Source organism: Rhinolophus ferrumequinum, chromosome 2 (genome assembly GCF_004115265.2).
Source record: "Rhinolophus ferrumequinum isolate MPI-CBG mRhiFer1 chromosome 2, mRhiFer1_v1.p, whole genome shotgun sequence".
In the NCBI taxonomy this organism is placed as follows: domain Eukaryota; kingdom Metazoa; phylum Chordata; class Mammalia; order Chiroptera; family Rhinolophidae; genus Rhinolophus; species Rhinolophus ferrumequinum.
In genome coordinates this window covers 103,191,458-103,263,546 of record NC_046285.1, presented here as the reverse complement: position 1 = coordinate 103,263,546, position 72,089 = coordinate 103,191,458, and the positions used below count along the sequence as shown (strand labels likewise).

At 43.0% G+C, this 72,089-nt stretch overlaps 1 protein-coding gene across 2 annotated transcripts; it reads right to left on the bottom strand.

Annotated features, from left to right (window-relative positions):
• Positions 1 to 26,696: 26,696 nt before the first annotated feature.
• KCNJ15 (potassium inwardly rectifying channel subfamily J member 15) lies at positions 26,697 to 61,275 on the bottom strand. Of its 2 annotated transcripts, none has more exons than XM_033121442.1 (3): positions 61,254 to 61,275; positions 33,025 to 33,125; positions 26,697 to 30,704 (listed from the first exon to the last, which is right to left on the bottom strand). In XM_033121442.1, the coding sequence occupies exon 3, from the start codon at positions 30,682 to 30,684 to the stop codon at positions 29,557 to 29,559; it is 1,128 nt and encodes a 375-aa protein (XP_032977333.1). In that variant the 5' UTR covers positions 30,685 to 30,704; positions 33,025 to 33,125; positions 61,254 to 61,275; the 3' UTR covers positions 26,697 to 29,556. The 2 variants fall into 2 exon arrangements, with proteins under 2 accessions (XP_032977333.1, XP_032977342.1); XM_033121451.1 differs by lacking the exon at positions 61,254 to 61,275 and adding an exon at positions 33,231 to 33,241.
• Positions 61,276 to 72,089: the final 10,814 nt, after the last annotated feature.

Genomic DNA, 72,089 nt, shown 5'->3' with positions numbered 1-72,089 from the left:
GCTGGAAGATGAGCAACTCTGTTCCAGGAGGATCTGGGTGGAGCGCTATGGTGTCTGCTATGAGCTAGACGTCTGTATCCTGCTGAAATTCAAATGTGGAAATCCTAACCCCCAAGGAGACAAGATTAGGGGGTAGGGCCTTTGGGAGGTAATTAGGTTATGAGAGTGGAGCCCTCACACACGGGATGAGTGCCCTTAGAAAAGGGACCCTAGAGAGCTCTCAAGCCCATTTTCCACCATGTGACTATACAATAAGAAGTCTTGGCACTCTGCAACCTGGAAGAAGGTCCTCATCTGACCTGGACCATGCCGGCACCCTGATCTTGGACTCCCAGCCTCCAGAACTGTGAGAACTCAATATTCGTTGTTTATAAGCCACCAGTCCATGGGATTCTCTTATGGCTGCCCAAACAAACTACCTAAGTATCACTGCAGTCATTACCGCTCCTGCTGCTCAGATCTACTCACGTCTTATAGTAAGTTTCCCCTGTGTGGTAAGAACTTCTCTAGGATTCTGTCTGGTCTTCTGTCCTGGCAGTTATGCGAGAAGCACTGTTAGAAGTACCACTGCCTCGGCTGCAGTTGCTCTTGAACTGATATGTGTCATCCCCCTTATATTCTGTCCAGGGCAGATCCCTCATCCTCGGCTATGTCTCGACTGGTGTAGGCAGATTGCCTGATGAGGTGACCCAGATTCTCACCGCTGAGGAGTATTAGTCCCTGGCTACCCTACCCTTGGAAGGCCATGGCTGCTGTACTTACACACTGACGATCATTTTAAACTGGGCACAGGAGCACCTAAAGATGCCTTAGTGTGTTCTCCAAGTGCCCAATGTATCTTTCCTGTGCCCATGGTGGAACGGCAGCAGTAACACATCCTAAAGATCAGGTCCCTTAGCACTGACAGTATGGCAGCCCTTTTCCTCACCTGCTCGTCCCTTGGCATAAGAAGCCTGAAGTTACTAGATGGAAGCCACAGACCACATTTCCAGGAGACTCTCGATGTGTCTTCCAGTTTCCCACTCTGGGAACTAGGACCTCTAGATCCAGAAATCCTAAAATTATAGGGACACGAAGCACAAATTCCTTAAGTGGTCCTTAGTGGTGACAGTGAGTAGGACCAATTCTACTTTCAACTTTGGTTCCCAGATCCAAATATGGAACCTATTTTGGATACAGCATCATATCGTGGCAATTATTTAGGGAGTACCACATCCTGCCTGATGGCTCACTGTTCACATAGAATGGCGTCTGTAAGCTGGTGCCTCAACTATATTTTTGGGAGCCCTTTCCACTGTCTTTCTGGGTGGGTGCTGCTTTTGATTGAGTCCCTGTTTGTGGATCCAACATTCTATCAGTACTCAGATAGTAGGACTGGCTGGGGCCCTGTGGGCAGGAAAGGCAAATCCATACTTGCAACATATGTCTATTACTGAAAAATAAATTATTTCCTCTTCCTGGATGGAAAGGGTTCAATGTAATTAACTGTCACCAAGTGGCTGGTTGGTCACTTCACAGACTGATCAATATGGGGGATTACTGTTGGTCTCTGTTACTGACAGGCTGGACGTTCAGTAGAAGTGGGACCTCGATCAGCCTTGGGGAGTAGGAACCCTGCTGTTGGACCCATGCATACCCTCCTTCCTTGTCACCATGGCCACTCTGTCCTTGAGCCCATTGTGCCACAGTTGAGATGGTTGATGATTAGCTGGATGAGTTGCTCTGTATATCTGTGCCTAAGTACTCGGTATGGATTGAATTATGCACCTTATAAATTTATATGTTGAAGCTGTAACCCTGAATTTGACTATCTTTGAAGATAGGTAATTAAGGTTAAATAAAGTTGTATGGGTGGGGCCCTAGGGCCTTAACCCAGTACCATTTTTCCCCAAAAATAAGACCAAGCTGGACCATCAGCTCTAATGCATCTTTTGGAGCAAAAATTAATATAAGACCTGGTCTTATTTTACTATATTATATTTACTATATTATATATACTATATTATATATATAATAATTACTTATATTTAATATATATATATATATATATATATATACACACACATATATATAATTTTACTTAGAGTAAAATAAAACCAGGTCATATAATATAATATAATATAATAATATAATATAATATAATACTGGGTCTTGTATTAATTTTTGCTCCAAAAGATGCATTAGAGCTGATTGTCCGGCTAGGTCTTATTTTCGGGGAAACCTGGTAGGACTGGTGTCCTCATAAGAAGAGGAAGAGACACCAGGGATGTGTGCACAGAGAAAAGACCAAGAGAGGACACAGTGAGAAGGCAGCCGTCTGCCAGCCAAGGAGAGAGGCCTCAGGAGAAACCAAACCCTCCGACACTTTGATCTTGGACTTGCAGCCTCCAGATTTGTGTGAAAATAAACTTCTGTGGTTTAAGTCCCCAGTCTGTGGTACTTTGTGAGAGCGGCCTGAGCTATTCTCCAGGGTGGCTACTTTCTGGAGGACAGGACCCTACCATACAAATATCTTCACAGGTTGTACCCACGTGTGTCTACACACCTCATCTCTAGGCCTCCTCATCTTCTGATCTTTCAATCTTTTTATTTTTCTCCTTGACCAGCAACTAGACCAGCCCTCACTGCCCACGACTCCGTATGTACTCTAACCATTTCTTCTTCAGCAAGTGCATGACCAGGAGCAGCACCCAGACTCCCCCCACCAGGAGGCTCACCCCTCACCATCGTCTTTCAGAGCCAACCCTGAGTGGGGGCGTCACGCAGCAACAGACACTCCTGGGGCGGGGCAGCTTCTATGACAGAGGAAGGTGGATGTGGTGGTGGAGGGGACAGGGAAGCCAGCTGCAGGAGACCGGATCCTCCATGAGCCTCAAGAAACCCCAGACCCAAAGCTGTCAGACCTTCTAACCCCCAGGCGTTAATGGGAACTATCTCCATTTTTACATGTTGGCTCAAAACATTTTAAGAAAACACATGCCTGCCACAGTCAGAGGAGGACAAAAGGCCCCAATGGATCCCTTTGTTCTTAGGGACCCATGAATGGCTGTACGTTTCTGGAAATCTCCAAAAGACACAGGGATCTGAGAACTTGTGTGTTTTTCTTGGGGAGGGTCTCCTTAAGTTACATCAGTGTGCAGACAGCCCCCAAATGTTAGGAGTCTCTGCCTCATGGTGAGGTGTTTGTTGTTTTGTTCCATATTTTGTTTGTTTACTTATTTGTTTGTTTTTCCATAGAAGGCTTCTTAGACCTATGTGCAAATATCTCCTGGAAATTTTGCCTTCTAGTAGTTGATTTTACCTTATGTGTATGTTACTTAAGCTCAATTCTTGCTTCTTGTTGTTTTCCTAAGTATGGGCCAGAGAAGGTTCTGGTTAGTCAATGAGATTAATGCCTTACATCTGTTCTCTGAAACTGGGCATTTTTACTCTCAGGACACATGGCCCTGCCCTGGAGGTGACATGAAGCCATAGGAAAGCTGTAGGCACAATTGCCTGGGGCATCCATTTTTTTGAGATTTGGGGAAATTGCTAATTTTACGTTGACTATAAAATAGATATGGCTATATTACAGAGTGGAATGTAAAATTCTCGTGAATTGTTAAGATACATACAAGACTTCAAAGACATTCCATGCTAGTTATAGGGCTGCTCTAGGCTGTCACTCCAGATCTGGGGTGCCTGACCATCCTCCTTTGCAGTTGGAGGTACACAGCAGAAAATTCTGATAAATGCTGCCCTACATACACCAAGAGCCTGCAAAACTTTGCCTACTTTCAGTGTGGTCCATGGTATACTCAAGTCACAGGGAGCTGGGCTTATGACAAGACAGGCATTTGGGGCTCTGTGGGGATTTAGTTCAAAGTTGGGTGTAGATGTTCACAGATTCCAGGACTCCTGAAGCCACCTGGGGCCTTCTCGCAGGATGTTGGTCTCCAGACGGTCTATGTGATGTGGGAGACCACGCCAGGTGGATCCCTATTATGGACTTGCCCCTGAAGGTGAGGTGAAGCCTGGGCCTGGCTTCCCTGTCTGCCTGGCATCTGCCCAGTGTCCGTTAGCACAGGATGGGCACATGAGTTAGGCTCTCACATTTGGCACTTGTTATCCCAGCCAAGTCCTGAGCTAAATAAAGCATGTTCTGTGCTAAACACATCATCTAAAACACATTCTCAATTACATACAGAAAACAGAGCCCTAGGAGAACACACTGCATAGGTTTTACATATGTGCGTATCTCTGAGCATCAGACTATATGACTGGGCGTGGTCTGCCAAGTGTGTTTAAAATCCCAGGACTGGGGAAGGCTGGCTCTGACTCCTGGATCATGCAGAACAAACCCACAGTCTGGTAGAGGGAGGGTCGGAGGAGACTGAGCTCAGAGATTTCAGTAATCTACTTTCTCTCTTTTTTAAAATTTTTATTAAATTTGTTGGGTTGACATTGGTTAATCAAATTATATAGATTTCAAGTGTATATTTCCATAATCCATCGCACTGTGTGTTCACCGCCCAGAGTCAGTTCTCCTTCCATCGCCATATATTTGACCCTCTTTACCCACTTTTCCTACCCCCTCCCTCCTTATCCTCTGGTAACCACTACACTGTTGTCTGTGTCTACGAATTTTTGTTTTTTTTAACCAGGAACCCCTACATTCATACCAACTTGTCTGCCAGTGAAAAATAGGAGACAGCAAAGAATCAGGTTTGGGCTCATCCTTCCTTGAGCCTTCTTTGTGGAGGTAAAAAGAGGCTGGGCTTCTGGATTCACTAGTCCTGGCTGGGCAATCTTGAGCAATATTCCCTTCACACGCTCTAAACCCCTGTTCCTGCATCTATAAAGTGGGGATTGTATGAATACAAATAGTAATAATAGCTGTCAGGGAGGTAATTCAATGGGTGCATGTAAATCCTTATCAGGGTGCCTAGCACATTGGAAGGTGATCAATAATCTGAGGGCTGGCTGTCTGCTTTTTTACTTGACCACATCACAGTTTCTAGTTACTTTGATCAGAAGGTTGATGAAGGCAAAGGAATGAGTGAGGACAGATGGACCACACAGGTGAATCCTGTGAAGCCTCTGGGCCACACACGTGCCTGATGACACTATTAGATTGGGGTAGGACCCAGGAGAAGGATGGGGTGAGGGGAAGGACTCAGAGATGCATGGTGGCTCCTGCCTGCAAGGAGCTCAGTTATTAGGAGGAAAGAACGAGGTTTTAAACAAGGAGAGACAGTGGCATTTGTCATCATCTAAACTAGAGGCTTGTAGAAGGTGCTGAGAGAAGCTGGGAAAGGAAATTGAATGAACAGCTGGGAGGAAACAAGGTGAACTTGAGCACATGGGGAGCAGGAGTGTGTGGGGGGCGGGGGTGGGGGGTAACAGATAGATGAAGGGAAGTTGCAAGAGGTCCCTGAAGATTGAGGCTGGTATTTGAAGGGTGTAGATCTCTTGGCAGGCACTGGCTTCCCCATGGATGGAAGGGAAGGGAATGTGGTGCCTGGCAGAGGCAAGTGAAAGAGGTGCAGGCAAGCTCGTGACCTGGGGCAGGGCAGGGGGCAGGGCTAGGGCACAGTGTTGGAACAAAGGACTGACTGATTCTAGTTCCAGGGGCTGACATGACACAGATCATCTCAGGACCAAGGTCATGCTGGCAGTTCCCCAGGTGGCTCCAGGAATCCTGGAGTGCATGAACCCCTGTACCCTACTTGGAACAAAATCTCCATAAAACCCACATCGCCTCCAAATACCTGTCTTGTTGTAAATCCAGCTCCTTGTGACTTGACTAAACCATGAGAAACTGAGGGTGACATTGTGATTAAAAATGACAATCCCTACACCTGTGGAAGCTGAGTACCAGTCATGGGCTTGGTGCAGTAATTGAGGGTTGAAGGCCATGCTGCTGGGATGTTGGGACAGTGTGACTCCAGCAATGACATTTTATGAGCCCAGTGAGAAGGTCTGGGCTAGACTTCAGAGCAGACCCACCAGCTGGAAGGCTGAGCCAGCAGGGGACGGACCCAGAGGTCCTTACAACCTTGCTCCTCAAACTGCGGTCTGTGAAGCAGCACGGGCATTCCCTGGGAGCTTTCAGAAATGCAGAGTCTTAGGCCGATTGCTGCGTCAGCATCTCTGTGATTTCCCTCATGATTGAAAGACATACCTTTTCTGGTTTCAAGCATCATGTCCTCCCATGACATTAGAGGAGCCAGAAAGCAGCGAGGGTCTACCAGTGTCCTAGGGCTGCCATAACAAAGTCGCACAGACAGTGGGACTAAAACAACAGAAACTTATTGTCTCACAGTTCCAGAGGCCAGAAGTCCAAGATCAAAGTGTCGGCAAGGTCGGTCCATCTAAGGTCTCTCTCCTTGGTTTGTAGGTGGCCATCTTTTCCACGTGTCCTCATGTGGTCCTCTCTCTATGTGTCTGTGTCCTAATCTCCTCTTATAAGGACACCAGTCATTTTAGACTAGGGCTCATTTTAACTTAATTACCTCTTTCTTTAAAGACTGTATCTCCAAACACAGTCATATTCTAAGATACTGGGGGTTAGGACTTCAACATATGAATTTGGCAGGGACATATTTCGGCCCATAACAGGCAGCTAGGGAAGTGACAGAGCTCTCGTTACATGCCTCTTTTCTTCTATCAGGGAGGAAACGTCTCTCCCAGATTCCGTCCCGCATGGTGCAATGTCTGGGTCATATGGTCATCCGAACTGCAAAGGATGTTGTAAAACAAACTATCTGCCTTCTTTGACCTTTAGAATGGGAGGGGTACGTGGGAGGAGGTTGTCAGTAAAGGGTTTAAGAGAGGAACCCACGCAGGTTCTTCTCCCTTAACTAACTTTGTGACCTTGGGAGTGCCACTTCACCTTAGTTTCTCTAACTGAAATGAGGGGCTTGGATTGGATGAGATCTATGGTCCCTTTCAGTGCAAAGGAATTTATTCTAGAAATCCAAGCCCCACTGGCATGCCCAACGTGCATGGGCAGAAGAGGGTGACTAATTCAGTGGCGTCCCCTGCTTGGGATTTTGAAGCACCTGGGAGCTGGTTGGTCTGCTTGGACGGTTTCTCTTCCTCTGGGCTGTATAATCAGCCACGTGTCTGGAGCAGCTGAGCTTGTAGGCATTTCAGGGGCCACTGATTAAAGTCCAAGGTTGGACAAAGTACAAGGCAGAGCCCAGCTGTTAGCGGTCAGGGGGGCGGTGTTACTAAACCACTGCCTTGGGGAAGGTTGTGCAGGACTCAGAAAGTCAAACGATGAACAAAGAGACTGTGTTTTTTCAATTGAGATTTCCGGCTATCGGTGGGAGGGAAGGTGCATTTGCTAATCTCCTTTCTCTTCCCCTCTCCTGATCTTTTTCTAGGATGGACTGTTACATCTGCCCTGGAAGCAATGGATCATGGGGTCAGGCTCTGGGATTAACAAACCCAGATTTGAAAGCCAGCTCAGCCACTGACCCTGGTTCCCCAAAAATAAGACCTAGCTGGACAATCAGCTCTAATGCTTCTTTTGGAGTAGTAATTAATATAAGACCCAGTCTTATATTTCATAAGGCCCGGTCTTATTTTACTATAAGTCAACTTTTACTTATAGTAAAATAAGACCGGGTCTTATGTTAATTTTTGCTCCAAAAGATGCATTAGAGCTGATTGTCCAGCTACGTCTTATTTTCTGGGAAACATGGTACCAGCTAGCCAGCCCTAGACAATTAGCTAGCCTTTCAAGCTTCAGGTCCACTATCTGTAAAACGGTGCAGTGATATATCCTAACGTGTTTTAATAGTGAAGCAACTTGATATGTATGTGGTGTAAGGCCTAAAATTAAGGTTCAATATTATGTGTTCCCGTCCTCTGTTCAAATCAGGAGGGCTTCCAATGGCTTAAGCTCTAGTTCCCTCCCCATTGTGCTCCTGCAGGTAAGATCCCCCAACCCGGCAACCGTCCTTATGAAATGGACCAAGTGCAATTCTTGCTTATCCCTGAGTAGAGGGCATCATTCCGTTCCCTGCCAATCACATCCTGGTGCCTGCAGGAACCAGGGGTCCCCCTACCCTCTTGTTACTATAAAGCCTGTTCCCAATAGTCTCAGCTTGTTCCCTGGGTTCCTGAGTGTGAACCCTGTGTGTTCCTGTGTGGGGTACATGTCTGTCTCTGGGCTGTGAGCCTATGTGACTGATAAACTGCCTTTCTCATCTGTCCAGAGACAGATGTTGTGAGTTTGCTCACCCACATAACCCTAGGGAGGGAATCCCTTTCTTACCATTTGGGTGACTAAGAGGCAATCAAAACAGAGTGTAACATCCTTAGACACTGTGAGACACAAACGTTAGCTATGGCTATTGTTACGGTTAGTTTAAAGGAAGATGACAGTTTGGATTTCTTTCAGTGAAGTTTGATCAGTGTGTTTAACTTGTAGCATTAGTCTCAGGCTCTTCTAGGGAACTTTTCTGGAACTTCCTTAGCTAATATAGAGATATGTTAATGTATGCCTAATGAGCAAATAACAGCTGCATGTTTGAGGGCCACACTGAAAATCAAAATCATGGAATCATGGGAGATCTGAGTGTCCGGGGTGGGAAAGAAGGAAGTAAAGACATGACAGGTTTTATGATTCACCAGCGTCACAGCCAGTTCTGTGGCAGAGACTAAATCTCAGGCGTCCTAATCCAGCCATTTTCCCTCCACCACTGACACGCAGGCGAATTAGGAGAAACAGAATCCCAGAGGTAACTGTAGGAGATAAGCAGCACTTGGTAAATCAGTGCCTGCACCTTGAGTTGGCCATACAAGAAGCCAGTGGTCCTGACTGTAGGTCCTAATTGTCACAAGCTCCATGCCACCAATGGGGGGGGGGGGGGGGGGGAAGGCTGTGTCTCCTTGGCTCTGCTTCACGTAACACCTGTGCTGGGGCCGATGTTCCATTTAAAAGTCCTTTTCAAATAAAAACAACACTGTATCTCAACCAGGATGTCATACTTCACCAGTTTGGTGTCTCAACTTGAACAACTTTAACAATGCCCAGATGAAAAGGAATGTCACCCTTCCCCTGGCTCCTTATCTGTGTATTTATAGAAAGAGGAGACCAAACTGGGCTACACTCCCTGGGGGCTGAAGGGCTTCACAACCCTGCTCCTGGCAGCTCAGAATGAGCATTGCTGCGCTGCTCAAGTGTCTGTCCAACTCTGGGTGGGTCTCCCCTTCTCACTGCTGCCAATAGCTCCTAGGACCTGGAAGGCTAATGGCACATGCCCAGCTTGACCCACTCTCCAGCTGTCTCCAGTAGCTGCTTTCTATGGCCTCTGAAGCCAAATATGGCGTCTGGCTGCTGAAACGCCATCAGCCTGAGAAGGAATGGCTTGGCTGAGCCTTCATCTATGGCCCTTACCCTGCCTCTCGGTGCAGATCCCGCAGTAGGTTCAGCCGGGGTGGGCCGCGTGCCAACTGGACTGGACCCCAGTGTGACACCTTTATAGGCACTCCCACAACCATTTCCTCAGGGTGCAGGCCTGTCACCAGTATGGCTGGATCGATGAAGTTTCTGGCATCTGCAACCTAACAGACTTAGAAATCCCACCACCCTCTAGTCCCACTACCGTCTCTTCCATGTTGAGCACTCTTTCAGCCAATGAAAAAACAAAACTATTACTCTGTAGTGCTCCCTGTCATAGACGCTGGGGACACAGGAGGAGAGGACAATCCCAATCCTCATGGAGACACTGTTTCCAGCATTATTGCCATTTCCTGCCATGGGGCTTAAACCAAGACCAACTTCACCTGCCCACCATGTTTTATGCAAAGGGAAGGGTCTGTCTTTCTACTATCTCTATCCCATTCTCTCCTGTTTTATCCTACCCTCCTGTGCAAATGCCCAGGGTTGTATCAGCGAACAGCATGCTGTATCATACTGGGCAAACCAGGAGGTTGGCAGGGGCTGGTTACAAGGCGGGGATGCTATAACCCCACGTGCCTACACAACCCCTGTGTCATGAGAATTCCTGTCCTTTGTATCATGTCAAACGTAGCTTGTAATTTACAGGAGTAAATGACCAGGAAGGCTTCAGTGCTCACCTTGGCATCTCAGTATGGAGCTCAGGTCAGGGGCCAGTCTACTCAGTTTGAATAGAATGGGTTGGGCTCCCTTCATTTGCTCATGAGCCCAGGGAACATTGTAAGAAGGAACAGTCACATCATTACACTTCATTAGCCTGATCCATTACAAATCATCGAAGCCCATCCCCACCCCATTGTAGACGCAATCCATCGTTCCATCCCCCTCAGCTACCTACAAACCTCTTCTGGGGTAATGGAGGGTGTGTGTTTTAGAATACATCCACAGGTTCTTTGACACTCTTGGAAAGGTGGGATCTATTACCCTCCTCTTAAGTGTGGCCTGGACTTAGTGGCTTATTGCTAATGAGCAGAGAAAAAAAATGAAGTTGACAGTGTACAACATGAGAGGCGAGGCAGTAGAAGGCGGGGTGGTTTCCTTTTTGATTTCTCTCTCTGGAAGATACCAGCTTCCATGTCATGAGAATCGCTATGGAAAGAGCCACGTGGTGAGGAACTGAGAACTCCAGCTACTAACCAGTGAGAAACAGTCCTCTTATCAACAGTGTGTCCTCCAGGCCCCACCAAGTCATCAGATGACTTCAGCTCCTGCTAGTGCATTGACTGTGCCCCATGACAGACTTTGGGTCTTCTAACTAAGGCACTCCCACATTTCTGACCATCACAAACATAGAGATAATAAATGCTTGTTGTTATAAACCGCGGCCTTTCAAGGTAATTTGTTGTGCAACAATAGATAACTAATATAATGCTCCATTACATTCTCAAAAATGTCTAAGAATCTAGCCTAAAATCACCAGTTTTATTACTCTCAGGACGTCATAACGACAGGTCTTAAGTCAGCACCTCAAAGTTTACAGTTTGTGTTCATCAGGCTAGTTAACACTACTTACTGTAATAAACAATCCTCCCTCCACCCACAAATCCTAGTGGCTTGAAAAAATAAAGGATTGGTTCTCCTTTGCAAGAAGTCCAATGTACCTAGGCCATCTGGACAGACTATAGGCCAAGGTCGCGGAGGGAAGGGAAGCAAGGAATGAGAGAACTAACTGTCTTGGTCAGAAAGGGACACACATTGTTCATGCTCGTACTCTGTTGGCCAGAACTAATCACATGTCCCCAACCTAGCTGCCAAGGAGACTGGGAAATGTTGGGGAATCCAAGTGACAACCGCTATTGTCACTGCCAGATGACCATATTTGGGACTTCTAATTTTAAAGCCAGAATAAATATAGTTTTATAGAAGTATGTAGTCTGTCTTTGCTCTTTGTACACCAGCCTGGAGATTCAAATGGGGGATATATTAATCATAATAAACCTTATTCTCTGGATTTTGTCCATAACTTTAATTGTTCTCCGTATAAAGTCCACACCACAAACTGTTTTCCTGGGAATCCGCAGGGGATGTCTCCCAGACCCCTGAGACAAGCTTCATCAGATACCCGGAGTCAACGTTCTCCCTCTTCTCCTGCTGGGTAGTGTCTACAACTCCACTCTGAGCCCTTCCCATTAGGGTCCACTAGGGTTCGATGAATACTGTGTATCCAGCACAAAGCAAACACTGTTCCATGAAAGGGGGGATGACTGCATCTCTCCCCTTTGTGTTTTACTTGGTCCCTTGGAACCTCAAGCTGAGCTTTAAGCAAAAAGAGCTCTCTAGGACTCGCACATGAGTCTGTGCTCTGAGACACACCCCTGAAACAAAGATGGGGCTGTGCATTGCCCTGCTCACCTTCTGTGACACATTTCTTCCACCATCTCTGCTCCTCCATCCAAGCCTAAGCTTTCCATAAGCAACTCCTTCGTCACGTGTCCTGTAAAAAGAAGGACACATGGAGAATGGTGGAGATCATGCTGGTGGGCGATGCTAGGATTGCTCCACTCTGTTATGGCTACTAGAGATACACCAGCTGATAATTAGAGAAATCCCAGAGTTAGGTCACACTGCATGTATTTTCCAGAATCCCTGTTGAACTTCCCCATCTTTTCCCTTACTTTCCAAGAGATTTTCAAACCTATTCCTTTAGCACATTAGTCCTGCACACCTACCTAATATCTGTGTAATTCTGGGTCTTAAAATTGCCTAAAAGTGGGAACTTTCGCCCAAACAAACGTTGTCTGGCATACAAATTTTCTAACCTTTCCCATTGTTTGTTTGTTTGTTTGTTTTAATAAAGTTTGAAAAGAAAAATTTATAAAATAGTTCTCAGCCTTCCAGGAAACTTTATTAAACATTTTGATAAGTGAAGTGTAAAGAAGTTGAAATATGCAGATCAAAGTTCCCTTAAAGCTGGTGAAGTCTCCTACAAATGAGAGGAAATGTGCTTTGCAGAACCGTAGTTTCATTTTTTTCTGAACCAAAAGCACTTGAAAAAAGTATTTTGAGACATTCAACAATTCCAAGCTGGCTGGGCTCACCCATCCCTAATTTCAAGGGAAATTAAATCCATGTGTTTCTCATTCATTTACACTCAGCTCACCAAAATACCATTCAGTAAGAGCAGTGGGATGACCAGAAAGCTGTCCAGACTGATTATTATTATTGTTAATTATTATTATTAATTTTTCAGTTACAGTTGACATTCAATATTACATTAATGTCGAGGCTGATTTTAAGCTGTGTTATCCTTTCCTGGGAAGTGGGCTTGGCCAACGTCCCGTCGGATCAGCTGTTCTGGTCGCTGATCCTCCATATGGAACCCGCAGATCCTAAAGGACTGGAAACTCACTGAGGTCACTCACAGACATGAGAGGGCTCTGAGAGGTCAACCAGTTCAGCCCCCTGCCTCAGGGCAGCCTGCGCTGAGAGCCCTTGTTATACCAGTTTAGTTCTGTTCCTGTCATCAACGACCTTTCCCTTCGGGAAAGTCCTTGTGGCTGCCCTGAAACCATAGACACTGTCCATGCGTCACTCAGATGTCCTTGGACACATTTTACTGGCTCTCTGTTCCTAGCTTCCAACTTCCACAAGCCTTGTTGCTCGGGGCTCAGCCTGGGGCCCTGGAGCTATCTCACTCTCAGACCGAGAGAGGAATCAGGGATCGTAAGGAATAATTATATTACTCACAATGGTTTTTTTGATGATTAGTCTGGTGTAGACATGGAATAACACAACAGAGGGGCATATAATAATGAAAGAGACTTACACTCACAGGCGTAGGCAGGGAGGCACGACATACCTGGCAGGAGGCCATATGGGAGGAGCTGAGAGAGCAAGGCCCCACGGGCAGGTGCCTTATTGGAACCCGGTGAGTTCACAAGCAAACGGTGTGAGGGGATGGCCCTGTTGGGTCTGAAAGTCACCAGGTCACAGACAGAGGAGGACAAGAAGCCTGGCAGGGCCAGCCTCATCACCTTGGTACACTTGGTCACCTAGGTGGGGTGTGCAGGCTCACAGCCTATTTGTCGGTTGTCGAGGCAACAGGAAAATAGGAAGCTTTGAAATTTTACAATACCAATCAGGAGTCTTCTTGGAGGATGGGTGGTGAGCCCAGGACACCAGCTCTGCCCCGGGGGCTGGCTGGCTGGAAATGTTCAACGGGCCCAGAGGAGAGAACTCCACAGTCATCCCTGCCTTGTGTCCCACTTACAGCCATCATGGTTTTGGATGAATGAATTTCCTTCAGTTGCAGGATGTCTGAACAACACTCCATTTCCTTGATAGTCAGAGATAAAAATGGCAGCCCAAGTCCTCAGAAGCCCCTAGAATGGCTCCCTCATCGTGCTGCTCTCTGGTGTGAGGAGACTCTAGAGGGGCGTGTGGCGCTGGCTCTGCTTGAACATGACACCACGACTGGGAGACTGTCAGTCGGCACTCTTGGCAAACAGCTCCAAGAGCAGACACTGCAGATGGAAGTCGGGTCAATTGGCAAAGGCTGACCTATTATACTTACAAGGGAATATGCAAAGAGCCACCCACCCTGGAGTGGACACATGGCAAGTGCTCAATAAATATTTGATGTTGGAGCAATAAACCCCTCCATAAAAATATGGCAAAGTGAGGAGAGTCTGGGCTGTGATCAGTAGTTCTGACTTTGGGCCAGAACCTGCCACACTTGGGGGATAATTCTTCTGTGGAGAAGCTATGGAGCACAATGGTTAGCGGTGCTCAAGGTTGAATCTGCCTCTTCTGGGTATCAGCTGGGTGACCTTGGGCAAGTCCCTTAAATGTTCTGTGCATTGGTTTTGATATTTGTTGTTATGGGATAATAGTAGCACTTGCCTTTTCACTGAGGATTAAATGAGTAAAATCCTGTGCAGCTGTGAGAACAGTACCTAAGACTTAGTATATGCTTAATAAATGCTTAATTAAATAAATGTTCTTGCTATTAGCGGTCTCACAGATTAATAACATTGTAAGAGGAAGCTGTGGGACATGACACAGTTGTATAAGAATGAGAGAGGTGATACTAATCACACATGGGACGGATTTATAAAATCCTCTTCTACTATATCTTATCTAGATCGAAGAGTCTTAGGCTCAGGCTCCTTTGAGTGTGTTATTTAGACTAACATCTTGGGCATCACCCGGAAGCACGTCCCAAATGCCAAATCTCAGGACCCATCACAGATCTAATGAGTCAGAATCTCCATTTTAACTAGCTCTCTAGTGATTAGCATGTATATTAATTTTTTAATTCAATTTATTGTGGTAAAATTCTGGTAAAATAACAGCATCCATTTACATTGTCCTGAGGGGTGTGTGTGTTTATTATTGTTAGTTTATTGAGGTATAATTGACATAAGAAGTTGCTCACATTTAATGTTTACATCTTGATGAGTTTGAACATATATATACACCCATAATTATCACCACAATCAAAGTGCCAAACTTGTCCTCATTTCCAAAAATTTCCTGTGATCTATTGTGTTTTTGTTGTTGTTGCTTTGTTTTGTTTTTGGTTAAGACCACTTAACATGAGATCTATCCTCTTAACATATTTTAAAGTGCACCACACTGTACTGTTAACTATAAGTAATATGTTATACAGCCAATCCCTAGAATTTAGTTTTGGATGATGTATAGGCCTATGAACCATCACCACAATAAAAATCAGAACTTTTTTATCACCCCAGAGTCTCCTCGTGCCCTTTTGTAGTCCATTGCTCTCTCCACTCCTGACCCCTGGCAGCCACTGACTAGCTTGTGTTATTATAGATTATTTTGAATATTTTAGAATTTTCTATTAATGCAATCATACACTACATCCTCTTTTTGTCTGGCTTCTTTTGCTCATCATAATGACTTGAGATTCATCTATATTGTTGTCTTTGTCCAGAGACTATTAATTTGTATTATATTCCACTGTATAGGTGGATCACAGTTTATTTATCTGTTCACCTACTGATGGACAATTAGGCTGTTTACAGATATCCTACCTATTAGAAACAAAGCTTTTATGAACAACGATGCGTAAGTCTTTGAGTGGATATACATTTTCATTTCGCTTGGGTAATGCCTAAGAATGGAATGGCCGAGTCTCTGCTTGCCTGAACATTAGACATTTGACATTTGACAATCCTGCAAGCCTCTGGGGTCGTGAACTTTCTGAAGTCTTTTTTCTCTCTCTTCTTTAGTTTGGATAATTCTACTGATTTATATTCAAGTTCACGTATCCTTTCCTCTTTCACTTCTATTCTCCTATTGAACCCATGTAGTAAATTTTTTATTCCAGATATATATATATATATATATATATATATATATATATATATATATTTGGTTCCAAAATTTCAACTTGATATTTATATATCCCATGTCTCTGTTGTGGTAGTCTTAAATTTTCTTTTTTTTCATTCATTACTATTCAATTTTCTCTACCTCACTAGATGACAGTTTTAACAACTGTCAACTTAAGGCTGACCTCTGATAATCATCTTTCTTTTGAGAGTAGGTCATGTATTCCTGATTCTTATGTCATTTAATTTTGAATTGTATCCCGAACGCTGTCAAAAACATGTTTTAGGGACTCTGAGTTCTGTTCCCATAAAGTGTGTTAATGTTTCCCTTTTAGCAGGCAGTCAACTTTGTTCGAGTTAAACTTCAAACTTGATCTCACCTGTGGTTGGTTGTGCAGTAGCTTGTTCTCAGTTTGGACTTTGTAGTCTGCCCCATGTGTGTATGGTTCAGTGGTCACCCACAGCCTTTTCTAGAGTTTATGCACAAAATTAGGAATTCCCATTTCATGGTCTCTCCTTTCTTGGATTCCCCCACCCTCCAAGCCCTGGTTCCCCTGAGCACCTTCCTCTCATCCTGAGCCAGAAAAAAGGTGACATTTGATTGGAGTTTTAGTTGACCTATGACACACCACAACTGCAATTGTCTTCATGACAAAGCTGAAAAGATGGAAACTTCCTCTATGCTTGTAGCTTCCTGTGAGTTTCCGCTCACCTCAGAAATTTACTTACTTTTGTTCACTCTATTGAGTCCTTGGGTAATTGATTTCATGTATTTTTTTCCAGTTTATATACCTATTCTCTGAGGTAGGATATGTTTGCTACCACAAACAGAACTACTGTTTGTGTTTTTTCTATTTCATTGATTTCTGTCTTGTTTTAGTATTTCCTTCTTTCCATTTATTTTGGTTTCAATTTACTTTTATTTTTCTAACTTTTTGAGGCTGGAGCTTAAATTATTTTTAGATCTTTCTTCTTCTCTAAAATAAACACTTGAAACCATAAATTTTCCTTTGAGCACTCTTACTAATCCTATCTATTTAAAATTTTGATGGTTTGTCCATACGGGGTTTTTTTGCATTACTTTTGATTTTTAAAAAATTTTGCTTCAAAATATTGATGACTTAGTTTTTGAGCACCCCTTACATTTTGCACCTGAGGCAAATGTCTCATTAGCTCACCTCCCCCAAACCTAGTCTCATTAGAAGAACCAGTGTGCAGCCACTTGCTTAAGGAAGCCAGGGCCTGGGAACAGCCCAGGTGCAAGGCCTGGCCCCGGAGACACAGCTGAGCAGTTGTGGAATGTTATTCCGAGGCTTGGTAAGTTGTCATGACGCCAAGGAAACCTCCTGCGAGGTGGGGAGTCAATAAGATGCCCAGGAACTCTTATCAGGAGCATCCCAGGCACGTCAAGAAAGCGGTTTACACAGGCAGCCAGCAGACCCCGCAGCCATTAGGGACTTCTCAGATGGAGGGAGAAGCATAAAGGAGCCTCAAAGGCTAGAAGAGGAGGAAGCATTTAGGGAATTGCTAATAGTGCATGATGTTTGAAGAGGGAAGACAGAGGGAAAGGGTGAGAAGGAAGAAGGCATTCAGGAGCCAGATCAAGAAGTTAGGCACATATATCAAGAGCCTGAAAAAAATGTGTGCATTCTTTGGTCCAGCAATTCTACATCTGAGAATTTATCTTAAGGAAATAGACATGTATTCTGAATGTTGAGTTATGTTTGTTCATTGTTGATCTCAGCATTGTTCATAATAGACAGAAATTGAAAACTAAATGTCTAACAAAAGCAAAATTATTTCAAATAAATTGCAGTTATATTAAAAAAGAAGAAGAAGGAGGAGGAGGAGGAGGAGGAGGAGGAGAGCCATTAACCCCAGGCTAAACCGTGTGGCCTTTATTCTGAAGAATCAGGTTTTGAGTAAGGGAGTAATATGATTAGAGTTAACTCTGACCCATTTTAGAATGACCACTCTGTGTGCAGTGTGGCAGATGGATTGGAAGGGAGAAAGACCAGAGGCGGGATAGCCAGGGTAAAACTTGTCAAGAAAACCAGATGAAAGATGACGGGGGCCTGAGCTTTAGAATGGGAGAGAAGAAATTGACTTGGGAGCCATTTCAGGGATGGTGTGGGCAGAGATTCGTGATGGTTTAGATACCTGTGGTGATGGAGCGGGAAAAGACAAGGGGAGTCTCAGGTTTCTAGCGTTGGAAGGGGAGATGGTTTGGGAAGGAAACCAATGTATAAGAGCATTGTTCTCAGAACAAGGTGGTACTACCTGATGCAACAAAATGGTGTAAGAACACGTCCAAGTCAAAGGAAGGGTTTTCCCAACCTTTATAGTGGGAGACACACATGCCACCAAATGACAGACAGAATTATGAAATACATCTAAAAGTCAAGTACTTTTAAGTCTTGGGAAATCAGCAAGCATTTTGCGAAAACAATTGGGAGGGAAAGCCCAGCGTATGATTAACTTGTAGAGGCTGAAACTAGCTTCCGACCATGTGCAAACCAGGGTGAAAAAGTCTTCCTCTTTTAGTAGTGGAGCTAATTTCCCAGGGAGAAACCTCTTTGTTCTCTACACTGAGAACCAGAAACCCTTTCCAAAAGAGTGTCTAAGAGTGCCCACTGGCATAGCTTCCGCGTAGCTACGATCAAGCCAGGATGGAAGGTCTGCTAGAGGCTGGCTTTGTCTGTCCATTCTGCCTGACTGGGAAACCCAGAGCAGTTACTGTAATAGAGGAGGAGCCCTTACCTCTTCCGAGGAGAAGACTAGAAGAAGGCTTGACTGTAGACAGGCTGTGATGACATGGTAGGGCAGGATAGTGTTAGAAGTTGAATCGTGGGGTGGCCAGATGGCTCAGTTGGTTAGAGTGTGGGCTCTGAACAACAATTTGCTGATTTGATTCCCACCTGGGCCAGTGAGTTGCACCCTCCACAACTAGATTGAAGACAATGAGCTGCCGCTGAGCTTCTGGAGGGGCGGCCGGATGGCTCAGTTGGTTAGAGCGCGAGCTCTCAACAACAAGGTTGCTTGTTCAATTCCCGCATGGGATGGTGGGCTGAGCCCCCTGTAACTAAGATTGAAAATGGCGACTGGACTTGGAGCTGAGCTGCGCCCTCCACAGCTAGATTGAAGGACAATGACTTGGAGCTGATGGGCCCTGGAGAAAAACACTGTTCCCCAATATTCCCCAATAAAATTTATAGAAAAAAAGAAGTTGAATCGTGTCCCCTTAAGAAGATATGTGGAAGTCCTATCTCCCAGCTCCTCAGAGTGTGACCTTAATTGGAAATAAGGTCTTTACGAAAGTAATCAAATTAAAGTGAGCTCATTAAATGGTCCCTCATTTGATAAGACTGGTGTTCTTATAAAAAGGGAACATTTGAACAGAGCCACACACACACGCGCGCGCACACACACACACACGGAAGATGATATGAACAGACAGAAGATGGAGGCAGGGAATAGAATTATGCTGCCACAAGTCCAGGAACATCTGGGGCTCCGAGAAGCTGGAGGAGGCAGGAAGACTCCTCCCCTACAGGCTTCAGAGGGGGCAGGGCCCTGCACACACCTGATTTCAGACTTCATATCTCCAGAACTGTGCGACCATGAATTTCTGTTGTTCTAAACCACCCAGTTTGTGGTCATTTGCTACAGCAGCCCTAGGAAAAGAATACAGATCACATGGCTCCTTCAGAAACCTGCTTTTATCTCCTTAGCACAATGAATGTTGCCAAATGAATATTAATTAATGCGGAGACCACAACACTCTAAGGGCCTGGCTTGGTAATCAGGTGACCGTTAAGAGTCTAGTTTGGCTGAGTAAATATTAAATGAACTACACACCTAAGGCGGTAAGGCTGTGCTTGCCTCCCCGGCCCCACCCTTTGCCTTGGGGAGTGCTGGCGCATGCGCTGGGGTGTTCTGCTGGGTCCCACTCAGGGGAGCTGAAGACGCTGTGGCTCCTCGCGAAGCCCGCCTAGCACCGGTCCGGCTCTCCTCGAACCCTTCTTTCCAGTGAGGAAGCCCCAGTATTTCATCCTCTTCCATTCCCGTCTCATCCAGCGTCCTTGCGCTCGAATTCCAGACTTAGTTTTTCGCCCCAGAAATAAGGTCTTGCCTTGCTTCCTTTCTTCATTGACCCCTGCTAAGAACAGGTCCTGACCCTGACATGGGGCCCCGGGTCTGGGTCCCTGCATCTCCAACTTCACTCCCTGATCTCATTCTTTGTTGTTCAACCATATGCTGCATTTCTTCCCATTTGCTCCTCCTTTTACCCACCTGCCCATGAAATGGGGAGATTCGCAGACGGCTCTTCCCTGGTATCAGGAACGCTCTGTCAGAACCTCCATCTCCCGTCCACTTCCCTTGTGCCCTGGCCCTGTGTCTCTAGCTTTTCTTGGTGTCTGAGTCCCGATGGTTCCTGCCCCTCTGCAGTCATTATGACAGCAGTGACTGCGTGGGCTGGGGCCACTCACTTGCCCCCATCAGGCCCCATATGTTCAGTATCAAATTCCAGAGAGCTGATTCTGTAGTATTTGCTTATCTCTACAAAGCTCTCTTCGTCTCTGGGCTCAATCAGCCAAGACCGTAAAATGATTACCTATCTTAGAGTTTCACTGAAGAGCCCAGTATAAATCCTTACAAATCAGGTTTCCAGAGCTCAGCCAAACCATCAGTGGGAATGGAAAGTCCCCACTCTATCCACTCTAGCAAAATCCTGACTGTTTGCATTGCCACTCGTTAGCATTAATTCAACACCCATGGGTTGGGTCTGTGGCGACAGAGCAACTCAATCATGGTTTGGTTTTCACTTGATAAAAACACTTGAGGGCCAAGCAAATGCTTCTTTGCTCCAAAAACATCAACCACAACCCCCCTAGATTTCTTTGGGTGCTCTGTGTAACAGCCCTTCTGGGACAGAGCTCGGGGTAGAAGACGGGCTGTTTTTCGCTTTGGTCAATCTTGGGTTTTAGTCCTGGCTCTGTCACTTACCAGCTCTGTAACTTTGGAAAAACTACTTACCTTCTCTGAGTCTCAGTTTTATCATCTGTAAAATGGGGATTCTAACAATGCCTGCCTGTTTTAAGGAGATGTGATACAATCATAATAAATGTAGGGAACTTTGAACCAAATGAGGTACATTTATTTGGTCACCACGACCTTTGTCTGGGATTTCTCAATCTTGGCCACCCCTCGTCTATTCCTTGGTCAACTGTTTGTCCCAGTTAGATGAACTGCAGGCTTGTAGCTGTTGTTTTAATCTCGGTGAGTGGCATTCGTACCCCTCTGCCCTTCCTTCTAGATTGACCGCCTCATATCACTTCTGCCTTCTGCACACTTACTCCATGTGCTCAGCCCCTGAATAGCAAACCCCTGGCAGTGTGCTAGGCTTTCATATACTTCTGCCAGCCTCCCAGTCCCATGCTTCTCCTGGGTGATCCATTCTGCCATGGCTGCAGCCCTGGTTTTGACCCATCTCACATAGAAATCACCTCCACAATAAGAGTCCCATATTGTAAATTCAGAGGATAGAACACTAGATCAGAAAGGAAAGACCTAGATCACTGCATTGGCTCACTGCTTCACATGGGTGAGGCACTGAACCTCAGTGAGCTGTAGGGTCTTCTCCTGTGAAGTATAGGTACTTAGACATGGCCTGCCTTCTTTCTTGGTATAAAATGGACTGTTAAATATCTGAAGTTGTTTAAAGCCTTCAGAACACTGTAAGTATGAGTATTGTTTGCTCCCTGCAAATCTAAGGTGTGACCAGAAGTCATGAGATGTCTATATGTGTGCATGTGTGTGTGTGTGTGTGTGTGTGTGGCTTGCATGAGCAGAAGAAGCAGGCTGGTAACATGCTTTCCATGCCGTAGGTCAGCCAGATTGGGGGTGGGGTGGGGGTGAGGAAAAGCACATTGTTCTGTGTCGGTATGGAACTGAGTCTGTTGTCTGCAGCAGAATCGTGGCAGACCTTTAAATCCCATGTAAACAGAGTTGACAGGGAGGTGTACTGTTAAGAGCAACAGTGTCTGACAGACTCTATTATAGAGGCAAACCAAGGAAGGCACAGAACGTGGTCCTTGGGCTGGCTGGCGAAAGCACATGTGGGACCTCACGTATACTGCATGCGAGGCGTTATAATGGAAGTGATCAATTCCAATGAAGGGGTAGAAAACTTAGGGGGTGGAATCTCAAACAAAGTAAAAATTTCTAGGAAGAATATGGACTTTTGCATGAAAAATTACACCATGAAACGTGTTTGTTTGACATTTTTGAGGTTAGGTGAACAAAATCAAGGATTTCTGAGAAGAGAATTATGGCTGCCAGGATGTTGTGTTTCCAACCCAGAGTCAAATGCTGCTGTGACGAATCCCCATAGTCATAGTTCCAAGGCCATGGTGTCGTGAAAGCAAAGCTGTCTTGTGTCTTGGACATGGATAACTCTGTTCTTGGCCAAGGTCACCCTACAAGGACAAGCAGATGCTTGAGATAATAGAGTAGAAAATAATATGTGTCTGAGAAATTTCGTGTAAATTAAAATTAATAAAACATGTCCTCCCGATGAGCCTCATTACTATGTTCCAAATTACTGTGCACTTTCTGGAAAACAGTTATTTGTTTTTGCCCAAACAGCATCCTCAAATTTGACTTCCTACTCTATGACCAGCCTTTTTTATTTCCAATTGTCATATTCTCACTCAAAGAACAGTGTCTTGCCACCACTGAGAAGGTTGCAATGAATGAGCCAAGATTCCAAAAGAGCTAGTTCCAAAAGAAACACTGGTAAAAGGTTTGGAGCTCTGGAAGCCACTGTGTGTGTGTGTGTGTGTGTGTGTGTGTGTGTGTGTGTGTGTGTGTGTGTGTGTGTGTGTGTGTGGTTTCCCCAGAAAAGTGCTTCAAGGACAACGGCTGTCCTTGGATGCATATCTCTACTGTGTGGATTTTAAATTGTACTGCTTTATCGTCACACCCACACTGGTGCTTTTAATTTTTAAGGCTTATATAATTATGTGTTTTCTTTCTTTTAATCCATCAAAGTAAAAGGGCCATGGAATGCCAGGGACTTTGGTAAGGATGGAGGTGCTGAAGGGATGTTGTTAAACAATGACTTGATCTTTAATCATTGACTAAAATGAAATGATCAATAGAGCATCAAGGCAAAAGGAAAAGATGAGGCAGGGATGTCATTTATTTTCTTTGATTAGAAAGGAAGAAAAATTAGAAAGGAAGCAGTCCTTTAGGCACTGATAGAAACTAACATTTTAGTAAGTTTTTAGGACCTCGTCATTCCCAAATGATTGCAGTTACCATCGTTGGAAACAGCTATTTTGAATGAGTTTATTCCTGAGCTCTCTAAGGAAATAGTAGATCTGTCTGTCTAGGGCACTCCAACACCACCATGACTTTTGCAATGAAATAAAAAAAAGATCAAGACTATAAAATGAGCTCTTTTGTATTTGCTAGTGTTTCATAGATTAGAGTGATTCCATATATAGAAAAAGAAAGGTGATGGAGATAACATACGAAAACCAGAAATGGTTTGACAAATAGAGCTATGAATTTGTAAAGCATGAAAGTACATATTTAAAGCTGATACGGTATGATTGGGCTCAGTGGTGATAGAGTACACACGTATCAGTTAGTATGAGACTTCCAACACGTACCAACTAGTAGCTCAACCTTGACCAACGTGAGTCACAATTATGCTAGGGCAAATCCAAGTACAAGATTAGTTTAAAACTCAGAGGACAGCAAGGACGTTTATCTTGTGGCACAGTATAAGAATCAGATGTAGGGCTATATATGGCAAGAGACTGAGTGAGGCGTGATCAAAACTGGTAAGTGCACAACTGCCAGGATTTACAAGTAGTGAGACTGCTCGTAAAATCTGCATGTGATTTGGGATTTTGATCTCCATAACATTCCCGTGAATTTCATTAAGTGGTATTTTGGACTGGATCCTTTTGGAAGTGAGATGTCTGTTTACCAAAGCATTCTTTTTTGTAACTTACAATTCCATGACACCCTACAGAAATAATTCTTCAAAAATAGATCCAAGTTGGCTGTTATCCTGCCTTCCTCTCCTGACTGCTATTTAATACTCTGTCAGCACACAAACACAGCTTCCTCTTGTGATATGGAAGTTTGTTTTTGTAAAAATTCCCTGATACAGTCATACTTCCTGCAATGATTGGTTTTAATACAACATCCTTCATCTTAAGATTTGATTGCAGATGAAAAATTACAGTTAAATTGTACTGAATGAAAAAAATCATTCCTTTGAACTCCCCTCCAATCACATTCTTAGAAACTCTTTACTTTTTCTGTAATATAAGGACATTTGCAATAGTAACAAGAAGAATAATAATAAGCTAAGAGTTCACATTTCTTAGCTCAGAATTAACGACTTATGATTTTTCCCCCTTTTTCAGGAAATAAGTACTCTGTAATCAATTGTGATAGCTCCTTTGGATTCTAATTTTGAGTGCGTTCTACCTTTAACTTGAATATTTTTGAGGGGGGAAATTGGATATCTTAAGATGGTGGGAAGGCTTGGATACCAGATAAGATTTGGCCTTGAATAAAGATAAGATCAAAGTCAAGTACTACATCATGAAGTAGAAGCTGCTAAAGACAACACTTGTGATAGACTTTTAGGTTGAGTCCTTCATGGTGTCACACCTTCATGGCTTTGCCCATCCAGTGCTGGCCAGGAATATACACCCCTCGGCCTGATTCTCCAACAGGGGGTGGGAATCAGAGCTCCTGTACCCCATGTGGGGGGGCCCTTGAGCCCATCATTCTAGGCCTCTCCTCGATGGACAGGCTCAAAAGGCATGTTGCTTCACATTGCACAGAATGTATCAAAGGCCTCCTGTGTGTGGCTGAAATTTACTTTTACTAGTTGGGCAAGCCAGGAAAATATCTTCCTGGAATACTGCCTTTCTCTACTACAAGTTGCATGAAAACCATAGCTTCCAAATGAACGGGTGTTTATATATTGCTCTTCTAGGGAGGGGTGCAGTGTGAGCTTATGTGAACACTCCCTGTAAGGTTGGCAGAGTTAGCGAATAAATATCCAAGACATCCAGTTAAATTAGAATTTTAAAAATTCTACTTGCCTATGCAATTTTGTAATTTATTGATAAAAACTAATACAGGATATTTAGGGCATCTTAATAAAGTCCAGACCAAATGCAGGACAAAAATCACTAAACATAGAACAGGTCCTGCATACACAGAGTGTCTGGCATCCCCAACTCTGGGATTATGTCCAGAGTTATACGGCCTTTAACGTACATACAGGACATCTTTGGCTTTTATTCTGGTGTATCAATGATGTCCTTTTACTTCTGCAATCAATTCTTGTAATTTTATTAGGAATTAACCGTCAACTCTAATCAACAGCTTTTTCTTCATCTTCTATTTTTGTATACCAGCAACATATCAATTGAAGAATTAAACAACTCCTGTCTCTAGTTTTTGGGTATCTGAATGTCCACAAGTTACTAATGTGGATTATTTTTAACCCACAGGATTATCTGACTTGATGGTATAGATTGCAAAGATGAAGAACAGTCAACCAAGCGCATATCAAGTTCAAAGGAAACCGAGGGCCACAGGAGAACTGACAGAGGATGAGGATGAAATGAAATGGCTGACGCTCTATTTCTGCCTCATGTTTCCTTTTCATTAAGGCTTTAGTGGAAAAACTTTGGGAAAAAGTTGGACTTAATCCATCAGTGTTTCTTAAAGGCTAGGAAAATTGGTTCTCCTGGGAAGCCAGAAGACTATAATGACACAATCTGTTGTAATGTAAGACTAAGTGGCCAATTTTTCCCCTACAAAGAAGTTATTTTCCACTGGGAGGAGTCCCTTTATGTGAAAGTCTAGTTGATTAATTATTAGCTTTTATGTTTTACACTTTTCTCACTGCCTTCCTTACTCGGAAGACAAAGATTTTGTTTTAGATTCTCTTCCAAAAAAATCAAAACAATGCAACCATCAAAATGAAGTTTACTAACAAATACTAATGCCTCAAGAAGTGAAATAACTCCTTTATTCTTTAAAATCCCAATTAAGTTCTAATCCTACCATTTCATTGCAAATTCTAACTCTGTAGGCTCTTGACTCTGCTCCGAAGGCACTTTACTCTGAGAGCAGAAACCACTCATTACTGTCCACAGGCCCAAGGATTGGTTGGCAAGTCATTAGGATTAAAGATAAACTGAAATGCACAAAGGGTACAGTGTACATAGTTAATTCATTAGAAATGAAATGTTAAGCTTTGGACCTTCGAGTGCTTGTCTTCCCAGGGGAAGAAAATTAAGTGCTCTTGGACCTATCCAAAGTCAAATGCTGGAATTCGAGTGCACACTACAGAACTCGGAAATCAAGACTTGAAATGCTAATACCTTTCAGTAAAGAAAATCCCATCCCAGAAAGCTACGATAAAATAACTTGCATTCAAAACTAGTTATTTCAAATGCTTAACAGGTAAGGGAAAGTCCAGCAAGAATGAAAGCCAAGCTTGAGAGACTGGAAGTCTTCCTTACACCACATGGTCAAATGTCTGACTCTTTGACCATAGTACAAAGTACAGGACCACGCCCAAGGGGGAGGGTGATCCTTTACTCAGCTCTCAATGCAAGTGTCTTGTTCTTTCTTTGCTTTTTTTTTCTCTTTTCTTTTTTTCCAGATGATATACGAGGATTCAAGGGAGAAAGAGTCATACTGGAATACAAGCGTCACATTTTTATATACCTTAATGTGCATTTTGACGTTATCAAAATCATAGTCAATTTTAAAACTGAAAATTGAATTCAGAGAAAAATCAAATAAAATCACTGTTTGAATTCATCTAACTATCTGCTCTACTCATTCACGGCATTTTTCACTTTTAACCAGTTATTTTCGATTTCCGGAGTCTCCTCTCTGTGCTGTAATGTCCCCATGATTGGGGAAGGGAACCAATGTATGACTCCACTCCCACCCCAGACGTGGCTCACTGTGAAAACCAATGAGTCAACCCTTGCAATGCTTCTGGGGCCATTGGCTACTAGATGCCATCTAAGTACAATATATTTTGTTAATGAAATAAGACATGGCTTGTGGATCACACTGATTTGCTGCAATTTCCTTTGTGGTTTATCAAATGGAAGCCAGCATGGCTAAGAGGTCTCACTGAGAAGGCCTGGTACCTACAAATGTTTCAAAATGCAAAAGCCTGTTTCGGTCAAAAATAGTCCATTAGCTTGACTTCTTATTTGGCTGTCACACATGAATCTGTTTCAGTCAGAAGGCTGTCCAGATAGAGTCAGTTTGCCACCTGAATTCTCAGTTAGTATGTTAATTCAAGAGTATTTTGTGTAAATAATAAGTAAGTGTGCCTGGAAATTGATAAGTTTCAAACCAGCTACAACTTTAAAGCTATTTATTGAATATCATGTTACAATATGATTTATTGATTTATACAAATATTGGCTTTTAAGACACTGCCTATTGATTTTGTACGTAGTGCAAAAGTTCAGATGGTCAAATCTTCCAAATTTGCCTGAAGTAGATAGGCTAACTGAACATAAAAAAAAAAAGATTTTTCAGTCTCATGCTACATCATTGTACCATATGCCATGTCAATATCCAAGATTCCTAATCTCGATCACACTCTTATTACCATTGATGTAAATACTGTGAAAAGAATTTAATAGTGCAACAGAAAAACTGTAAACGTGCCTGTGGCATTATTTTCCTGTCGATTATAACACAATATACAATTAAAAACACATATGATAGCTAAAAGGGCTAATATCTAACTACACTAATGTAATTTTTAAGAATATGACGCTCTAAAACAACCTGCCATGAAATCATCAACAGAGAAAAAAAAAAAAAGCTTCCTGAATAATTAAGGACAAAATCCTCTTGTGCATTGAGGCTTCTCTTTAAATCATTATGACTTTACCCCCATTATTCTCACCCATGCATTAGATGTTTAGTTCCAGATCAGAGGTTTTAGTCACATTTTCTATTTAATGGAATGACACTTGAAAATGTGGGACCATCAAGAGATGACCAGATTTGCTGTCATCCATATCATCATTTCACCAATCATTTGATTCCAAATTACTTTCACTCTTTTCTCTGAGTTCCAATGTTCCCAATCCTATAGAACAAAATAGAAGTGAGGGTTCTTTTGCTCTCTTAATTGCAAATGTCTTTCATTGATAATTTCCACAGTGATGCTTGAATAGCCAGGGCATGTGTGCCTCTGTGTACACATATGTGGGCTCACGTGCATCCATGCAGCGACTACACAATTATAGTCACATTCTTCAAGTCAACACGCAAGTCCATCCTGGCTGGAATGAAATGAGAATTCACCTTTTGCGTATTTAGCCAATCCTGGCCCATTCCCTCTTTGTTGTAAAGAAATGCAGGGTGCCTAAATTCTGCCAAAGGCAAAATGTTACCTCTGTAACACAGAGTTGCACAAGATTTATTTACATACTGAGTGCATTCTTTACACATTATCAGATTATCAAATTTTGTTCACGCTTCAAGGAGTCATCTGTGCATGAATTACTTATCCTCGGCAACTCTTGTTCCTCGTGTTCGCATCAACCATCTAGATTGCAACATCTGAGCATATTTCTGATTATTACGCAGCTTAAATTTTCTTCTGGGCTAACCATAATCAACAAGGATGTACTTATCATGGATGAGACAACAATTACTCTCCAAAGCTTTATTTGCCTTTGGAATGTCAGTGGCAGTCCCTTTGTGGCTAAGGTATTTTAATAAGGAATGAAATGGCTGAAAGGAATATTGGCCCACAATAACGAGCCGAAGAAAGGACAGGTCTGGAGGTCACGTGGACATGGACCCCACAGAGTCCCATGGATTCAGAAAGTTACTTGGAAAACACTGCCCAGAGAGGAGCTTTTCAGGCTCTCATTTATACAGAAACACTTGGGGTTCTTGTTAAGATACAGACTCCGATTCTCTAAGTCTGGGTGGGGCCTAAGAGTTTACATTGCTAATACGCTCCTAAATGGGGCTGAGGCGGCTGTTCTGTGAGCCACATTTTGAATTAAAAGGGGCTCGTACAGTCCAACAAAATGTAATAACATCAGCTCCATTTGTATGTATTTTCACAACTGTTAAATCCTTATGTGATCGATTTCACTCTACATAATTAAATCCACTGAAAAGAGGTAAAAATGGAAGTATTATATTTTGTGAGTACAGAGTCCCCCTTCTTCTTTTTCAGTATCACCAGGTAGCCTCGTTATATATAACATGTTCTCTATTTGGAAAAAATTGTTTTAAAGCAATGGTGTAAGTGAATATTGAACCACATTTCAAGTCTCGGCTGTTATGGCCATTATGTCTTTGATACTTGAACTGAATAAATACCTTATAATATAGCTGACATCCTTGTATAGAAATACCCTGCCGTTTAATATCAGAATTTCTAAGTATTTGTCCATTCAGCAGGATGTTTTTGCAATTGCTCTACACCAAGTTCTTTGAAATGTAGCCCCGTTTTAGAAAATTTGAATTTTGAGTTCACTTCAGACAAAGCATTTACCAAAGGAACCCTCTCAAACGTGGAGATTCTTGTTTAGTCACCAGATCATCAAAAGAACAGATGGGTTTTGCACGCCTATGCTGTTTTTCACAGTGATTCCACACATTTTTGTTTTCGCAGTGACCTTCATGTTTGAAGGGAGTGCAGATGTGGAAACAGCATGTAGAGTTAGTTAAATCAAGGCGACACCACTGCCATCAGACGTTGCTCTGTTGTAACAGAAGAGTTCTTAGCTCTCTTTCCCTCTGATCCTCCTGCCTGTACTTCTCCTCAAGTTTCTGCTTCTCAGAATCCGCGCAGTAAAACGTGTTATCCAGGCTCTTCCGGATCTGTTCGAACTGACTGAAATCAGCCACATATTTTCCATTTTTTGAGAGAGAAACCACAGGCACAAACTCAAAACCCCAGTAGATCTCCTCGGGGATGTAAGACGTGCGGCTCTGGCAGACAGCGCTGGTGGATTCCACAGTGGCATTAAGGAGGACCACAAGTTCAAAGTCTTTCTCCTTCAGATTTTGGGGAGTGAGATCTCTCAGGGGGCTCGTCTCATCCAGCACGTGGTAGAACGTCATGGGCAAAATGAGGAAGGGGCTCTCCGAGGAGGAGTCCACGTGGAATTTGACGGTGGCTTGGTTGAGGAGGATCCGCTCCCCCTCCTTGGTGACGTGGGTCTGGAGGAGCTTTCCAGAAAGCTGGCACTGAATCAGGAGACTCTTCCTCATATTGGCCACCTGGATCACCAAGCACAGCTTTCCATTCTGCTTGGTGATGACAGCACAGTGGCTGAACTTGATGGTCTCTGCCCGCTTTTTGGGTCTGGCAATTTTGGCCAGGAAGGTGCCCGTGATGAAGATCTCAATCAAGGTCGTGATGACCAGCTGGGCAACCAACAGGAAAATGGCATGAGGGCATTCCTCCGTGATGGACCGGACGCCATAGCCAATCGTGGTCTGGGATTCCAGGGAGAAGAGAAACGCTCCCGTGAGAGAGTCCACTTTCATGATGCAGGGGGTGTGATTTGAAATAGGCTCACTCAGTTCTAAGTCCCCGTGAATGAACGCGATGGCGTAGTAAATCACTCCAAAAAGAAACCAGGTCATCACGAATGTAGCAGCAAACAGGGTGAGCTTATACCGCCACTTCATGTCGATAACGGTCGTCCACAAGTCTTGAAGGTAGAGTAAATAGATGCCATCCACTTTGTCAATCCTCACATTGCTGTGTCCACTTTTGGACATGACCCGGGGTCTGTTGGTCTTGAGTCCAGCTCCCGCAGTATGCTTCACCAGCGGAGTACTGGCCATGCTAATGTGAAGCGGGTCCATTGTCAGGCTTTTGGGACCGCCTAAGGAAAGGACAAAGAGAGACATCTTATGCTGTCATAGGAGGTAGAATATCCAGAAAATAGAAATAGGATAATCATGTGAAACAAATATGAATGTCTTCGGATGTATACAAGAGACTCCTGCAGGCCAGACTAATCGACTTGTACTTGAGGAAGGAAGTAGGGTGATGGGAGGAACATAGAGCCTGGAGACAAGCAAAGCTTGGTTAAATGCTGACTCTCCAATTTATTTGCTGTGTGACCCACAGTGAGCTATTTAACCTCTCTGGACCTCAGCTTCCCAATCTGTAAAATAGGAAGAAAGTCTGCACCTCAGGATTTTTGTGATGGTTAAATGAGATAATGGCTCCAAAGTGCCAACAGAGCCTCACAGTCAAAAATGATGCTTATCTTCTCTTTTGATCACATTCCCAGAGTATAATGAATATTTGTGTATATTCAGCTACCATGGATTTCCAATATTTAAAAATAAGTTGACTGAGCCTAGGGTTAATACTGATGGAACTAAAATTTACCATCCATTAGATAGTTCTTGATATAGCAATGGAAAACACTAATACAAATTTTAAAACTTTGGGTAGTTTTAATAAAATTTTTAAAAACTTACACTTTTGCATGACAGTCCTTATAATTTAGAATTCATGACCTTTCTCAGATTTCCATTATATTGGAAAAGAGTAAGTTATTAAAAACCCAAAGCAAACACATAGTGAATAATTATGCTTGATTAATGACTTAATCGATATGCTGATTACCTTAGAAGTGCTATCAATACACTATTCTGGGATGACATTTAGGTATGTCACAAAAATTCTGCCTTACTTCTTTAGAACTAAGTAGAACTAGCATAGGAATCTATTTTAAAGAGTCAATGAACAAGTAAATAAGTACAAGCACCCAACAGTGTAGCAGAACAGACATACCTAGAAGAAGTACCAGGCTCCTACCCCACACTGAGCCCCGCGTTAACAGACAGAAACAAGCTGGAAGTGAGGCCACACAGCATCTTATAGTACCTGCCCAGTGACTGAGATAATTTACCTTACATTCCTTGAAAAAGATAATATGAGTGATTACGGGGATCTTACCTGGTTGGCATGTTTTTTCCCACTTCACTGATATTTTAAAAATTAAAAACTTCCCCCCATTAATAAGGAACTGGTATGCAGTGGCCTGTGATTCATGCAATAATAATCTTTGCTGTTAGCGCAGCATTATCTCGTAGAAGTTTTGAAAATAATCCTCTGGGCTGGCCTGTTAGCTCAGTTGGTTAAAGCGTGGTGCTGGTAGCACCAAGGTTGCTGGTTCAATCCTCACATGGGCCACTGTGAGCTGTGCCCTCCTTAAAGAAAGGAAAGGAAAAGAAAGGAAAGAATCCTCTGGGCGAATCACTTGAAGGAAAGCAAAGCTGTAGCCATCACTGGCTACTACTTGAGGGTGCAGTTGGGTTCTTTAATTTTCCTGTTACATTATCAGAAGTGTGTCATTTACTGAATGTCCCTTGAAATGATTTGTTTTTTTCCCTCAGAAAGTCACTTTTTCATCACAAAGAAGGGCCATAAGTTACTCAGAATTTATTTTGCTCATTGAAGCCTGTTCCACTTATACTGGAATCAATTTGAAAGAAAAGTACAGGGTATGAACTGGTGAGCATGGTTTCAGCAGACCCTCAGCAGCACTTCTTTGGGACCGAGAGGAAAGTGAGCACGAGGAAAGTTTGGAAACAAAATGCCACGCTGGCATGCCCAAATGCATAGTCAAGCTCAGAACACGCGCACTGCTAAGGACAAAAGACAAGTAACTGCATGCACGTTTTTTTGTTTTGTTTTGTTTTGTTTTGTTTTTTAAGAAACTGCTAAAGGAAAGTGCATGCCATTCACTCCAATGCAATAAAGACAGAGGCTTAGGTTTTTGAGCATGAGTGATACACAAATGTCCTGTGGGCACGAGCAAAGCTACAAGCTCAGCCATCCGCCAGATTCTGGAAAACTTGGCCCTATTTATGGGAAGGCAGTGCCATGAAGCTTCTGTTTTAACCTCTCTCGAGGGGGCAACGGGCCAGGCTTGGGATGAGCTGGATCTTTTTCCTCTTTCTGCTGAAAGTTCCTTTACTGTATTTCTGCACATCTAGTTAATGCCACCAGTAACACCTCCTTTCCGAGGGTAGTGGTCATAAATGGAGAAATAAGACATACAGCCTCTGGACAATTCTTAGGTTTAGCATCTCCCTGTGGAAACAAGCAGCTGGGGGACAGCAGTCCGAGGGTAAAAACCTTCTCCCTCCCTCTCAGCACCCTATGCCCTTAGCTCCGTTTACTACCTGGTCACTTATGCAGCTGGTCAGACACCGTCTTCTTCAAGGCAGGTGCAAGGTCGTCGTTCCCCGTCACCCACCTGGCTACCATGGGATTCTGCTCCTGCCTGAAAGAAAAAGGAACACATGTTGTCCACAGGTGTTTACAAAGAAACTGACCCAGCGAAACTGACTTTTAACAATTCCCCAAGGGCTAGGGCGCTAGCATTCACCTTCTAATGCCTGGTAATCTGGCATGATGCCAGAATAAAGGCTCAAGGAGTGTTTTAAGAATTAAACTGAAGCCCCAATCACAGCCCTCACTATAGAATTCCCACCCTCTGGAGGAAGCTCCATAGTAAAACACCCTGGAAAGAGGGTTAACTCACCCCCATTGAGGCTCACTATCAACTGAGTGGCAAACAGGGAGGCAGGAAGGGGAAGTACAGAGGAAGTAAACAGTGAGAGTTGGAAGGGAAGAGTCGAGAATATTTTTACCGCCTGTGGAAATGCATTATTATTGTTGAGTCATAGAACATTAGAGTTGAAAAGATTGTCAAAACCAGCGCATTTGACACACTTTTCAAACGAGGAGACTGAGACCTGGGAGGTTGGAGTGACTTGCCTTCATCAAACAGATGGTTCATGGCACAAAAACAAACAAACAAACAAACAGAAAAACCAAAAACGAGGACAAAAGTCTTTAGAAGCTAGCCCAGAGTTCTTAAAACTTAAACCTCCAAAGTTTAATGTAATCTGTTCTAAATGCAAGAGGTTCTTTTGCATCCTACTTTTCTGAAATACTTCTTTGTAAGCCACACACACACACACACACACACACACACACACACACACACACTCTTTTTTATCTGTTTTACACAAAGAAGCATACATACACTTCATAGCTCTTTTCTGATCCACCAATTATTGTAAATAATTACAATAATTACTCTTTTATCATTTAAGTAGTACCACTTATCAACCTGTAAAGCCTTTTACACACTCAATTTTCCCACTGTGTTAGTATCTTTGGCAAACTACCTCTTTGTCATCGTTCTGTTAGGATCCAGCATCAATCTCACTTTTATGCTTCCTTTATCATTTTGCCTTTCTTATGTGCTCTTAATTTATAGTATTTTATTCCTCAGGAGACTTCTTTGATGATATTTATTTCATTGTTAATACACACTCTTATTTCATATAATTTTATGTTACTGCCTTAGATTTTTTTTTTTTCCTTAGTGATTCTGCAATCTACCTGGCTTCACTTCTAAATTGTTAAGGAACAATAACAGTCTCCCAAAAGCTAAGGATAGAAGAAGGAGAAAAGATATTCCCTTCTAATTTCCCCTCTCCTGACCCCACAAATAAGCAATATTCCATACAAACCATTAGTAAGTTTCCTTTGTCTCTGGGAAATTCTATTTATTTCTCCAGTTTTCATTATATTGTTCCAACATGTGGGTTGGGATTGTAATATTTAGAATTGCGATATCTTTATTGAAGTGAAGTCCTTGAAATTATTGAGTGGAGAGGTCAATATTACTCTCTCTTACCTCAAGTTAACAAAATATACATGGCATGAAGACATTTAGTAATTTTGAGGTGTAGCATTTGTTTTCTGAAGAGAAAGAAAAGAAAAACACATTTCTGAAATAGAGATAAACAGCAGGCACATTGGAAAACTGTATTGAGCTATATGAAGAAGTACCTATCCAACGTTGGGGACAAAACACGGGAATGGAAAAAATGGAGAACGAGTTCCCATCACCATCCTCAAGGAGGAAACGAATTCTATCAAAGAAAAGGGCTCTTTTCAAAGAACGGATGATCATAGAAATCAAGCACCGCGAGCCGGAACACACTGTCTTGCCAGGGGAAAATCAACCTGTAAATGGTCAGGAAAGCCACTGACCAGTTAGAAGAAATATATATGCAAATAACAAGCATGAATAAAGTCAGAATAGAGCCCGGAGTGGTCCAAAGTGGGAAAGATGCAGATAGATAATAAAAATAGCAATAACAAAATAAGAAAATAAAGATTCACATACGTCATCATAATAAAGTTCCAGATCAATAATAATAATAATTAATAATAATAAAGTTCCAGATCAATAACAGATCGATTGTTATTATTGATCTGAAACTTTATTATGATTACTGCCATGTGCAGTTCCGTGTGCCAGCAACTGCTCTCAGTGCTTTCCATGTGTCAAATTAATTAACCCTCACACCAATCCTATGAGGTAAGCCCCAGGAGGAGGGAACTGAGGCACCGAGAGTGTGACTCACCCAAAATCCCAACAGCTGGCATGTGACAGCAGTGCCCCTGTGAAGCTCCAATGTCCACGCTCTCCACCACTCTGACAAAGGTGCTCAGGCTTTAGCTGCATCAGAACCACCAAGAAGCCTCCAAGAAGGCTTGGAGAGTTTCTGATTCAGTAGATTTGGGCTGGAGCCCAAGAATTTGCATGTCTGGCAAATTCCCAGGTGCTGCTGCTGCTCCAGGAACACACATTGAGAACCACCATGCTATGACATACGGGTAGAGTGGTATCAGCAGCTTGTACCCCCGGATGAAGACTCTTATCCCCTCATTTTTTCTTAGCATTCTAAAATTGCACACAAGCATTGAAAACCTCTGTCTATTAGTTTTCAGAATGTCCAATCGACATGACTGCCACCTACTCAATGGGACAATGTGTTCATTTTTTAAAGCACCAAAGAATTCTTTTTTTCTCTGTTGAGTCAAATTTTGGAAGTTTTCAATTTGCCTGTTCTGGGAAAAACTTCATTCTGTGTTCCATGGTGGGCTAACAAAGTATTTGTACCTGCAGGAAAATAACTAATAAAAAAGTGAGAGAGACAGCGATTCCCCAAACCTGGAGTTTCTCAATCAGGTCTCCTTCCGTGCATCTACAGACGAGGTGGTGAGGTAGGGAGGAATGAAATCCACATCAAACCATAACTTTGGGTTTCCAAACTAAAATTCATATTTGAGGGGATCTGACTTTAAAGCTCTAGCGAAACAACTTCCTGTTTGTCAAAAAAAAAAAAATGTTGCTTAGAAATCTTTCCTTGACGTCAAATGTTTCTGACAAAACACTTTTTTGATGATCTCTTTCTTTGCTGTAAATCCAAAATACCTGGATTAAATTTCACTTTAAGGATACACAGGTTTAAATATTAAGTAGACAAAGAAATGCTTGACGAGAATGTACTTGGGGTTCACTGAACTCAAACGGTTTTAAAAATCATTGAAAATAAAATCAGTGAGGCTTAGCTATCCTGTCTTTGGATCCTGTGACTGTGGCCACACAAGCTCATGCACTGAGACCTTTGGTTTTGGCCTAGTGCCATGTTCCTCCCTGATCTTCAAAGCAGTCTAGGACTTGCTTCAGTGGCTGGTCTGGCTGTCCTTAAGCCACTTCTTGACTTCATCCATGTCAACTGAGGACACGGATGGCTTGGCCCAGGTGGCCTCAGAAATGAGCATATTCATTGAAAAAGAATGAGGTGGCCACAGTTGACTCTCAGCAGATTTCAAAGCATGGCCCTTTGGTCCTTATCTGCTGGGAAAATTATCGCACACCCACTTTTTCCCTCAGGTCATCGACAACTAAGGCTGGCTGGAAGGAATGGCAGCTCCTGGGAGCCTGTGGAACTGGTCCTTCTTCTCCAGAAGAATCGTAAGGATCTAAGGAGAAGCACCAGCTGAGATTAGGGCAAATTCGCCATCTAGGTTCCTCTGTCTTAAAGACCAGTGTTTTGAAGATATGAACTGGGAACCTATTTGGTAGAGCTGTGGTAATTTTTGTTGTTGTGGTTGATTGTTACTTCCAGTTACTGGCTGCCACTCCCGGATGGGTTCATCCAAAAAAAGTCCCTCCCTGGGGTTGTCCATGTGTGTGTGTGTGTGTGTGTGTGTCTGTGTGTGTGTGTGTGTGTGTGTGTGTGTGGTGGAAGGGATTGTGTTCACCCTTTTGTGTAAGAGGTGGTCATGTGACTGCTTTGGCCAATGGAACGTGAGCCTCAGTGACTCATTCCACACCTGAACAGTGGCGTAGACCTGTGGCTTCGTCTTGGGTGAGGCTCCCAATGGACAGTTCCTTCTTCTGGGGAGTGGGAAGAGGGAGAGCCTTGGAGCCAAGCTCCAGTGTAACCAAAGCTGACTTGTGACATGTAACACAGGTCAGAAAAAACTCTTTTTGCCATAAGCCATTGAGTTTTTGGAATTGTTTGTTAGTGAGGCAAACCCATGTAAAAGCCTGACCACAGACACACACCTTCTACATGTTTTTGTATCTTAGGATTAGATACTTCACCCCAAAGGTACTGTATTTAAAGGAAACATGTAAAGTCTTCAAGTATCCCTAATGTAAACTCGGAATGTACACTCGGACTAGAAAAAGAAATCCATCAATAGACGATTAAATAAAGAAGATGTTGTATATATATATATACAATGGAATATTACTCAGCCATAAAAAATAATGAAATCTTAACCACTTGTGACAACATAGATGGACCTAGAGGGTATTTTGCTAAGTGAAATAAGTCAAACTGAAAAAGACAAATACCATATGAGCTCACTGATATGTGGAATCTAAAGAACAAAATAAGCAAACAAAACAGAAACAGACTTATAGATACAGAGAACAAACTGATGGCTGCCAGAGGAGAGAGGGGTTGGTGAGCTGGGTGAAAAAGATGAAGGAGTTAATAAATACAAATTGGTAGTTACACGTCACTGGAATATAAAGCACAGCATAGGGAATATAGTCAATAATGTTGCAACAACTACAGTGTTTCCCAAAAATAAGACCAGGTCTTCTATTAATTTTTACTCCAAAAGACACATTAGGGCTTATGTTCAGGGGATGTCATCCTGAAAAATCACGCTAGGGCTTATTTTCCAGTTAGGTCTTATTTTCGGGGAAACATGGTATGTATAGTGCCAGGTGGGGACTAGACTAATTGGAGGGATCACTGCATAAACTATATAAATGTCTAACCACGATGCTGTACACCTGAAACTAAAGTAAAATAATACTGAACATCAACTGTAACTGAAATCAATGAATAAATACATAAATAAATAAATAATAAATAAAATCCAAATTAGCAAGATTCCAAAAGGCAACATAGAAAAGAAATAGAAAAACTGAATAATTCTTCTCATTAAAATACTTTTAAATCAATATTTAAATTTGTCTTGACAACTTTTCAGGACGTGGTATAAGGGCATTAGATACTATCAGTGTAATATTATGTGGAACAAGACACCCTTGGTTAACGATGTGGTGGCCTCAGGATTTGTGATGACAGACACTCTGGACGGTGCTGGGGGCCGTTATCATTATATTGTTGATCGTTTTTATTTGAGAAGGGAGTATTTAAAAGGGACTGGACACTTATCAAAACAATTACAGACAGTATTCTATTTAACCTTTCTCTTTACCTTCCTCATTTTCTGAATGAGGAAACTAAGCTTAGTGAGACCAGATAATTCACGCAGGTTTATAAAGTTAATACACGGAGGGGCATGTTGATAAACTGTCTTTTTGAGTCCGGAGTCCATGCTTCTTACCTCTGTCACTAGTTCTCTGCATTCAGGAAGCATTCAAATTACCTGGGGATCTTAAAAGGCACATGGCTGGGCCCCACCCCAGAGTCTCTGATTCTATAAGTCTACAGGGGAGCCTGAGAATCTGCATTTCTACTAAGCTCCCAGGGGACGCTGACACTGCTAGTCTGGACACTACATTTTGAGTGTATGATCTACACTCTTTACCACCTAAGGAATTCTATAGAACATGTAGGAAATTCACAGGCACATAAATTGGGTTGTCTAACAGTTCAGGCTCATTACGTTCAAACACAGGAATGAGCCCTTCCATGTGAGAAGGAACAGAAAATCAATGTAGTTGAATATATAAATCTGACAGCTGCTGGGTGGAGATTCCAGTTAGCCAGAAGAAGTGTGCTATCCTCGCAGACAGAAGTTCAGGCATACTGTTTTGGGGGGAAAAATGAGAATTTCTGGGAAAAGGAAAGCAATCGGTGGAAAATTGCTCTGAAATTTCTGTTAGGATGGAGGGTACCATCCTAGAGAACCTCAGAGGCCAGAGGGCAGATCCTGGAGTCTAGGGCTGAGAGAGCTAAAGCTGGATGGACCTCAGCATTCCTCTTGTTCTTCCTTCCCCCAAATGTGTGGTACAGGTGTTCCCCAAATAAAGTGATCTGTGGTCGGATGATTTCGGGAAGCGTTACCTACCAAACCCTGAACACTCCACTGTCTGTGCCCGCTGGAGAGTCACACCACACATGTGTACATCACAGGGTCTGAGAAATCCTACAGCAAAGACACCTGCTCACCTATATCTGCCATTTATCTGACATTGAGGAACACTTTAAGGAGTACCTATCTGGTTTTAGCTCTGTACTTTATACCTGGGGAAAAGAGGATCAAAACGAGAGTGATTGTTCAAGGTCATTGAGCCAATGGCAAGGTTAAGGCTGGCAGCAAGGCTTGGTGCTTTTGAGTTCATTTTATGGGCAGATCTCTCCCTTGGGTATGAAATGTCTTGATATGAGCTGTGTATTGCACGGATACTGAAGACAGGGCAGCATAGAATAGGACACCACCCACCCACCCCCACCTGCAGCATCACCATCCGTTGGGCGTTGATTAGAAATGCCAGTTCTCGGGTCCCAGTCTTTCGCTACTGAATCAGAATCTCTACAGTGCTGCCCAAGAATCTGTGTCTTAAAAAGACGCCGACTTCCCAAAGGATCATGTGGCTAGTTTGTCAGGGAAGGCTTGGTGAGCTGGCGAGGTCTTGCCTCTGCCTTATTATACCCCGGAAAACAAACACTCCTTTAAAAACAAATGCCACATTTTGCATTGCATGGGAGCATCTAATGATCCAATTTGCCTCTGCGGTCAAATATTTAGCCTTTTCCCTATGTTTCCATTCCATTATTATTGTTTTGAATTCCATAAGTACTAAAAAAAATCCTTTTCCATCTCTCAATGTGGTCTGCATAGTTATACCCTTTACTCTTCAATGCAGATTCTTTTTTAATTTTTTTCATTCCATAGAACATCGACCTTTCTCCACTCAGCAAAGACAAGTTTAAACAGATACTGGGTTCCACAGGAGACTCATTTTCCATTTTCCATGGCAAAGAATCTGAGCACTGGAATAAGTCAGAGGTATCATTTGCTGAATATTTTTGTAAAGACAGTTTAATTTCAGGCCCTTTATTTGCGAGAGACTTGGCTAACCCAAATAAAACATTATACATCTGTCTGTTGTTACGAGTGACCAACTTCAGCTGAACATTATTACTTAATAACAGCTAACTTTCCTATAGAGTAAGAAAGTGCCTCAGCTAAAGAGCAAATGGAAATTTCCTTTGGTTTACCACCCTTGGTCTCTCCGTGCTCCAACATGTGAAGAACTTGGGTAATAAGCATATTCTCCCCTCTAATCACAGCATGGCTTGGACATGCATTGTTGTAAGATGACTGGTAAAACAGGAAAATTTATGTCTGAGGGAAAAAAAAAAAAAGCACAAGGCGAATTGTGTTGCATTAGCCTCCCTAAGGCACTGCCCCCAAGTTTCTCTTCAGGGAAGAGATTTCTTTAACTAGCTCACGGAATCATGTCTGGATTAGTTCAAATGTAGCACAGAGAAGGTGGCGCAAAACTGCCATTTAGATAAGGAGAAGGAAATGCAGAGAGTTTGGGCTCGTCTGACCTTAACCTGAAATGTCAGAATGGAAGACATCTGTTTTTGCAGAGAGTACTCGTAGAGAAACAAGTGTTTTATTTACTGTAGTCTATGTAATGAAACTTCAAACTGGCCTTAGTTGGAGCATTAAAAGAGGAAGAGAAAAAAATAACGAGAAGCAAGCAAGAATGTTCGTTTTCTCTCACCCGCATCTCTGGACTTGAAAGTTACTTGAGACTAGATCACTCTGTTTTTACAAGGCACCATTATATAATTTTTCTCAAATGGAATTTCCCATAAATAAATCTCTCCCTCACTAAGACATTGAATCTACCACCTTTAACCACTCACATCTTTCTTTGTTTCGCATTTATAATATTTTTTTTTTTACCATGATGAAGACATAGAAAGATACAAAGAGTATCACATTATAAATATACGTACCGACTTTGGGCTGGCTTGTTTTTCTGGTTTCATGCTGACTACTTATTCTTCTGTTTACAATAAATTTGGAATTGTTGGTCTCTCTCGATTGATGATTAATGGACTTTGGTGGGATTCACCTGATACGAGGGTGGAATTCTTCTCCTTGGTGATGTCTACGCTCATCCCAGACAAAGGAAATTACGACTTTTGCTTCACTCAGAACCAAGTTATTTAACAATGGGACGAATGTCAAAAGGTTTTGAAATTCAATTTCACTGTCAGTCTAAACGTTGACCACATTGCTCTGATACAGTAACTGGATATCACAGGATCTCAGGGGAACACAGTTAGTACCAAAATTCTTGGATTGTGGTCAATTGACTTTAAGGACTGGCAATATTTCTGAGTCATCTCCTTGTCCCAGAGTTGAAAACATACACGCTTGTGATAGTAAGACAATTTCAAACTTCAACATACTTTCACGTTCAAAGTCTGAGAACTTTGACAGATCTAATGTCCATCAGTCAACAGTGTAAGAAAACATATTCTAACCATCTGCAGTTAATTAGCTGGAGGACTATTGGCCCATTTTTTGGTGTTTCTAGGGTTGCCAGGTAAAATACAAGATGCCCAGTTAAAACTAAATTTCAGATGGAAAACAACTAATTGTTTAGTGTACGTGTGGCCCGTGAAGTATTTGATACACATGTATACTAAAAATCATTCATCGTTTGTCTGAAATCATATATATGTACTATATAGATAAAGTCCAAAGGAGTCCTATATTTTGATTTGCTGAATCTGGCATCTCCAGAGAAGAGCAAATCTATGCTCAAGAACAGCTCAGAACGTCAAAAAACGTAAAGACCAGGTTTAATGTACAAACATCATTCTTAGAGAAACAACAACCCAGATTTTCTCAGTACTAGGAACCCTGGAAACAAATGCAGCCTCTGGGGATGAGAGAATAACCTTCTCGCGCATGGCACACCAGAGGTATCCGCAAGTCTAGTAAGCTAGTCTCTTTTTAATATTTCTAGCTTGGGATTTCTTAACCATTTGTGTGTTATGGTACTTTCTGGAGGACTGGTAAGGTGTTTAAATAGATACAAATGTGTTTAAATAGATACAAATAAAATAGCTAAGATTACAAAAGACACCGATACTATTATAATGCACTCTTTAAAATATTTTTAAAAATCAAAATTATGCTTCTTTTTCAAGCCCTAATTAAGAATTAGCATTTTGAAGGTATGGTGAACAGAAATGTTAAAGACCATTGAAACAGCTGCAGTGTTATGTTGAAATATTGTGATTTTTCTACTACTATGATCAAGTCACAATTTGGGCTAAAATGATTGCAGTGTGTTACACATTCATTGTAAAATCAGTATAAACTTACTTAGAGGTGATTGAGAAAGACTGTGTCTCTTTTTCCCTCCATCCTAGATCCTGGGTCCTCCTGAATTCTACCCCTCATCTCTTCATCCCCCAAGGACCTGGGTTTAAACCCTGCTCTGAATGAGATTCCCACATGCAGCCATCCTGATAATGTCACAGAAACCAGGGCAACCTGTCAAATCCTTTTTGATCAATTTCCCCATAGAGGCTCTCCTGACATTTTTAACAATTAGCCTTCCAGTAAGAATAGTCGGGACACTTAGCAATTAGAATCACAAATTCCCTGTCCTGTAGGGCCTTACCACAGTAAGCATGCTAGCGGCAACCATCACACTGGTGCTGACGTAATTGGAACAATGATCCCAGCGGGGAGACATCCCAACACCCCCTATTATGGAAGTAATGGTACAGTTTCTTCTTACATGGTAACAAAGGAAGAACTAACAGCTCAGCTACACACGTCATTCCCCGTCTTCGTAGCCTCACATGTCGCATTTCTCAGAATTGTGAAGCTGGATTTTTACTGTCCATATACTGTTCAGTCACATGCAACTTTATATAACCATGGTCTCATGATACCCTGACCGGAAAAAAAAAAGAAAACATACTCATCTACAGAGTAGTAATTCAGACAATACTCCCCTTCATGAATCCGTCAGCGGCCTTCACTGCTGACAGGATGAGTCCCGAACACCTTGGCAAAGCAAAACACTCTGAAGCCCTGACTCTCAGTCCCTCTTCAGCTTTTTTCCCTTCAGGATATGGCCTGGATGTGTGCTTTTCCGCAAACAGCCCAGTGCCCGGGAGTTGCCACTCCTTCCTAAAGGTTCTCTTTCTCTCCCCTTCTCGGTTAACTTCCACTTGTCTTTCAAAAGTCAGGTTGAATGTTACCTCCTCTGTACTTAAAAAAGATTAAACACTTCTTCAGAGGCAGCGTAGTGTAAAGGTTAAGAGTACTGGGTCCTGCTTCCAGTAATAGTAGCTGTGTGACGTTGGACATCTTACGGAACCCTCTGGGACTCAGTTTCCTCACCCGCAGAATAGCGATGATAATAAATCGTGTACATCGAGAGGGTTGTGCGAGTTTCAAATACATAAAGCACCACAAGATTTTGCCTGCTCACACTCATTATTACAGGAGTCAGCTATTATTACTTTATATGTTTCCAATAAACAAAGCACATAAAATACAACTTACCAAAAGGAAACTACATTTACCACAGGTAACAGCAGAGGGGTAATTATGCAATTATAGAAAGTTCTTGAAAATCAGTAAGAACCTTCTTTCCCCCAACAATAACACATAAATATACAATTCAATAAGATTTAAAAGTTGAAAAGAAACGTGAAGGTATTTCAACAACATGTGTTCCTTCCTTCGTACCCCGAGTTTTCTGAGTGCGGTATGTGCGGGGTGCTGGGGCTCCAGCAGTAAGACTGATGTGGCCATTGCAGGGCGGGGGGGGGGGGTCCCTAAGTAAACCATGAGCCGACGTATTTAAAGACATTTGTGGGGAGAACGAGGGAGAAAATCAGGGATAGATGAGAGAATGGAACATGGAGAGTATACCGTGTCCCAGTCTGGGTTCCAGCATGCCCTCCTTGGGGCAGGGGTGGCATTAAGGTGGGGGCATAAAGAATGAGGAAGTGGGCTAGGGCAGAGATGAGTGATCTGGGCAGAGGGACACATGGTGTTTGCAAAGACCCGCGGTGGCGAGGAGCTCACACCTTCCAGGAAGTGGGGCAGGGGACTGAGCAGGAGAGAGTGGAGAGGGGTCAGGCAGGGGTGTAGGGAGAGCCATGCCATCGGGCGAGGTGGGCTCCTTGGAGACCGTCGCCTTCATCTTAGGAGAATAAGATGCATCTCAGGGCTTCCATCACGGCGGAGATAGGATCAGACTTGCTTTTTAAAGTCATCCTTTTTAATACAACATGGAGAAAGGATTGGACAGAGGCCAGCATAGGTGCTGAAAGTCTGGTCCACCAGTGCTTTTAGTAATCCCAGCCTAGAATTCTGATGCCTGGGTAAGGACGGGGCCAGTGGGCTGAGAGAAGCCAGGGGCTCTGAGTCACCTGTTCCAGAGAGCCAGTGGGCATCTCTGACAGGTGGCTGGTGGGGAGGCGTGGAGAGGCAGAGGAAGTCTCACGGATGATTCCTGGCACCCTGGCATGAAAATGAGGGCCAGGATGGGCGGTATTTTACTGATTCAGAGGACACTGGATCTTCCTCTGCAATGTACCAATCATTCATCTGTTATTGCATAGCCAGGGGGTTGCAATGTTTTGCTATCTCGGTTTGGAACTCACTGGGTACTTAATGTCAAAGCAGGAGGATCCAGCCTGGGGAGGTGGGGAGTGCCCAGGGGCCTGCCTGGGATACCCCACAGAGATGAGACCTGGGGTCTCTGCTGACGGGTCGATGTTCAAGAGAGGGCTGGGCAGGAGGGACGCCTTTCGTGTTTAAGTCCACAAATGGAATTGGAAACATGTAAGTGAATGAGATTCTCTCAGACATAGAGGGTGGGAGAGGCAGTCCCAGACTGAGCCCCGGGGCCGGGCAGAGTAGGGGCCACTGGCACATGAGACCAAGAAGGAGCCACGGGTCCAAGAAACACAGCTTGTCACTGAGCAGAGATTTTAAAGCCATGTCAGCACTCCGTATGGACACGCAAGCAAACATGGATGGTTTTGGACATGGCTCCTCATAGAGAAAGACATAGCTCTTCCTGGTGGCGACTTGACAATGTAGATGCAAAATTTAAGACTATTTGTACTCTTTGACCCAGTAAATTTATGTCTAAGAGTTAATGAGAAAGGTGCATCAAGGTTATGTATAAGCCTGTTCTCACATTCATTTTAATACTAAAATGTTCAAACCAACCTGGATCATGAATAAGAGAGAAAGGATTTTAAATTTATAACATATTTATAAGCTAAAATATTAGGTAGTCTTTGAAAATCATGGAAAACCTAAACATATTAAATTTAAAAACGGGATTCAATAAACTGGAATAAACAGTACAATCACTCTGTTTTTCTCTGGAGATAAGTTGAAATGAAATGCCTCTGAAACGTTAACAGCAGTTATCTCTTCAAAGAAAAACAAAATTAGGAAGGTTTTTCATCAGATTTTCCATTTTTATGTAGTTAATCTGAAAATTCAATTTCCCTAGCACAGACCATTCCCAAACATTCCAGATTTTACTGTAAATGAGAAGTATTTACTGTGCTCAACTGAGAAACTGTCCACACACTCTTGTGGCCAAACTGTGTGGAATAAGTTACTCTCAGCGACCTTTTGGGTACAAATCCAAGAACCGGTGTTCAGTAAGTGTTCAGGGTTATTATTTTGTGTCAACTTAAGGCTTCATTTAATTGACTGAGTTAGAAGAATCTGCACTTCACTCAGGAAGAATGCTGATAAAGCAGGTTTCCTGCCCAATACCTTTGCTCAGGCAGGTCCCTTTACAGCCCAATTCCTTCCCTATGCCCTGTGCCTGGCAAAGTCCTGCTCATCCGTCAAGAAGGAGGAGGCTACCCTGTGAGCTGCAGTGTGCTTTCTGCAATCAGGGTCCCTCCTCTGAACTACAACACAGAACACAGAAGATGGCATCAGTGACTGTTCTCTCATGTGTCCTGTGGATGGCCACAGGTAGCACCACTCTAGAGCCTAGGAGAGAAGGTTCACTCATTCCGAGAAAAGGAAGCTGTGGGGGCCATTAAGGTTGATTTCTCTCACAGAACTCTGTTGAGAAAGCGGCCTCCGAGGCGCTTTCTGGTCATACGGTTTTACCTATGGGAGAAAGCTCAAGGTCACTAGCTGACTTAGTTACAAAAAAAAAAAAAAAAAAAAAAAAAAAAAAAAATCACTGTTTATAAATCACCACATAGTAGTACAAAGCAGTCCTGTAGTCAGCAGTTCTTTTCCAGTGTTTGGCTTATGTCTGGAAACTTCCTTTATGAGAAGCGTAACTGGAAGCCAAGGTCTTGACCACTCCAGATCGTCAAAGAGTCTGTGATGTTGGTGTTAAGTGGAAGAGTGCTAAGACCGGCGTTTCTGACTAGTAAGAGCTGCGTCTACCCACCCTCACCCTCATGGAACACTGATGCTGGGAGTCAATGGGTCACAAACTCTCTTTGTCCAAAGGAAGAGGAGGAAAGTCACACATATACACACATAGTGATCAATGAATATTTATGAGTGAATACACACACACACACACACATTATTGATGAATAAAATGATCCTCTTAATTCACAAAGCCTACCCAGAAATTCATGTTTGTGTGTCCTACCAAAACTTGCAAAAGACTACTTTGGTCTAATTTGAACCATATGCTTTAGCTTACTTTCTGAGTCCATTTGTACTATGCAGTAGTGGTTGCAAGTATGTTTTCAAATGTCTACATCCTCTATACGGTGTAACTGGTGTCAATGAATAGTGACGTATGATTGAATTCGATAGATTCTGTAGCAAGGTCCACAGTCCACCCAAACATAATGCAGCCCAACAGGACTCAGCCTCTAGCTACCTTGACCCCCTCAGAAAGAGCACAAGTTCATGTTTAGCAAAGACAGTGGAGAGGATGGAAGAGGAAATTCCGAGGGGTCATTAAATTGACCACTTGAAATGAGTTGGCCCCTGAATTAAACCTAGTGGGCCAATTCCTAATGTTCTCGCTTGGATTTCTGTTCATCCCTATTTTTAGCCAAGAGATCTGATTTTTAGGGAATGAAATTGGGAATGAGACTCTGGTTGAAAGACCTGCCCTCTGGTTTGTTCTGTGCACAATCTCCTGTTTCCCTTCATCACTGATAATAAAACACATGAAATGATGAAGGCCAAAATGCCTTTCTTTGGTTTTGGCGAGAGACAAGGAGTTTGACTAAGGAGAATGCCTTGTTCCACAAAGCCAAGATTGGGGAACAGAATTGATGGGTGTGAAGAAGAGCTTCACGGAGGAAAGAAATGACTACCTGCATTTCCTTGATGGCTGTGTGATGAATCTTCAACCCACGGGAAAAGTCCTCTGCACACCACTCCACTCCGTCAGAGTCAATAACAGCTCACGGGGTGTGCACATTTCATTCCTCATCGTTTCTGACAGTTTCCTAACATTCCAGACTGTTGCTGCAGTCTTTCCCCATGTCGCTCAATTTTTCTGGCTCCTTCTTAACTCCATTTTAGGCTCCTCCTCTTCTGCCAGTCTTCTAAACGGGACTGTTCCCAAAGCTCCACACTCGAAATATTTTCTTCTCACTGAACACACACTCCTGTACCTCGTACCATGGCTTAGATGCCACCTTTATTGTTCAGGAAGCCTAGACCTGCGTCTCCACCGCAGATTTCTCTCTGTTACTTCCAGACCAACAGCCTAGGAGAAGTTCTCTGCTCGCTGCGACCCTGGCTTCCTCTTCACCCTCCTCCAATCTGACTTTCTTTTAAAGCCAATCTCTCTAAATATAACCTTTCAAAAATAACCTTTCAAATATAACCTTTCAAAAACGAGAACTTGTGTATGTCAGTTCCCTGTATCCTCCCTCAAATTGTTCTTCATTTCTTACACAATAAGGTAGTAAACTGTTTACCCAATGTCCAAGTCTTCTAGGCTCTAGCCCCTGGCTACCACTTAGGTCAAATCTCCGGATGTGACTACACCTATCTACCCACCTTTTCTCCCATCATCTCCCCTGCCTGGAAAGCCCATCCTAGTACCAGATCCCTCAACTTCCCCCTGGTTCTTCTCATGACTAACCCCTCCTACTGCAGGTTCATTTAAGACCCCGCTTCTCCTTTACCACTATAAAGTGTAATATCACTACACTTACCACAGGATCATGACTTTCTCTTACTGTCTCTCCTTCTAGATGGTGAGTTCTTTGAGGGCAGGGATTGGGCCATATTCATCTGTGTACCCACAGTAACATGGGCCCTCCCATGCAGTAGGTGCTCAAAAAAGCAGTTTTAATGACTCATACTCATTACTCTGTAAATGAGTCCATGAATAAATACATGAAAAAATGGACTAATAATCAATCCACACATTAAAGAATGAATGAATGTCAAAAACATGGCCCATAACATGTGAGCGGTTTGAAGACATTTATCATCCGTGTGAAATTTTCTAAGTTGCTTCTTTGAAGTGATTCCATTTACCCATTGTTCTATCTCTGTGGAAAATGAGTTTCCGTAGTGTTGAAATCCTCTGGGGTAAGAAACATTTCCTTTTATCTGTCCTGATGCAGACACTCCCGGAACCTGTACTAACCCTTGCAGATCTCTTGGTCCGTGACTCTCATGCTGTGGTTCCCTAGTGTCCCCAAAAAGTACACGGACATTCAGATACGGCTTTTAGCCTCGAGAATGCTTTCCTTTTTATGGTATGATTAGTCACATCTGTAGTAACATGCAGGGTTAGGGGTTTCCAATGGGGAAGCAAATTACTTCCACATGTACATCGGTTCATCATTCCTTTACTCTCCCCACCCCCCCACACACACACAGAGAGACACACACAGACACACACACACACACAATTAGCATGGACATTACTGCAGGGTCTTATTTGTCTACATTCATTTGGTGGCCAATTTTAGCAGCTTTCTTGACCACAGCTTTAAGAGGCCCGAGGACTTCACGTGAAGATCACGGCATGGTCAAGAGGAGGGCTCATAGATCTGTTGGGTGGGCAGGTGTTTCTCCTACTCTCCTTCAGGTCTTCCCATCGGCCACCAAACTATCACGTTTGATCTCTAGGATTTGTTTATTAAAATCAAAGGGGCTAAGTTTATTTTGAACAGATGTATTAACACTCAGTCATGAGAAGTGGGACCTCATTTCTAATATGCTATTCTTATTACCACTTAAAAGAAACTATGGAATGATGGTGGAGGGAAACTGTAGAACTCACACATTGCTTAGGACTGAACATGGTGACGTGGGTCTTTGAACTCCAGTGGGACACCTCCTCCCACCGTCCCCCGTCACTCTCCTGACCTGGCACTGAACTACGGCACTATTTCCTTAGAGCTGCTGCTTTTCCACAGTGACTCCTAACCGCCAACATGTCACTCATTCACTCGCTCATTTATTCAGCAAATATTTAATACTATTTAATAGAACAACATCAAAGAAAGATGTTGTCTTTGAAATACATAAAAGTGAATGATGCATGGTCTTCAAAAATATACCATCTGATAGAAGAGATGATATATACATGAATTATTAATACATCAAACAGAACAGAGTACTCCGTGCCTGAACACTATCTCATGGACACTTCTACACTTTTATCATAAAATGTATATTCAGTGGTTCATGTTTTCCTCTTATTCCACAAGACTGTAAGCTGTGTAAAGGCAGGGACCTTGTCTTATTCTACCCCATATTGTCTATATAAAACAGCCTTCCCAGATCATAGGAATGAATGCGAAATATAGAAACATACTAAGGATTTCCAGGGGAAATACCAATTCTCTCCAACTGGAAGAATCACTGAAGTTTTCAAGCATTTTGTGAAGGAAGAAGGATTGCTTGCAAGGGGAATTTCCCACCCAAAGGAAGTGGTGATGGTAAAGTACTTGCCTGAGTACTCTGATTTTATTGGGCCATAGGGTATATCAATGATTCTCACCCATGGATGCATATTAGAAACTCCTGGGGAGATTTTAAAATGCCCGGATGCTTTGGTCCACCATGAGCCAATTGAATCAGAATCTCGTAGGGGTGGAGAGAGTGATATATGAGTAGGAATCTGAGTTTTGGGACTTTTTTAAAGCTCCCCATTTGCTTCAATATGTATCCATGGTTGAGAATCGCTGCAGTACCTCAAGAAAGTTAGTATGAGGCCAGATTGGAAGTTAGACTGGAAATAGGTTTTAAAAGGCCGTGAAGATCAAACCAAAAAGTTTGATCTTTCAATGGGCAAGAAGAAGTCAGGCTCATCTAGCCAGATAAGACTGAGATGGGGAGAGTAGTGGTAGAGAAATTATTCGGGAGGCTTCTGAATTCATCCAAGCACTGTATGAACTTGGGAGCATGACCATCTTAGTTTCCAGCAGCTGGAATTCGCACACCTATTGGAAGTGAAGTGGTGATGGCGGTACAGGAGTTGAAAGGACTGTGGAGTTTAGCGCCTGGATGAAGAGGAAGCCTTGCATGGAAAGCAGAGGTATTAAAAGCATGATGAAGTTGGCTCTGAGCTTGCTTGCTTTGAGGTGCCCATCTCTAGGAAGCAAATTTGGGGCTGGCAATTGATATTTGGGAGTCACTGTACAAGAAGTAAAAGTTGACCATATATAACTTACTGAGATCTGCAAAAATAAAAGAGAAATACCTAGAGAAGACAGTAGCTGAGGGCAGATTCTTGGAGACTGCCTGTATTGAAGAGAAGGAGAAAGGACTTTCCAGCAAAGGAGCTGGAGCAAGAGTAGCTACCATTTTCCCCCGAAAATAAGACCCGGTCTTATATTAATTTTTGCTCCAAAAGACGCATTAGGGCTTATGTTCAGGGGATATCATCCTGAAAACTCATGCTAGGTATTATTTTCCGGTTAGGTCTTGTTTTCGGGGAAACACGGTAAGTAAATTCACCAGAGTGGACAATTAGGGGGGCAAGATTTCAAGAAAGGGGACATGATCTAAAGGTCAAAGATTTGAGAATGGACAGGGTGGCACTGATGCTTCTAGGAGGGCAAGTCTTAGAAAGGAAAGGGACACCTGTTTCCCTAAAAGAGGAGGGAAAGAGAAGGGGAGTATTCGTTACACATGTATTTATATAGCACCTACTATATTCCAGACTGTTCTAGACACTGCGGATACGACAGTACAGTCACGATGCTTGCTCTAGTGAAGCTTATGTTTCAGTGTGGGGAAGAGGAAGAAAGATAAGAAAAGTTATGTTAAAAAAAATTGAGCAGTAGAGGATAAAAACTGAGGAATTATGCACATAGTCCAAGGAATGAAGGTATCATCCCTTGGTGTAAGAGGAAACAGGGCTGAAGGATATGGAAAAAAAAAAAAAAAAACCTGGGTTGGCTCCTGAGTAGCACGTAGGAGAGGTGGTAATAGATGAAGAAAAGAGGTGGACCAGCTGCAAGGGCCGTTCTGGGCTTGCAAGCCTGAATTGGTATCTTTGGTTACACCTATCGTGAGTTTGCCAATGCTGGTAGCCCGGGAACACTAGCTGAGTATGGAAGAGGTGGGCTGCCCAGAGTCGGGCATTGGCAAGGCCTCAGTGGTAATAGGTTACTGGGACTTGGGATTACAAATACCACATTAGAAACATAAACATTTGAAAACCACAGAATGTAAGCGCTCAAGGTCATAGCACACTCATCAGCTCATGGAGTCTGTATAGTAATTGAGCACATTAAGAAGCCTAGTAACTCTGCTATCTAGTTTTAGAAGAGATGTAATTTAGTATCGCTAGGTATCAATTAGTCCTGTTTTCCTCATCTGTAAAATGAGAGGGTTGGACAAAATGACCTCAAAGTTCTCTTCCAGCATGGTCAATGGTGAACATTAGCACGCACGTGAAATTCTGAAAGTTAATTTACTTCTTTAACCTTTACATCGAATGCTTAACTGTTGATGTTCAAAAACACAGCTGCAGAGCTAATGCAACTGTATTAGGTTAGTTAGCACAAAACCATCAGTTTTATGGACCAGCCTGGTTTTAAAATGAATTATGCTGTGAAAATATACAACCTACATTTTGGTGGGAGAAATCTCAAGTGTCACGGGTAATTCAATAAGGTAATTGATATGTCATTGATAGGATATCGAAACAGACCAACTGGAAAATGATTAAAGATGAATAGGTTGTAATAATTGCAAGTTGGAAAATTGCTTTCTAAATACTAGGAGAAATGGGAGAGATGTTGGTTAAAGAATACAAAAAAAAAAAAGGAAGGAAGAAAGGGAACTTTTCAAATATTAGGATGATAGTAATTAGAGATATTAAATAAAGTTATGCGAATGTGACTCATCTTTCAGAGATAAGAGTGATTTTGAACAATATAAGTAGAATCTCTTTTACTCTCAAAAATTGTGAATAAGACTTAACCAGGCCTTGGGTAGATCCTGAAAACTTAAGGACAAAAGTGAGCAACTGAACAACCAGTAAAGATAACTAGCTTACTATTAAATTTTAAGAGTCTTATTACTTTTCATATGCAATGTGACTTGTGAATAATACTATACATGATCTTGAAAGAAATAAACCTAAGTATCTGTGCTTTTTCAGACAGCTGTGCTTGTTAAACATCCTGTCACTGAAATCAAGGTCTTTAAGGCTCAACACTTAGCATTAACTCTGCAAGTTATTTGTTTGTAAATTTAATGGGAATAAATAGCTAATTGCTATTTTTCAGAAGCATGTTTGATGCATTCCTATTAGTTTTAAAATACCCATAGGAGGATCTGATCAAGCCTCCTATTTTATGCAAATCAACTGAGGTTTCAGTCTTTACAGTAAAGGGTACAAATATTCCTCACATATTTTCCTAACAAAGCTAATAGTGTATTTTAGTTGCAATCTCACAGAGTAGTGCTTAACCATTTTTAAGTACTAAAAGTTTCAAAAAGTAGGAGTTTTCTTCAAATCAGTAAGATATATACTAGTTGAAATGTAAAAGAACGGAGAGTAGGAAAAAAGTTCTGCCTGAGGTCAAGATGAATCACTTTGGTTGGACCTTCCAGAAATTCCCCAGGATTTGGGTGTTTTATTTTCCTCTTCCTTCTGTATCACTCTGTTGATCAGTGGGAAGCACTCTGGGGGTCTTACCTTGAGTCCAGGGGCTGGGGCCCAGCTCAGCTGAAGATCCCAGAGATCTGGGGAAATGTTGAAGGGGCCTGGCTCTGTAGGGAGGAAGCCGGGGCTGCTAGGAAGACGTGTGTGCAGCCCAGACCTCTAGGTGCGACCCAGACCTGCAGGCTTACGTGCTGTCATGATAGCTGAGAGAGTGGGTGGGACGTGCCCTCCTCCACAGGAGGCAGAAGCTGGGCATTCCAGCAGCCCTCACTCACCTCCAAGGACAGAGCCCTTGGGCCTCGAGGACTCTCAGCACGGGACTTTGGTTTTCATGGATGAAAGACCGCCCCTTGCATCAAAAGATTTATATCTGTATAGCTCCAGATTTCTTTAAAGCCATTTGACAAGAACAACTGCCAAGCAGAACTACCATGAAGGCAACATGGCATTTTGTCATTCCTCAGAGGTGCTAGGGGATACTAGGAATTTTTTCTCTCTCTTGACTTCTCTCCAGAGGACTCTGGAATTTTGGGAAGTGATCTGATCAAGCCTCACATGTTAGTAGTTCTTAGGGCTTTAGTTGTCCTCATGGGCCTCACACGTTCTGTCATGGCCCCGATGGTGGCGCTAGGTCATAGGTTTTCTGGGTTGTTTTTAAAACATCATATTACTAAGCAGCCCCTGGTGGTGGGTAATTATGATAAACAATTGGTTATTGTCACTTTGTAGTATTATTGTGCTAAGTGAAGTAAGTCAGATGGAAAGTGTCAAGAACCCCGTGACTTCACTAGTATGTGGGATATAAAACTGAAAGCAGCAAATGAACAAACTCAGACACAGACAACAGTATGGTGGTTCCCAGAGGGAAGGGGGAGAATGAGGAGAATATAAAGGGGGACAAAGACATGGTGACAGGAGACTAGACTTCGGGTGTTGGGAACACAGTGCAATACACACATGTTGTATCATAGCAACGTACACTTGAAACTTATACAATGTAATTAACCAATGTCACCCCAATAAATTTAATTAAAAACATCCCTAGACCCCAAACCCTAATCTGAAAACCTAAACTTAAACCTATCCCTAACAGTAGGGATAAACCTAACCCAAACCACTAAGCTTTAAATTCTCACCTCTAACCCTAACCCTAATCATAACTCTCTAAAATGAACCCTAACAGTAAACCTAACCTTAATCATAGCACTAACCTAGACCCCAAAATTGAACCCTTACTCTAACCCTTACACTCTAACCTTCAACACTAACCTTTACCCTTTAACCCTAAACCAAACCCTAGAAAAATAAATAAAAATGAACAAACAAACAATTGGGAACACACTAGAAAATTCCAGTGACATTGGATGGATCTTCCGCACCTTCATTTTTGAGGAGCTCACATGCATTCCAATAGACATTTCTCCCCTGCGCAATCTGTTCCCATAATGACCCGTGGACAGGATGTGGACTATCCTCATGGGATAAACTGACTGGGTCCAGCAGTCAGGTGTGGCTGATAATGTGGTGTAAGCAGTACCGTGCACAGGCTCACCACTTTCCGATTAGAAAAATACTGAAATGCCACTCAGCTCAGTTCCCAGGATTTTCCTTGTAGGACCCCACTTAGAAGTGAGAGAGTTCGTGGAAGGAACTATTGACAAAAGCCAACAGTTTAGGGACGGTAAGAACCATATACCTTTTTCAAACTTGCAAATGTCTAACTGATTTTTCTATGTCTTTCCACATAGTCCTCTTATCTCTGTTTCCAAACCATAAGACAGTTCGACCATTCTGCTTTCCCTTGAGACTGGGTTCGTCTTTTCCTCTTTGGGTCCCACTGGGGATAGAAGACCTGGTGAGGAATCCCAAGGGCTGTCAGAAGAACCAGCCCCTCCACTGCTGCAAAATCCTGGGCAGGTGTCAGGTTCCCTCTGGGCCTCGGTTTCCCCATCCATAATGGGAGAGGGCGAAACCCCTTTAAACTTCAACTTTCTGTTAAGTGAGATTTCAAGTAAAAGCACAGTGAGAGTAGGTTCCAAATCTGAGCTTATTTAAGCAGGGAGTAGAGTTTTACAAAACACCTGCCTTTGGCAGTGCTCCATCTGGGTTTGCCACTAAGAGGACGTGGAAAGGTGAAAGTTCATTCAGCTAAGATGCCCATTGCTTCTGGTGCCCAGAGGGACATGGCTGCATAGATGACAGCAGTGCTGCCCCTCAGAAATGTCTTTGGCTATTGGAGAAATCATGTTATAAACATACGTGCTACATGTAAAATTTTTATGATGCATGTGGCATATGAGGAATTATATGTGATCCAGATGAATAAATAGTTACACACTCCCTTAAACCTTAGCATGCTTATAAACCTTTTAGTCTGTTCCTATAAAACAAAGAATTGAGAGTCCAGTTTTGTCTTGGTAGTGTCATAAATACGCGGGGAGTGTGAGCTATCAAATCACGAGAAGACGTGGAAGAATCGTCAAAGCATATTACGAAGTGAAAAAAGCCCAGTCTGAAAAGGGCTACTTACTGTGTGATTCCAGCTATACAACATTCTGGAAAAGGCAAAATTGGGAGACAGCAAAAGATCAGTGGTTGCCACGGGTTTAGGTGGGGAGAAAGGGATGAATATTGGAAAATCGATACTGGACACATACACGTCATCACACATTTGTCCAAACCCATAGAATGTACAACACCAAGAGTGACCCCGACGGTAAACTATGGTCTCTGGGTGATGACGACGTGTCACTGTAGGTCCATCCTCTGTAGCAAATGTCTCACTCCCGTGAGTGATGTTGGTAATGGGGGTGGCTGCGTCTGTGTGGGGGCAGGGGATGCATGGGGATCTCTGTGTCTTCCAATCAGTGTTGATGTAAACCTAAAACTGCTCTTAAAAAATAACGTATTGAGAAATTATATATATATATATATATATATATATATATATATATATATATATATATATATATACATGATATGTATACACACACACACACACACACACACATATATATATATAAATGAATTTTGTATACACTAAGACCATAGAGAGAGGGGGAGAGAACACTGGTGCTCTGGTCAGATTTGCAGATTGTGGTCATGTTTCCTTGGTTTTGACAAAATGGGATGAATCATTGTGCATTCGTTGAATATTATCATTGAGTAGCTCAACTTTGCCTTGAGCGTTTTGGTAATAGGGAAGCAACACGATTAGTGGAAAGGTAGAGGGCTGGAGTCAGACAAACAGAGTCGGGTTCAGATCTCAGGTCTTCAGGTTACGACCATGGTGTCAAGTTACTTAAAGCCTGAAAACTGGTGTGAAGGTTGACCCAATAGTCTCACCCTGAAGTGAGATGCCTTCTGAAAGGTAATTGGGCAGGTGACTTTGGACCAGTGCCTTTGTCTTCCCAGTTTTCAGTTTTCTCTTTTGGAAAAAGGGAGGTAATAAAGGTCAGCTTGCATTGCACTGGGGTTGCAAGCAGTGAGTTGAATGCACCCAATTTCAGGTGCAAAGCAGGACTCTGCAAAGGGCGGCAGGTGCTTGCCCAGCTAAGTGTGACATTTCCTCAGCTGTCCAGGGGGCTTGTAATCTGATTGGAGAGACAGCCCAAATGCTCACATCGGGACATGATATGTGGTAAGTTCTTCGTGGCACAGACATTTGCTAGGTTAGGTTCAGCCTAGAGAAATTCAGACAGTAAGGAAGTGGTCAGGCTCCGTGGAGAAGGGAAAGTCGAGCCTAACGGGCCTTAAAGGCTCTTGAGGGTGGATAATGAGACTCTGAAAGGAAAAGGAAAGAAATGATGGCTTTCAAGAAAGAGACCACACAGGCAAAGGCAACAAGGTGGGGGTGAATCCAGAAAAACTGAACAGGGGCCTTGGGAGGGACTGGGGGGAAAGGAGTGTGGGTAATTGAGGTCACGTGACAGAACACCTTGGCGATCAGCCTGTTTTCTAACAGATATCTCCAGGACGCCCTGGGTGGTGCTACCCTCGCTTGTGAGGATCCTTAGATCCAGCTAAGACTGCTACTAATTGTAAACATCCCCAAGTCCCGGGACACCTGGTTCTCTCTCCATGCCAAACTTACTCTCTGTCCCTCTTCTCTGGTTTCAGAGAGCACTGTGGTTTCTTTCCATACCAGCCCATGCAGTATGTATTCAATTTATAGTTTACGGGGATTTCTCACACACCCATATATGTTTTCCACTGAAGTCTGTAGTTTTTCCTAGACCCACCCAAATTCCAGAGCATGGTTCACTTGTATGCCAAGTTCACAGTTTTTCTCTTTGTCACTCTCCTCTCCTTATAAATCCTAGGAGAAAGTTACCATTTTCATGCTTCTATGTATTTTTAACAGAAAACAATGAAGGACCTCAAAAAATAATTACGAGGGTAATTTTTGATTCAATTTACATTGAGAACAACACTGATTTCTAGAGGCAAACCCAGTATAAACTAGTTCTGCTAAATCTATAGTCTTGTTCATCAAAGTTTGAGTAGCTACAGGGGAACAATCCCTTTCATAAGGGATTTAAAAAAAAAAAATAAAAAAGCTGCTTTAAGATATTTATAAGGGTTGTGACCTAGATTCTGGAATTCTGAGTTTCCTTATAAGTTTTTTTTTGTTTTGTTTTGTTTTGTTGGGTTTTTTTGAACTGTATAAAAAGAGAATTGGGTTCTTAGAAAAGAAAGTAGACTCATTTTTGGTCATTTTGAAAATTCTTGTTCCCTATAGATTCGTAGGAGGCAGAAGTGGTTTCTCCAACTCTTTCACAAAAATCATCTCATCTAACTTTCCTGTTATCCCTGTGGGTAGGAATTTCTCCAAGATTACAGATGAGAAAATAAGAGTTAGATGACCTGTGGAGTATCATAAAGCCTATGAGTTGAGAACTCCAATCCAGGGCCTTCACTTCTAACTCTAACCTTTTTTTTCCCCACCAGCTGCCTAAGGAAAAGCCGGTTTTGCCTTGAGTTGAGGGAGATGGAGAGGCATCAGTGAGGATGCGGGGAGAGAGGATCCAACCCCCCCTGATTTTTTTCCCACATGCCCTGCAATGTGCTAAGAGCCTGAAGCTCCAAATGCCAGTGTGTCACCCAAGGTGCTGTCACCCAAAGAGCCTGCACACCTGGAATTCACATCCAGGAATGTCAGATGTCACAATTACCTACCAGGGGCTTCTTCTCGTTGCCCTCCCATTTTTTGTTTGTTTGTTTGTTTGTCTGTTTGTTTGTTTGATGTTTCTATAAGGCTGCATTTATATTCTCCTATCCAGACGTTTCCAACATATTAATGAGTTGACTTTTGCTAAGAAAATTAAGCCTGCCATTCTTTTACCCCACCTCCATATTTTGCAAAACTACTATACTATACCACTTTAGTTTTGCTGAACTTTTACTTAATCACAGTGCAGTACTGAAAAACCAGAAGACAGCCTCAGCAAAACAAACTTTAAACTGTAGGTTCAAAGCCAGCAGCAATTAATTGTTCCGAGGGAACTGGCATGGCTCACTCATTTTCTCTCCGTTGTATGACTGACTATCTTTGTCAGATCCTGTTTGTGTTCAAAAGGTCCCAGATCTTCTGAAAGAATAAACTTGAAAAGTCTTGCTTTAATCATTGCAGTAATTAGCAAATTTGGACACTGCATTATCTTTCCCTTTTTATTGGAAACACATTCAAGAATGGGCTTGTAGTTTATCCAGAGCTACTTAGAATACCAAAGCATGTAACTTGTAAAATCCAGGTATGAACCCAGTTCCAAAGGGGACTGAGTTGCTAGAATCTTCCTTCAGGAGGGCATGTAACCACCCCTCCATTCTAAGCATATGCTTTTAAAATCATGATAGTTGTTACTTTGTTGAATAACTTGATTGTCTTTAAGAAGGGAGGGAACAGGTTAGCCACACTTAAAATAGGAAATTGAGGAAAAGAGACATTCGCCATTGACAGGCTTAGAAGTAACCTTGCTCCAGTGGGGCACTGATTTGCCAGCCAAACCATAATCTCTCAATTCCTCTGACTTCACAACGTAAATGTGAATGGGGAGGGGGCTAGCAAGCTGTCCTCCACCATCTTTTCTTGTTGGCCGCTTCAGACTCCCTGCTGCTTCTTTCCTTCAACTCCCAAACATGCTTCTCCCCTTCTCTGATACATGAGTCAAGGGTGGAACTCGTGACCATGTTGTCTTCAGAAACTTCCCACTGTCGGTTGCCACAGGGTCAGAAGCCTCTTTCGTCCTCCATCTGCTTCGCTGATGGTTCATTTTCTTTGTTTGCTGGACTTTGCCCCTTTGCCCCCTTCTCGTTCCCCACAACGATGGTCCCCAAATTCTCGCACTCGTCCCCTTTTACTTCTCTTCACACTCTCTCGGCTTCCTCCACCTTACCCCCATGAGCATTCCTGGTCCCCGTGGTCACCTGTTCTTCACCAACAACACCTCCTCTGAGATCCGATCTGTGTTTCCGACGTCCCCTAGGGCACCTCTCCCGGAGAACTGCTCATGACCAACGTGTCCTGAATGGAACTCAGGTGATTCTCCCTAAATGCAGTCCCTCTGGATGTTTGGCTCCAAACAATACGGCATCCTCATTCTCCCAGCTGTCTACCTCCCACTCCTTCACTGCTGCCTATCTAGTGCCAGCCCACAGGCTGCACCTCCCGAACGCGTCTTGCTTGGTGTCTGTTTCCCTTTCTACTGCCATCACCACTCTGCTCCACGTCTTCATCCCTTTCACCCAGCCCCTCAGAATCCCCTCCCGCAAGTCCCTCGGCCATCGCTGCCAGACCGATTCGAAAATGCAGCTCAGAACCCAAAACACCCAGAACCTTCGGTGATTCTTTGTTGTTGAGCAAGCTGAACCCCAACCAGCCTACCCTTGAGTCTCGCCTCCCCCGGAACCACACTTAAGGGTGTGGCCTCTAGAGACCAATGACGTCGCTTCAAAGCCCAGCTTTCCTCGTCTGTAAAACAGGCTCATGATAAAGCCTACTGGATAGACGATGGTGGTGAGGGTGGAGACGCAGGCTGACGTGGCCTTCAGTGAGCACTCAGCAGTGCCAGCCATCAGCATTGTCATGGTCATTACCATCACTCTCCGGTCCTCCCCTACAGCGGAATCAACCCCTGCACACACTGCGGGCCGCCCTGCACTTGCCCTCTGCTGCACCTCTGCCTGCAGTTCTCCTCACTTCTGATGGCTTCTCCTCTGAATGCTGACGTTTGAAGGCCTATTTACTCTTCAAGGTGCTCTCAAATGCCCCGGCACCTTTCCCGGCTGTCCCAAATGGACCTGGGCTTTCCTCCTCTGACTGTCCCCAGCCTGTCCTTTGTTAAGGCCTCATGTAATTACAGGGGGTGCCAATAAAATGTAGACACATTTTAAGAAAGAAAAAAACTATTAAAATTGTAATAATATACACTGGTAACAAAAGATGAATACAAGCCAGATTTGACTTCTGCAGTTACAAGAGGTGCCCAAAGTGGTTACCATCAGTGTCCAGACACTTCTGATTACGGCGAACTACTGCTTGAGCAACATTGACCGAAGTGTACACTTGTATACATTTTTTTGGTACCCCTGGTAGATACACTTTTACTATTTCTCCACTTCCTTTCCCATCCACTGTTCCTCCCAGCCGCAGGCTGGAGGTTTCTTGAGATCAAGCACTGGTCTTCTCCACTTGTATCTTCTGGAGATTATTGAGGATTAGAACCAACTATCCAAATCTCAATGGGAGTCAATTAAAAAAATCATTAAACACACATTTCTACCAACTATGGGGCTGAAAAGTCACAGACCATTTCTCCAGATACTGAAAACTAAACAAGCGCTGCAGCAAAAGCGTAGTTTGGAGAGCATTCCTAGGATATTGAACTAGACAAGTTAATATCCATAATTATAAAATTTATGTTGAAATGTACATACCCTCCTTCAGCCCTTCAAACACCACGTCTGGGCATAGATAGGCTGCTCCCAGTCGGAATGAAATGCATTTGATTGTAATCAGAGAAGTGGCTCTTGTACGTTTTAGTCCTATAATATTTCATCTTTAAAATGGGCAAATGTTAGAAAATTCTCTTCAACTTAAAATTTAAAACACATCGAGAGCCAAATACCCTGACTGCCACAGGCATGCTAACACAGACCGTAGCTAAACATAGCATTTGAGGGAGATTGAAAGATGTGAATTCCCTTGTCCCCTGGATTGGCCGTAACCATGGATCAAATCACCCTGTTCCATCCCAGGACTGCGGCAAATCCTTCCTCGCCTTTCTTTCCCTTGTTTTCTCCCCAGGATCAAGATTTCAGTACACACTCCCATTCCGAACCCCGCCAGCTCCTCATTTATTTTTCTGTTTTATTTCCATTTTCTTCTTTCCAAAATACTCTGCGTGTTTCCTGTTTTCCCTCTGTGGGGTTTATACAACCACTATATTGTAGGTACATCGTGCCCTGTTTCTTCTCACTCATAAAACGACATCTCCTTCCTTGGTCACCCCACATAAGCAATTCTAGCAGCCAATCTATCAATTTGTAATGTGTACCAAGGGAGAAAATGCACCAGTTAGGAGTTTTCAGATATATGTATTTTCAAAATACTTCAGAGGAAAAGTTCTATGTTGTGTGTTTGCAGAATGGGACGGATGTAGGTCATGCTTCAACTGAAGATACAGCAAAAATGTGTGCCTTCATTCCTGTTAATGCATGTTGAATCAAAAGCATTGCCTGAAGAATTATTTGGGCCAAGCTCTGGGGACACAGAGAAAGAATCAGGTAGAATCTGTGGCGTCACTGAGCTTGCATTCAGTACAGGACAAGCAGACAGGCCATTGTGAAGTGGGGGCCAGTTGGGAGGAATCGGCTGTGTCTGGGATGGGGAGGGATGTGGACAGAGGGTTCCTAGCCCAGACCTGGGGGGTCTCTGATGGTTCTTTGGTGCTGGTGCTAGAACTGAAGCTAAGCTACAAGAGAAAGTTTACAACCTTCCGTATGGATGATTGAATTATGCACACAGTCATGAAAAGTAAAGAAAAAGATCCTCAGAGGCAGAACGGGCACTGTCGGTCAAAAGAATCATAAACTACATTGCATGGAAAACGAGATGCAGTGAGGGCCTAATTGACTCTCAGGTTCAAATATGAAGCCTATTTAAAACCTACATTTAATCCTGAAGTCACAGACATGATTCTGCTGCTCGTCTGTGTACATTTTGTTTGTGGTTTTCAAAAATAGATACAAATCATGTAAGTAAATGATTCTATCAAATTATCTCTTTGAGGCTTACCCTTATTTTTCCTTTTCCATCTACTTTTCATTCATATTGTGCTTGTGGATGTCTCTTTGTAAACTCTCCTAAATTATTTTCACAATGAGATGAATATAAAGAAACAAAGAGACAAGAAGTAAATAGATTGGGAGCTGTCAAGGGCCACTTTGCAATCCCAAAGGCTGGTCAGTCACCTGCAAAGGGAGACCAGGGGACCAATGTATGATCCCCAGCCACGTGGAACATCATAACATGTCCTCTCCTGGAGCACATGACCTTACCACCCCACATCAATCACGGTCTGCGAAAGTGTCCCCCGTGGCGTTGAATGACATGTTAGTCAGAGGAGTTATTAATAGTTGTAACGAGCGGGAGGAGGAAGGAGACGGCAGCTCTATACTCCAACGTGGTTGGGCAACTAGGAATTCAAAGTGAAAGGACGTCTTTGCTGGAGGACCTCTCAGAGTGTTTCATATGGTAATGATCACCGCTCCGTTCCAAGAGGGAACTATAGACCAGGATGCATTTCCCGAACCTATCTGAGTACAGATCTCATTTCTTGCAGAGTGAGAATGACACAGAACCCGCTTCAGGACTCCATGCTTACTGACAGAACCTCCCAGAAAAGATGATGCTTTACTGTCAAACTCATTGTTTTGGGATGCTTCTTCTGCCTTCTGGCTAAAGGAATCGGCCCTGCCCCCAGATCCCTGAAATGGGAATTACAGGGCCAGCATCTAAGGGGTCTCCCCCATTTCCCAGGAAATTGACTCATGAAGTCACTGAAGTGGAGACTTCACCTTCCCTTACTCCCCAAGGCAGCTTTGACCTGCCGGGGAGAAGCCAGTCATTCTTCTGCCCAGAGGAGCCAGCTGGGTGGTGGTGCCAGAAATTAGAACCCTAGTGTTTTTTGATCAGATTAATCACTGCATTCCTGTTGCCAAGAATCAGGTTATATGCCATGATACCAAGCTCCTTTGTTACGAAGTGAAGGTAAGATCAATGTCACTGTTGCAACACTTTATCTTTTAACACTATTTACAGGGCAGCTTTTGAGGACACTTGATCTTCAGTATGGACCTTAGGTGGAAATTATAGATTTGAAATTAATTAAATAATACAAGATGTTGAAAGTAAAGCACCATTGTACGGTGACATTGACATTGAAATAGTCTCTCTACATGCTGCCTTTGTCACTCACATATAAGAGTCTGAATGGGATGGAGCTCACAATCTGTTTACATACGCATTCCTTCAATGGACTTTTGAAAATGTAAAGGAGACAGAGCGCCTTCTCATGCCTTCATATCTGGAGAATTCTAGACAAAGGAACCAGGTATTCCACGGCTCATGCATTTTCATCAACTCCCAGCAGGTATGTGGGGATGGGTTCCTTAGGAAGAGTTTGGATGATGCCAAATTTCATGATGTTTCAAAGCAAAGCATCTACTTCCCATGTGTTCTTAGGAGGTGGGAGTAGACACGAAGGGTAACTCAGGAAGTAAGAAAGCCCGGTTCGGGGAGCTGACCTTGTATTCTTTGGCAAACAGGACTAGGATGGAGCGAGATAGCAATCTGCCAATATTTGAAAACGTAAACAGCACTGAGTGAGAGCATTATCTGGCCAGTTGGGCACGAATTTCGCCAGCATTCTTACCGAGAAATGCCACTGTTAACTGCTGTCAGAATAGGAAACAGTTTTAATAGAATCTGAGGGAAGGAGAGACTGCTTCTTGCCAGACACACAAATGTCTCACTGGGAGCAAAGGCTCAAGATAAAAGAGAAGCATATTTTTGCTGCATTTCATATCATTCTAAGTTCTAGGCTCATGACTAGCATGATGTTCTTCGGGTTTTAACTGGGGGTTTTTCGAATAAAAAAAGTGCACCATTAGGTCCATCATTATGTTAAGTGAAATAAGTCAGACAGAGAAAGATAAGTACCATATGCTCTCACTTATTTGCGGATTCTAAAGAAAAGAATAAGTGAATGAACTAATCAGAAACAGTTTTGGAGACAAAGAGGAAAAATTGAGGGTTGCTAGATGGGCGGGAGGGGTGGGGGGTGGGGGGGAGGGTGAGGGGATTGGAGGGCAGTCGGTGACCACAGGATGGCCACGGGTTTGAAAATTAATCTGGGGAACGTAATTTGGTGGTTATCAGAGGGTAAGGGGGTTGGGGGGTGGGGGATGAGGGTAAGGGGGATCAAATATACGGTGATGGAAGGAGAACTGACTCTGGGTGGTGAACACACAGTGTGATTTATGGATGATGTGATACAGAATTGCACACCTGAAATCTATGTAATTTTACTAACAATTGTCACCCCAATAAATTAAAAAAAAAAAAAAGTGCACCATTAATTTTGGTGCCCATGTACCCAGCTGTAGGAAAAACAGAGCTAGCCTTTTACCCTTGGGCCTTGTGATGGCTTAAAATCCAGCCACACACGGCAAGGATCTACCTTTCATGGCAACGCGCCAGTGATCGGAGAAACGGTCTAGGTACCACCCAACTCGATTTCCCATAAATCCCTGGTCATTAGATATGCAGAAGCCTGATTATTTGGAATTTTTGCTTATCATTTCTCGAATTACTTAGAAGGTAGCGAGCAGCTAAAGTTTCTATAAACTAATTCAACCATTCCTTCAAGAGATAAGTGCTGGGCCTTTATTATGTATGACACAAAGGGGCCTTATCCTAAAGTTCATGAAACTCGAGTTTTGGGGCTCCTCGCTTGCACCAGCCTTCTCCAAAGCTTTTTCGCACCTGATTTGGTGGTCATAATTTTCTCATTTCTTTTCCTTGAAGAGGGCCCCCAAATTGTATGATCTTCAACCTCCATAAAATGTTAATCAGCCTCTGATGCCAGCACTGGAGAACACACATGAGAATTACAGCCTGACACCAGGGCAATTTCAACTGAAACCCAAACCCAGGAACCTGGATCCCCCAAACACCTGGAGAATCAGACCCCCAGCTGCAGTATTCCTGCTTTGAGACACCCCCTTTGTATGCTGATCACCCTAGTTGACTCTGGCTTAGTGATCTGTGACCCTAGGGTTATGGTCAGGCCCAGGATGTCATTTCCCCAGCTGGGAACCCTGGGTAGGGGTCCGACGCCCAGCCCCCACAGAAGGAGCTGCTTGCTTTGTTTAATGTGGATCTACAGGCTACATTGCTCTGAATTTGAGCGGCAGGGTGCTGGGGAGGAACAAAAGGAAACCGCTTATTCCGTTGCTAATTCTTTCCAAGGTTTCCTCCTGACCCTCCGTCCCCAGGTAGCTCTTCCACTTAATCATTACCTACAGGTGTTTTTGCACCAAACATCAACCCCTTGTGCTTCTTCTTGCGTATTTTGTCATGCCCTGAGCATGATCAGGCAACCCTGATTCATCTTTGCATGGTGACGAAAATAGCTGGAATTTTGCTGTAGAATTTTAGGTCCAGGAGCGCAGACTGCGTTCTGGATTAGGCTTCATGTGACCTTCTAGAGTCAAATTGGGTGGCGGTGACAACGGATTTCTGGATCTCCTCACCAGGAAAGGCATCCTGCTCATCGAAGGGAATGTACTCACAGATGCCTCAGGAGCTCTGACTGTTCTTTCTGAAATGATCAGGGACGTTTTTTGCTAAAAAGCCCTGGGACTACATTCAGAGTTTCTATGTGCACTCCAGCTGCATGACACCGCTGTCTGATGAACCCAGAGAGCATTTTGCACAGGGGGCACTGTTTGTGGATGCCACTTTCTTGTCTTGTCTTTTTCAGGAATGTCTCTTTGTTCATTTCCCCCCCCTTTCATCTCAACCAAGTAACACTAAGTAAATCAAACATCTTTTCTAGGACCTTATTTTTTAGGTTATGTGCTATTTTCTCTCCCTCTGTGACCTCTGCGGTCCCTCTGAAGGTGGGGAAGCAGGCTTCCCTTAGTTCTTGTCATTGTGGGAGGGTTTGGCACTTCTGGGCTGATGGCGTCTGGCCACAGCTCCTTTACCTGTCTATAAAACTGGCACTAGGTGTTTGGCTACCTGAGTGGCATCAAAGATCCAGGTGTGTTGCATCAGATCTGTCCCCTTCTGTGGCCTGGCATCCTTGAGAGGCACAGAGAAAGTGAACCACCCTCGGATCACTTTGCTGCTCTGTTATCCCTGTTCCCAGCCCCACCATACACCCCTCCCCTCCAATGGCACCAAAAGCCCCACTCCCAAGGTGGCTGTATGAGATGAAGATGAAGGGCAGGAGAGAGAAGGCTACATATTTCCCCGATGTGCCTCTTGCCTTTACCCACTAAAAAGCAACGAACTCTTCTTCGCAAGCACAGAAGCTAGCATTAACTCTTCCCCTAGCTTTCTGATAATTTTTGGAGTAGAGTTATTTTTACTTAAAGAGGCATTAAAACGAGACATTTGGAGATACTGATTTACTCCAGTGGGAAGTGTTTGAATTGTTGTGGAAGGAAAGACAGTAGCTGAATTACTTATAAATTAAAGACTGAAGGAAATGATTAGGGAGGTTTATATGCCTTAAACAATCCTTCCCAGGGGCTTGTCATCGGCCACTCTGCTCTACGTACCGTGGACTCAGACTGTACGTACAGCTCAGACTGTGGACTGCTAATGTTGACTCTAAGATTTTGATGGGTCCACGAGGCAAATACAGTGTACAAACAACTCTGCACTCGGAAGCAATATGTGAGAGGAAGTCAGTGGGCTGCTCTGTGTCTCTAACAGATGAGAGATGAGAAGGGGGCGGGGGTGGGGGGACAGGAAAGGATATTTCAAGTACTTGACATTTTTGACTAAGTCCCAAAACGGTTGCCTCTATTCGGTGCCTCAAGCCACACATTGGTGGTTTTTCTTGCACCAAGCGTGTTGCTGTCGTTCAGGTATATAATTACACACACCCCCCAAACAGGAGAGTGCAGCCTTTCCCAGATCTCCTCCATGGAAGAGTGTGCTGAGCCCTGTGCAAAGCCGCCAAGAGACCTGCTTGTGTTGGCTCTCCAGGACTGCTGGCATGGGAAGGCTGGGGTCTTGCTCTCTCTCTTTCCCCCAAATAGGGCTGTCTGCACTGGTTATAAGTGTGAAGAGAGGAAATTGGGGAAATAGCATTTTCTATAAAATGACCACAACTGTTGGTGGAAGGAAGGAGTGGTAAGAGGCGAGGGGGAGGACTTTTCTAAAATGTGTTTTCCTTAAGCAACCAGAATCACAAAATTCAACTAAGACTATTTCTATAAAAACCCCAAACTACTGATGCGTTGATTTAACTCACTGAAGAAACATCAGCTCCGTTATTTGATGAGTATTTCTGAGATATGACTGCTGGTGGTGATTTGGCTAAACTCTCCTACTTTCCAAGCTTTTGTGGAGACTTGCTGTATGACCTGTGGGTCACTGCTCCCTGCATGGTCATTTGTTATATTCATAGCTAGGGAAGGAGGAAAACGGCTAAAAAATGGAATCCCGGAGAAGAACATGCCGGGGAAGCTGTGTATGAGGTAAGTGCTTCATGGTTCAAATGGAAGGCTCCTGATATTTATTTTTCATAAAATGATGGCATTTAAACCTGCCTTATAGTTGTATTTGACTTCTTTTGCTTCTTAGGACAATTTTAAATGGAGAGAATTTATCACCTCAGGCTACTGTTGATCATTTCATATTTGTTTAAACATTTACGGGTGCAGACAAAATGGAATAGGATCTGGGTAACAATGATTTTTTTTTGTTTTTTGTTTTGTTTTGTTTTGTGTGTGTGTGTGTGTGTGTGTGTGTGATTTTCAGGTTTCAAAGAAGGAACTTTAAGAATTACTCATAATCTTCTTCAAAGTCCTTCTTTTAGGTCAAGGAAAAATATTAAGATTTGTTCCGGTAAGAAGAAATCAATCTAAGTGTTTGAATTAAGTATGACAAACTTTGGTCTCTAATTTTCCCAAGTTAAGTATTGCATTTGTTGTAACCTTCTGAACGTGTGACTTAAAGTAATTGTGAGGTCAAGAAACATCCATTGAACAACAAATTCTTATTTCCTTCAGGCAGCTAAATGCGGAAGTGCAGAGAGAAGATTAAAAAGAAAAAAAAAAAAAAACTAGCTTCACAGGAGCAATATGGAAATTTCACCCAGTATAGCATTTATTAGCTGAGAATAGCCTAAATGCACATGAAATTATATACAGATTATAAAACGCATTATCCACGGGTCGTGAACAAGGTTCATAATGTTTTCAAAGTCAGAATTGTTTACATTCCTTATACCTACCACGGAAAACTTACATAACTTTTTCTCAGAAGGATAGGTAACAGATTTTTAAATATCCCAGTGAAGTTTCGCCTTACGGCAACCTAAACTGATTTCTCTACCGACAAAGGAAAATAACTGCCGGGGATCGACCCAAAGAACCGTGTAATCGCTGAAAATCAATAACAAACTTGCCCTGACAGACAATATGAGAGAACAACACTTGCAAAGAGAAGTTGGAGTAATTCTTCTCCCTTGATTTAGATCACTTACACCCACAGCAAACAAGACAACATCTGGATATTGTTTCACAGGCAAGAAAAAAAGCACTTTTTTTTTTTTTTGCCCCATCATTAAGTAAAAACCCGGTTTCCACATGCAAACAGCGCTTGTAAATTTCCCCAGATAAGCTTGGATGTTTTGAATGACTTAAGTAAGTTTTTAAAGAATCCCAACTTTTTCTATACCTTTAGAAGTAAAGTGTTTCAGAACTATCTCCAACTTGCCGCCTGCTCCAGTGTTGACATAAGTCCGTGCCTCTTACCTGCAAAGACGGATGAAGGCAGACTCCTGGCTCGATGTGAGGTTCTGACAAGGCAAAGAAATGCAGGTTGCCTGGGGAAAGATAGGTGTTGAGGTTCCCTCAAAATGAAGAAAACTCTCTCGCTGTTCCCTGTCAGTCAAAAACAAGTTGGTACAAGTTTGAGTAGGATTTACCTGAAGGAACTGAAGAGAGAAAGAAAGAGATTGGAAGAGACTGGGTGGAGGGAGGGAGGGCCGGGAATGAAGGGAGGGAGGGAAGTTGAGAGAGAGAGAGAGAGAGAGAGAGAGAGAGAGAGAGAGAGAGAGAGAATGAATCTGAGAAAGGAGTCCAGGAGGTAAGCAGTGTGTCTTAAGGAAATCTACAGACCAGCAAAGAATTCTAATGGACACCCAGCCTGAGCTCTTCAAACACCTGTGTAAAAGAACACTAATGCCCTTTTAAAGAATGCCAGTTAATCTTTGAAGAAACCTCGGCCACTCTTATCAAAGCCTTTTTTAAGGTCCCTTTGCCTAAATAAATAAATAACCAGATTATCTTTTCTAACAAACTCTCATTTCCCTCTTGTTCTCTCTTCTTCTCCCCGCTTCCCACTCCAAATGAATATTAACAAAAATCACTGCCTCCAGGAAAAGTCAGGACAAACCCACTCAGATAATACATGCCTCAAATACATATAAACAAAATGTCACAAAGGGAAACTCTGGGTTTCTACCTCAGTTCTCTGATGGCCATGTTGATTTTTCCTATAGCCTCGTTTTTGATCAAAAAATGTCCAGTTGGGTAGGTATGGTAGTGTTGGGTTTTTGGGGATCCATGTTGGAATCTGACTTTTAGCATTTGTGCACAGAGTCCAGTACTTTCATGAGAAAGTCCTTAAGCAGGAGTCTAAGGGGACGCCTCTCAGTCTCTGGACGCAGAGGCAGTGAGCTCCTTTCTGGAATGCAGTTTGTCTGTCCTGCCTATGCCAAGCAGCTTCTGGTAGCCATCGCACCAAGGGAGTCCAGTCCAAGCCAGTGTGGGTCAACAGTCTTCCCATGGCCTGAGTGCATGGAGACCCTGGGCAGTTCTAAAAGAGAAGATGACTCTGCCACAGTCACTTTCTCCCGGGAGGTTCCCTGCACTGGTCCAAAGGCAGCTCCGAGGGGACTGAAGCTGTCTGTCAGAAAGGAGCGAATGGCACCTGGGCAGGGCCAGGTGGATGTGGCTGCTTGAAACTGGAAGGAACAGGGGTGACTTAACTTGTTGGAAGCAGAGGCTATGTCCCCTCCCCTGAGATCTCGCTTGCACACGCTAGTACATCTTCTCTACTTCACCTTGGGTGCCCCTACTGCTACTCTGGGGGCTTGAACTAAATGTGGGCAGGGAGGGCTGAGGTGTTATCCTGCTTTGGGGGGTAAGGTCTGAGACCTCCCCATTTCTCCTACCCTCTCCCTTGACTCAAAGCCCCGACATAAGTCATTCCTTTCCCCTGTTTTCCCAGGGGGGATGATGCATCAGTGTCCTTCCCTTTTGTTCTTCTCTTGCCCATGAAGCAAGAGTTTCCTCTTCATTCTGGGAAACTATGGTGGCCCCTCAGAGACACTGGTCTCCCAGAGGCTCAGGGCTTTAAAGAACGAAGAAGCCACACAAGGTTCATATTTCTTAAAGCTGCTGGTCTTACTGTAAAATCAGACCTCACTGGGGGATATTATAAAAGTCCCAGGTAACATGGGTAAACACAGAGGTGGAGAAAAACAAAAGGGAAAGCCCAAGATTCAAGATCTGATCATACCCCCTCAGATCTTCATTCATCGGCCTCGCCCCTTATCACGGTTCAGCTCTTAGCCCAAATGGGACCTCCTCGGGGATGTCATTTTTAAGGTCTTCACCTCATCTGGTCCCAGCTCAACTCTGTACCTCAGTATTTCCTTCCATTCTGAATGCCACTTGGCACTGTCTAAATTGTCCCAACTCTTTTTCATGGTCTGTATTCCGTTTCAGAGTTCCATCACACTTGTCTTGTTCACTATGTGTCCCTTGAGGGACACCTGCCATATCATAGTCCCCCGAAAAACTGCTTGTCAAGTAGATTGAGAAAAGATTATAAATGGAAGGTATGATTTGTTTTGGTGGAACTTTAATTCTTATCTTCTTACTTTCAGCTAATATTTGCCGTCTCACCTTTAATTAGTAAACTAACACTTGAATACTCTTTCTCTATTTATCAAGCTCTTTCAGAAATGTTATTAATTCCATGTTCAGGCCAAAAAGGCATGATGAGTTGCATTTTAAGGGTGAGAAAGTGAAAGCCAGGGAGGGTAAGTGATTTGCTGAAAGTCACAGAGCTACAAAGAGGTGGGTTGAGGCTCAAAATAGCTCTTCTCACTCTCAGACCATGCAGTTTTCATTAGGCTACATTTTTCTCAAATTAGTCTATTGTGGACATACATATGTATGTGTGGATTCCTTTGAGTATCAAGTAATACACGACATGAATTAGAATTATAGTTTAATACTCTGGCAAGTTTTATTTCTTGCAGGACTATGTATGGTAGATTTCATATTCATTCATAACAGACTTAAAAGTGCTGAAAGAAGAAAATGAGTCCAAAGAAGTATGAATATGTGAAACAATTTAAATGTTAAGCCAATATTCTTCATTTTGGTGATATTTACCTGTTTTCATTCTTTTTTCTTTTGGGGGGTATTTAACAATTATATCTTGACATTTCC

What these genes read in the sequence shown, in the direction of transcription:
- KCNJ15 (XM_033121442.1), bottom strand. Translation starts at nt 30,684, where the DNA reads ATGGACCCGCTTCACATTAGCATGGCCAGTACTCCGCTGGTGAAGCAT.